General features: G+C 40.4%; 3 protein-coding genes and 1 pseudogene across 3 annotated transcripts; 2 read left to right on the top strand and 2 right to left on the bottom strand.

Annotated features, from left to right (window-relative positions):
- The first annotated feature begins 4,293 nt into the window (after positions 1–4,293).
- On the top strand, positions 4,294–5,031 carry LOC104447267 (UPF0481 protein At3g47200-like). Its single transcript, XM_039317866.1, has one exon. It carries the CDS (start codon positions 4,294–4,296, stop codon positions 5,029–5,031), a length of 738 nt encoding a protein of 245 aa, XP_039173800.1.
- A 1,971-nt stretch (positions 5,032–7,002) lies between these two features.
- LOC108959543 lies at positions 7,003–38,737 on the bottom strand (annotated as a pseudogene).
- LOC104445271 (SURP and G-patch domain-containing protein 1-like protein) lies at positions 12,457–13,982 on the top strand. The gene is made up of 3 exons (XM_039316527.1): positions 12,457–13,051; positions 13,153–13,328; positions 13,690–13,982. The coding sequence occupies exons 1-3, from the start codon at positions 12,886–12,888 to the stop codon at positions 13,747–13,749; spliced, it is 402 nt and encodes a 133-aa protein (XP_039172461.1). The 5' UTR covers positions 12,457–12,885; the 3' UTR covers positions 13,750–13,982.
- A 5,875-nt stretch (positions 38,738–44,612) lies between the features above and the next one.
- Positions 44,613–49,315, bottom strand: LOC104445323 (internal alternative NAD(P)H-ubiquinone oxidoreductase A2, mitochondrial). The gene is made up of 9 exons (XM_010059176.3): positions 49,151–49,315; positions 47,089–47,740; positions 46,400–46,613; positions 46,065–46,225; positions 45,913–45,978; positions 45,667–45,830; positions 45,416–45,530; positions 45,024–45,203; positions 44,613–44,914 (listed from the first exon to the last, which is right to left on the bottom strand). The coding sequence occupies exons 2-9, from the start codon at positions 47,671–47,673 to the stop codon at positions 44,759–44,761; spliced, it is 1,641 nt and encodes a 546-aa protein (XP_010057478.2). The 5' UTR covers positions 47,674–47,740; positions 49,151–49,315; the 3' UTR covers positions 44,613–44,758.
- Between the last annotated feature and the right edge of the window lie 14,413 nt (positions 49,316–63,728).

The raw sequence follows: 63,728 nt of genomic DNA, 5'->3' as shown, positions 1-63,728 counted from the left end.
CTTGTTTCTCTTCGCTCGGACGCTCACGAACGAGGGACCGCATCCTTCTATGATGAAGTCGGACTTGGTGCGCGGCTCGGTCTTTGGCTTGGACGACGCACGCGGTGCGCACTCAACCTCAGGGAAGAGCGATTGGATGGGCATGTCATGAGTCGGAGTAGGATCCAACTCGACCTTCGGTTTTACCTCGGACAGCTTGTTGATGCGCATGACGGCCTTCAAGCTCTTGTCGAGGCGTCGGATCGACGCGATGGTCTTGGTGTCGACCACCCCTTTGATCATGGTGATCATCGACAGGCACTTTTGATCGAGGATCATCATACACTTCGTCCTCATGTCGATCATGGCTCCCACACTCTCGAAGAATTGCATGCCAAGTATGAGATCATAATCGTCAAGAGGGATTACCTCAAATGCCATTTGACCCTTCCATCCGCCAATCTTGACGTCCACGTCGGGTGTTTCTCCAACGCCATGGAAGTCGCCCGAATTGATGGGCTTGTACGACTTCCCGGATGGCTCCACGTGAAGTCCCAAGACCTTTGCAACCTCGGTCGACATGAACATGTTGGATGCGCCGGTGTTGACCAAAGCGTAAAGCGTTCGGCTGCCCACTTCGACCTCTACAAAGAACATGTCGATGTTTGAGCGATTCCCTCTTCTTTGGTCGGCGATCGGGCTTGACCGAGTTGATCTTCCTCACAGCTCCAATCCAGATCCCGCTTGTCTTCTTTGGGCTCCTCCTTCTCTTCCTCGATGGCAAGGAGGGCGTTGATTCGACCCTTCTTCGGGCACTTTTGGGTCCAGTGCGGACCTTTGCAAATAAAGCAAGGAGAGGGCGGAGGTTGATCGAACTTACTCGCGTAGTCGATCGGTGGTCGACCTCTTTGGAAGGACGGCTTAGAAGTCCCTTCTCCCCATGTTTTGGCTCGGCTGCCTTGATCATGCGCGCCTCGGGGAGTGCTTCTCATGTCGTCTTCGGGTCAATCTGATCTCCAATCTCTTGCTCAGTTGTTCCTCGGCTCAACCTTGGTGAGGTCGTCGAGAGACTCGGCCACGCTCAGCGCACGCGCTAGGCTACTCACGTCCCACCGCTTCAACTCGAGCTGTGCCCATGGCTTGAGTCCATCCATGAACACTCCGAGAACCTCCTCTTCGCTCAGGTTGCGAATCTGGAGTTTGAGTTCCATGAACTCTTTCACGTATTCTTGGATCGCACCTCTTTGCTCGAGGCGATGGAGCATGCTTCGGGCTTCTTGTTGAGCGAACTCGGGGAAGAAATAGTCGTGGAATTCCCTCATGAATTCATCCCACGTGTTCACGAGATCAGTGCCGCATCGAATCTCATCGCACCTATTGCACCACCACAGCATTGCCGTATCAGATAGGAACAAGGAAGCGGTTCGTACCTTGGTCGACTCATCTCGGATGTTGACGGCGCCAAAGTATTGTTCCATGCTCCATATGAAGTTGTCCACCTCTTGGGTGGACCGGTTGCCTTTGAACTCCTTTGGCTTGGGCACCGCTTGAGTAGGCACCGCACCGTTCGTGATGCTCAGCTTGCATAGGGCGAGCTCAGTCTTGAGCTCTTGGATCTCCGCCTTCATGGCTTTGACCTCGTCCCTACACGGGCTTACCTCCTCGATTATTTGGACGCGCTTGTTCAAACCATCGATCGATGCTTCGAGAGCTTCGTCCTTGTCGAACAATGAAGCCATGGCTTGGTTGATGCCGGTCGTGAAGTCTTCACGGAGCGAGCCCTCAACCTCCATGATCCGGTCTCGCACATCGTCAAGACCTTCCATGAGTTCGAGCACGGCACTCCGGACCTTCCCGATCTTCTCATCGAACGTAGCCGCAGCATCCACCGAGGCATCTCTCTTCTTTGATTTGCTGCGCGTGTCCTTGACTGGCACAGCCTCTCCAACTATATTCGCATCTTGGCTTGACATTCTTTCAAACAGCTGGCGCTCTTCAATCTCTTGGAAACGGATCTCTCTTTAGCTCTGATACCACTTTGTCACGGGCCGGAAGTTTCCTTGGCCTTAGAAACGACCCGCGGGCGCCTAGCGAGCGGAATTCGCCAGGCCAGCCCTTTCTTTAGCTGTTCCACGAACGATACGGTGAATGATTCTTCGTGCGAGATCCTACCACGCCCAGCTTCGCTCGGGCGTCTAGTCCATCGAGTAAGGCAGCAGTTCTCTTTAGGCACAACAACTGGTTTCGGCCTGCCATGGCCTTGTCAGGAGAGCGGCATCAGCTCCCGACCAATTTGTGCACGGGAGGCCTACCCCGTCTTCAGAGCTCCTAAGTGATATAATCCTTCTATCCTAGAACTCCTAGCACCAACCGTCCCGACGCCACTCCCACGGACCCGTTGTGTTCTACCCTTCGCCTCATACTCTTCACCGATAACCCCAAGCGCCACTCACAAGTGTCACGAGTACGGGAGGATTCATGGACTGTGACACTATGCTATCATCTCGGTGTCCTAAAGAGAGAACTGGTTGAATTGTGCAAGCTAAGCATGGTTGTGGTTCGAGGCTATGCGACTATAGAATAGGCTAAAGTGGCTAGTCTCTTTGCAAGAGGCCGACATGGTTGCGTGGTATCCTACAAAGAGAATTGTGTAATTTATGTATATTAATATATAGTGATGAATAGTGTATGAGCCTATCTATGGAGTATCGAAAAAATCCTAAACTTATAGCGTCGGTGCCACTATATTCTTAAATATTTTAATTGTGTCAATTAAGTCATAAACCTTTTAATTTAAAGCCAATTAATTTTTTTCATCTAATTTTAGTAAGATATTACTAATGTGGACTTTGGTTGTACTACATAACATGATTAGCATTGATGTTGAAATTTTTAATAATATTTTTAAATTTTTTGAATTTTTCAATCATTTTTTTTCTTTTTTTCTTCCCTCCTCTTTCCTCTGATGGCCGGTATGGCCATGGCTGGCAAGGGTCTGCCTCATCAGGGCAAGGGCAAACATTGGCAACGCCACCCTAGCCTAAGCGAGGGTCAATGATGCTTGTTGAGGCCGACCAAGCATGGGCAAGGGTTGGCCTCCCCAAATTTGGTGAGGTTGTCCTGTAAAAAAAAAAAAAAAAAACAGAGAGAAAAAAAGAGATAAAAATTTAAAAATTATTTAAAAATGTTTACATCAACACTGGTTGTGTCATATGGGATTGCTGGCATCCATATTAGCAATATTCGGTCAAAATTAGTAGAAATGACTAACTTGTTGCTTGTTAAAAAATTTAGGAACAAATTGATACAATTAAGAGGATTATGACTAAATTGGTACTATGGAAAATGTTTAAAACTTTTCTGAGATTTTTCCCTTCTATTTATAGGTTTTATGATATGACTATATAAAATAATAAAATATTATATCAATCATAATCAATCATGAAATGCGTAACCAAGAGATACATGTATGATTCAGAGAGATATGGAGAATTGAGGGACATATGCAAAATTCCCTAGATGTACATCCTTGACAAAGAGAACTGACTCGGAACGTTTTTCTATGCCATTACCTAACGAAATTGTATTGGATATGTCTCCTTATTGGGGTCTGTTCGTTACTCTTGGAATTTCGAGAATTCCAAAGATAAATATGCCCACAATAACAAATTTATATATACTCTAATTTAGTTTATCATTCGTTAGTATATAACTTAATATATCACATAAGATATATCCAACCATTAAAAAAAATGTGTTGTGTGAATTCAACTTACATTTTGTCATTACTGTGGCTTATTGTCCTTGTTCTTCCCTAATACACAAACTTTTCAAACCAGTCTTAATATACAACTAACCCTAGTTAATTGATTATTTGTTTTTAAAAATTCTATGAGAATGGGTTTTCCAATTGTCGTAGCAAATATAATCTATTTAGGAGAAAAGGAAGACCAAAAGAGAGCCGCCTGACAATAGTTCATATTTGATCTCACGATTGATGATGATCGATTGATCAGCAGGTGACGTGTTCATCGTCGGCCATCCAACGGCTCATACAGCCGTCCGCAACTTTGCCTCATGTGAGACGAGCCCTCTTTCGTTTTCAATTATTAAACTCAGAAATAAACTAGACCATGTAACATATGACCGTCACCAGGACTTGCCGCTCCAGCTTGGTTCCATGACCTTTTAAAATCTCTACACGTCCCTCACATTTTTCACGGTTGCACTACACTTCTCGTATCCTTCCAATTCTCTCTCTAGCTATTGAAATCCCAGCAAGAGATTCACGTTGATTCTACAATTTAACTCGGCATGGACAACAATCGAGGAGGTCGTCAAGCAACCGCTGAGGAACATGGGATCAAGCTCATGAAGCAGGAGTTAGCGTATGACATGTCCCAAGATATTGTGGCAGCGCTGCAATGTTTGAATGAATCCCCAGGCGGAAGCACATGTACCATCTTCAGAACCCCTGAGGCGATTGGAGGAGGTATTGCCAAGGCATGCCGGCCTCGCATCGTCTCTATTGGCCCATACCACCATGGGGAGCAGCAGTTGCAGATGCTTCAGAAGCACAAGTGGAGATACCTCCACACCATGCTGGACCAAACTCAACCGCACAGTGTCGGCCTCGAGGACCTCATCAATACAGTGGCACTGAAAGTGGAAATGATCCGGCAGTGCTATTCGGAGAGCACTGAGTGTTTCAACGGACCTGATCTTGTGAAAATGATGGTTGTTGATGGATGCTTCATCATTCAGTTTCTCCGTCAAATCGCAGGGGTCATGGCAAGAGACAGACATATGGATCCCCCATTAAATAATTCATACGTGTTGTATTCCGTTGCACGGGACCTTCTTCAGCTTGAGAACCAGGTCCCATACTTTGTTCTCGAGGATTTGTTTGAAACAACGAATGTTCCAGAAGCAACGTGGTCCTTGGCCAATCTTGCCTCCTATTTCTTCAGCTGTTTCGATTTAGGACCCGGCTATGTCTTGGAAAGACAGATCAATAAAAAGAAGTGCATTTACTCGATTCATTTCGTCTGAGTTTAATACCTTAGAGTCAACAAGACAGTCCAGTAGAGAAGAGTTCATACTGTCCTTTGATTAGATCTGCCTCCGAGCTCCGTCGAGTGGGAATTGGATTCAAGCAAGGGCAAGCCAGCACCTTCCTGGGGATCAAATTTGACAATGAACGCAGAACCGTCAGAATTCCACAAATAGAAATAAATGATGATCTCAATTGCATCCTCCCAAATATGGTTGCTTTTGAACAGTGTCGTGGCCAAATGGACGGGCACATAACCGCCTATACCACATTCATGGGATGCCTCATTCAACAGCTTTTGCGTGACTGTAAAGTCATATCGAATTACGGTATGAGCAACCAGGATGTTGCACGCTTCTTCAGTGACGTCTGGAAGGACGCTATTATAGACATCCCTGATACCTATCTAGCGTCGCACTTTTCATTTTTAAATGAGTCTTTTAAGTATGAGTGGGCTCATCTTTGCTGGGCACAACTCCTAAATGCTTTTCATGACAACCCATGGTCAACTCTTTCGGGCTTAGCTGTTGTAGTTACGCTTGTAGGCATCATTCAAATAGTGTATGCCGTGTTGCAGTACTATCATCCCAAGTAGCAGGAAGCATATAAAAGCCGTGTCTTCCAATTTCATTCCATATATATAGAGTACGTTTTTAGTGAATCTTTTGAGTTGTTGATACTTCCCTTGACCATATCAATCTTGAGTATGTGGATTAACAGTTATCATGACTAAAGTGGTGATCACTAAGGGAGAGCACAAGCCGGTGATCCCATTTCGCCCGGGAATCCAGAACTTACTCCACCCTAGGCCTAGCCACTACCGAGTTTCATGGAACTAAGGACCGAATCAGCTGGTTAAATGGTGTTCTATAACTAATAAAACCAAAGTTACACAACAAAAAAGTTGTATTGGTGCAAAACCATCGTTATTTTACTAGCCATGTTAAATACTTGTGTTACAAATAAATGAACCTTTCCACCCAAAAAAGAGCCCAATGCATCATAAAATGCGTCTCTACCATTGTCAACCTATTCTCGAGTTGTCTCTTCCACATACCGAAGTTGTCGCCCAGTTCATTGCAATGTAGAACCTGTTCCTCTAGCTGACTACCCTTGTGAGATAAGCTGAATGCCAAACCAGCCAGCTCATGAATCCTATGTGCAATATCCCCTTCGTCCTGCATAAAAGACTGTTTGCATAAGTGACGACAATTGATTCCATGAATCAGAGAGTACTAGGTATTGGGAAAGAAAACCATAAGTTTCGCATGGTAGCATGTTATGCACCTTAGACTGGCGTAAATCGACGAGCGCCTTGTAACGCCCAACAGAAGCCATGCTTCCCAAATGCCTGCACGCGAATGGGTCTCCTAGAGGTATGTCTTTTAAGCAAAATGCCTTCCCTCCATTTTGCTTCCTATCCTACGAAACAGCTCCTCCAAGAATTTCCCTTTCCTTTCCGCGACCTGTTTCAGAAATCAGTATTCATATTATTTCCCAGGAAAGAAACCCTTTATGCAATGAGAAAGAGATACCGAATGACCAATTACAGTTTCAAAGGGAAGGATTCATGCCACATCTTGTACAAAGTAGAGCAAGGAGATGAAGATTGTCGATCAAACGAGTGGAGATCAAACGAAAAGCAACAGCGACAAATCTTCAAAGGAGTCAGATTGGTTGACTGGATCTGAGCTAAAGCACTAGCCTCGTCTCTTCAAGAAAACTCGATCACATATTATTTGACTATGAGATTTATTTGCTCTTTATATGTGTGTGTGCGGCATCTCTCAATCTTTGACTTTAAGCTTTTGGGTTGGATTAGCCAACACACTCTGATATGAAATAGTTGAGAGGACATATCATTTACTTAGAAGATGGTCAAATGCTAAAATGAGATTATCACGAAGTTGTTGATTTAAGCGGCAAAGGAGAGAAAAGAGATCTTTTCTCCTCACGTTTCACCAGCGGGATTAGGGAAGTTCAAGTGACTTGACAAAATCTGAGGGTCCAATGCTGGCGGACCAGACTAGGAGAGCGTATGGAACATCTGTCCCATCATTCAGCACGATTTTCTTCGCATGAACCTCTTTCACCGGGCCTCTTTTAAGATGAACTCCTGACTAAGCATAGCGAGCATTAGATCAGCAACACAATGAACTGCTAGAAAAGATGACGGTAGCTTGAGAAAGAAAATCAACTTACCCTTGTTAAGATCATTAATCATTGAGAAACTGTAAGTGAAAACAATGAGCATCTTCTTCTATTCATGAAACTTTGAAGGTTGCTCTGTAAGCGCAATTCATATAGTTGTAGAATTAAAATACCTGGATTTTCGGAGAGCATGAGGTTCAACAAAAGCCTCTTCCTGATTTCTTGGACATGATTCACCTCACGAAGCAAGTAGGCATGTTCCTTGATCGGTAAGCAATGGGATTTAGCAAAAGAGAAAATCCTAAGGGAAAAACATGGTGGATTTGGAACAACTAGTGTTATTTGATATTTCTTATAGGTGCAACTTCTGTTCCATCATGTTGAAGAAATGAAATTCTACCTTATCTCACTATATAGTATGTACCTAAAACACTTTTCAACTTGTCTGACACTGGGGACAATGCATGTCGATATTTGTTAGTATAGTTGATTTGCCAGGTAACCGCACATGGGACTTTTATAGCCGGGGGCCTACAAGGAAATGCAAATGCTTGGACAATGTACTTCGACGATTGTTTACGCAGTATATCATAAATTTCTGATGTTTGTCAATTGCTAATTGAAGAACATGGAGGAAAATTCCAGCTGCAGATCCCGAATAGCCAGATGTTCGACTTACTTCGTGCTCGTCAGCGTCAAATTCCAGTGCAGGGAGCCAAATAGAAGTACGAATTGGGGGTTTGCCACAAGAGCAGGCTGCATCCGGCTAATGGGCTCACCCACTGAACGGAACTCCAAAGTTCGACGGAAGAAGGCGAGTGAAAACCATGTGATTTCAGGGTGAAATGCACACGACATCATACACATTCATATTAAGCCGCTTCATAAACCAGCAAGCCACCCAACAGGTACCAAGAACGACCACCCTCGGCTTTTCTCCAGGCTTAGTCGGTTCAAGACCTGGATATCTGATGCTCTCATATAATGAGAAAATTTCTTCTGACTTTCCATAAGCAAATAAAAGACGAAAAAAGCCCATATTTCTTGGAGGAAAGGCGTCAATTGTAACCGACTCATTCAATCAAAGGCTCGTTCTTTTGTGCAACAACCAAATTGATGATTTCATCAATCTCATTTGACTGCCCTCCTAACATCCACCAAATGCAAATCTCAAAGCGTGAGCAAAAGCATGGAGTTTTTCTTGGTATGCCATGACCAAGAACAATGAAAAAAGAATGTCAACTGAGACAAATGGTTTCCTTTAAACAATTAAAGCTGTATATGTACATGGCGAAATTCCTCTCTTCACGAGTCAATTGTAGAAATGAAGTTCATTTCACGTTCTCTGCCATAGGATGAACCCCCAGACAAAAGCAGAACAAAAGGCAAGAACAGAGGTCTTTTCACCTGGAAATTTTATTAATTCCTCAAGATGGATCACATCGATGGTCATTAGTAACACTGTTCAAGAGCGCACTAATCGCGTGAGGAATATGTAATGGACAAACTACAAAGAGGTAAAATAAACCAGCTGCAGATCTAACCAGTGAGGTCCGTTAAGAAAAACCAACAATCAATTAAAACCGGTGCCTGAACCATACGATAACGACAACCAATCAAAGAATATGAGCAAAACCATGTTTACATGGAGACCTACTAGAAAATGAAGCAAGAAGAAAGGACGTGAAAGCAAGCCTCCAAGATGAAACGAAACGTTTCAAAGTTGAGAAACATGTTGGTGTGTTTTTTGCTGCTGTTGGACTCCAATGCGTCTCCAAATGTCGTTGAAAGGAGGAGATGGTCTATCAACTCGATCAAATAAAGGGCATTTCCAACAAAAGATCGTTAATGACTTCTTTAAATTGGTAAAAAAAAAAGATGCAGTTATTTATAAAAGAGAACAAAAGCTTGGGTGAAGAAGTTAGAAGAAGCCATTGCAACTTGTTTTGATAATAGTTGAGAGAATGAAAGAGTTCAAAAAATACCAGCAGGTTGTGAGAAAATATCGAGGACTATACAGGCATTAAAATCCGATATTTGACCTCCGGACACGTCAGTTTCTTATATTTCACATTTGAGATGGGTAACTTTAGAATATGAAAAGTGGATAAAGTTTTTCATGCATCTATGGGTATCTATATAAAATATTAGAACCTTAAATCAAGTTTTTATTTTGTAACTTCTTTTTTTTTAGTCGAACTCCACCTTATTTTAAAAATATATCTTTTGTACATGAAAAGTTATACAGAGTAGAGCTAGGGACAAGTTCAGTAAGAGTGCTATGACCTCTCTCTTTTCCCCGCTTACTTAAATACCACATTAGAATAAAATCGATCATTTAAGTGCAATTTTCCGCAAATCTTCCTACATGGATTTTTATTATTATTTCCCATTCCGACGTGGATTTATTTTTTATTTGTGATTTTTTTTATTAATTATCCACGTTAGCTCCAATTATATCACGTAGGACAACTAACATCCACATTAGATTTTCTGGCAAGACAAATTACCGATAGCACTAAAGTGATTGATTTTTCAAATTTAAGGCACTCAAATGAGCATCATATAAAAGTTACGGTACTCCTAATGTACTTTTTCTAAAAATGCTTATACATGTGTCGTTGAATGAATGATTATTTAAATATTTGAGAAAATTATCAATTAGTCTTAAACAAATTTTACAAATATCAATTCACTTTTAACTTTCTAATTATGTTATAGTCCTACACAATTCCGTGATATTTAAATATAGTATTTCCTGCCATTAGCCATCGCAAATTACGATGTGGAAATTAATAAATTGTCCACATTAGCATGCCACTTAGGACGCCGGCAATGATTAGATGCCACGTCAACGATTTTCAATGACAATTAGCAAGAAAGACTACATTGAAATATAACCCAAAAGTTTAGGACTACATTAACAAAATTAAAAAGTATGGCTGATCAAGTGGAATAATTAGTCGTTGACAAGGAAATTATGACAATTGTAATTGCATTATGAGACAATCCAATCAAACCATTGGCAAATGCATATTTTTTGTCAATTCTAAATGCAGAATTTCCAAAGAAAGAGAAGAAAAAAGGTAAAAAAAAAAAAAAAATCTAAATCTGGCACTTGCAAGAGATAGTGTGATCAATTTAAGGTAATAGGGGCATCAGAAGTGCAAAAATGAACGGAAAAAGCACGAGCCTTTATGAGTTTATTCTTTTCACATAATTGCTCATTTAAATGTTAAATCTAACCTTTGAGTTGATGCGAGTAAAATAAGAAGAGAATATGGTGGGTTTCTAGAGTCAAGGGCCGGATGATAGTTGAGAAAAAGGAGAGGCGAATGAGGTAATTTAAAATGAGGAGAGAATATGGTGGGTTTCAGTTTTTTTTTTTTTTAAATCACTGGGGTTCTCCCCGGTGGCTAGGGTGAGCATGGTTCTCGGGTAGAACCGGGAACGGGAGAACCGAACCGAAGGTTCCGGTTCGGTTCCCGCCTAAGGGGGCCGGTTCCCATAAGAACCGGAACCGGCCAAGTTAAAAAAAAAAAAAAACCTAATCCCCTTCACATCATTTCCCCCCCCTTTTGTTCAATCTTCCCCCTTTCCCTTTCCCTTTCTTTTTTTCTCTCTCTTTTTCTCCCATTTTTCCTCCTCACGTCACTTCCCTGCCCCCCAACTTTTTCCTTTTCCTCTCTCTCTCTCTCTCTCTCCTCTCTCTCTCTCTCTCTCTCTCTCTCTCTCTCTCTTTCCCCCTCTCTCGGCCAAACCCCCTTCTTCTTCTTCTTCTTCTTCCTTCCTCTCGCCGGCTGCTGCTTCCCCCACCACCACATCGCTGCCCCACACCCTACTCACCACCACCTCTTGGCCACCGAACCCCACCACCCACTGCTCGTCTGACGAGCCGTCTCGCCGTTGAGCCCGACAAGTTGTCTCGCTGTCCACGCTGTTGTGAGGCACCACCGCTGTCCTCAAGCCACCATCACCACCTCTTGCCGCCGCTAGCTCGGCCATCCAGGCCGTCGTTGCTCCGAATCGTCACCACCTCCGCCCGAACCGAGCTCTTCCCCCTTGGCCGTGGGTTGAGCCACGACCGCCGCTGCTCTGCCTTCGCCGTGCCCCAAATTACTCTCACAACACTCGCCCTCGGTGTCTCACGACACTCTGACCTCTGTTCTCTCTTCGCCCTCTGCTCGACGCCACCAAGTAGCATCCCTGCCGCGCCTCACCTCGCCTGCAGCCCGCATCGACGTCGCTCCTGCTCCACCCGCTGCTGCCTTCACCGCGCCTCGCCTGCAGCTCGCGACGCCACTGCTTTGCCTTCGCTGTGCCCTGAAGCCCGCGATGTCGCAACTCTACCTTCACCGTGCCCCAAAGCCTGCGACCCGCAGCGCCCTCGCTCAACTCCGAGCTTTCCCTGAGCGACGCTGCTACAGCTCGCTGCTTGCCCTCGACGCCACCGTCGCTCGCCCTCGACCACCACCGCTCGCCCTCGCCACCGCTAACCTCTGCGCTTACCTCTTCTTGTGAGTGTTCTCTCTCTGTCATTTTGAAACTCATATTTGTTTGTTCTTTGTTGCTCATAAGTTGTGTGGAAGATGTTTGGGGTAGAACGCATGTTATAATTTGTAACAGTTTGCCAGCCGGAACAACTCTAACAATTCATTGTAAATCCAAAGACGACGATCTCGGGATCCATTATATAATGAGCAGCTGGGAATTCAAATTCAGACCCAGTTTGTTTGGGAAAACTTTATTTTTTTGTAGCTTTGCATGGCCGAATAATTTTCAGTGGTTTGATATATATGTGCAAAGCAGGGATAGTGATCATTGCACCACGTGTGCTTGGAAGATCTTTCCTGAAAGTTATGTGGTGGTTTCTTTGCATTTTAGATTTCATGTTTCAGGCTGATACTGCTCATTTTGGCTGTGCCTTTGCATTTCTGTATTGCAGCTTACATTATTTGCTATCAGTGCATCTTCCATTCTATAAATGGTTGAATATTCCTTTGCAAGTCATCCAGAATCTAACTGAGTTCTTTTTTATCTCATTCTTGTTTTTGTTGGTTATTTAGAATTCTTTGTTGTAAATTTCTTTAGTTGTTTTAATCTCCTGTTTACCTTTTGCAGGTGGAGTAGGTATACCAGAGTCAAGATCGAATGCTGCCTCCCAAAGGATCAACGGCCAGGCCAACTGCTCAAATTACCAAACTCCTGCTTCAGCATTGTATGAAGCTACAAATGGTTCTAGAGTTGCTTCGGATAGGAATGGTGATTACACATTCGTTTCACTTGCCATCTCATCTGATTTTGGCTTAATTTACTTATATACTTCCTTCTAGATAAGTGACAAATATGATCATCTGATGTTTGTATGTAAGAGAATAAAGTAAAATGGAGCAGCATCTGAAAAGCTGAATGTACTGAAACCATTGATTGCTTCGCTTACGTTATAATTATGCAATGTGGTGCCTTGTATCACATTCTAAAAACTTGTTAGATGTAATCATTATCTTTAAATCAAATTGATTTCAGGTTGTCTTCGAATCTAATGATGTTATTTTACTTGAAACAACTCAAAATTCATTGACTAGTGAGTGGTGTTATTATTTGAATATCTATGTGAGTACTTTGTGGTTCAATTGCAACATGCTACAGAGACATTTTGCGGTCCATGCTTTCTTGGCATTTTTAAGTGAGCACGATTAAACATGTTGTATGATCAAGTTTTGTTGAACACAGGCGAGTCATGTTCCACAGCAAGTGCAGATCCTATAGCAATGATGGAATTTTACATGAAAAAGGCTGCCCAAGAGGAGAGGAGGAGACAACCTAGACAATCGAAATACGAAATGCCTCCACCTCCTTCTCTTCAAGGTTAGCTTTTCAATTCCTTGCGAGCGGGCGTTATTTTTGTTTTCTTGTGTCTTGCTATATGCATCTTAGTTGAGATGACATATTTGTGTTTTGTTTCATAGGACCCGCCAAGAAAGGTCATCACATGGGCGACTTCATTCCTCCAGAAGAGCTTGAAAGGTTTTTGGCTTCATGTAATGATGCCTTTGCCCAAAGGTTGCTAGAGAGGCTGCTGAAAGGGCTAGGATTCTGGCTAATAATGTTGGCCATAAGCTTTTGTCAAAAATGGGGTGGAAAGGTCTTTTTTTCTATTCCCTATGACTCTTGGTTTCATTACATCCAAAAGATAAGGCAGTTTTGATGTTGCTAGATCCTTTTGTTAGGATAAATGTTTCGCTCAAGCAGCTTAATCATTCATGTGTGCATGATGTACTGAAGTTTTCATCTTCTCTGTGCATATGAATGTGTCGATTTGTTAAGTACCATTTATAGCTCCTAAATGGCTCGAGTATGGGGAAACTTACTGTCCTGTGACATTTAAGCCAACAATGGTGGTGAATGAGGAATTCGTCTTATAGTGTCTGACTTCTTAATTGCATTCGTTATCGCTTATGATTGGAGGGGAAGAGGCTAATGGGTGCACCTGGCTAATTGAGCAGGTGAGGATCTTGGAAGCTCCAGAAGTGGTATTGCTGATCCAATCATGGCTGGTGAAGTGAAGAAAAACAATTTGGGCGTTGGTGCTCATAACCCTAGAGAGGTGGCGCCAGAAGATGATATATACGAGCAATTATGGTCACTGTTAGAGCACGTTTCATCCATCATGTGCTCGAACTACTGGATTGTTCGTGAGTGTAAAAACAGTTTGTTTATTATTGCTTCTAAGATGTTGTTTGCTGTTTGTGTTATATTCTCTTTGATGAATGACAAGTTTGTTTATTATTGCTGCATTTATTTCCATTTTTTTAAACTAAAAATGAAAAAAAAAATTTGTTGGAACCTGTTGGAACCTAGAACCGACCCGGAACCCGTGACGGGGTAGGTTCCGGGTTCTTGTTTTTGACGAGTAGGTTTCGGGTTCCAAAAAATGATAAATCTGTATCCGAGGGTAGGTTCCAGGTTCCAAGCGGAACCTGTAAGGAACCGGGAACTGCGCATCCCTACCAGTGGCCACCCTTCCAACTTTGAAGGGGGAGGTGGGGGGTTTAAATCTCACCTTCTCAAGGGGGCTTGGGGTGGGGACGATTTCATTTCGGGAGTGGGTTTCGACTCCCACGCCTGCAAGGAGGCGGGGCAAAAATCTGAGAGTGTATGTTAGAGTAGGATCGAGTAGGACCAAAAAAAAAAAAAAAGTTTTTGAAAATTTAATGGCTTTCCCAATTATATTTTTATTTAGCAAAAAAAATGGAACTTTTCAAACTATACAAATAAAAACATGTAAAATCATGTATTTTTTCATAATTTTATAAAACCTAATCTTTTAAAAGTATCGATTTTGCGTAGAATAATACAGTTTTAACATTACAAGCTCTGTATGTGCGTCAATTAGAATATCTTAAGGATTCAATTTCTTTCTTAGAACCGTATATGGCAGGTAAAAGATATTATTTTTCTCATGAAAGCCGAAGTAAGGAGGCCAGTTTCAGGAGTAACGTGTATCAGGAAAGCACCACTACTGGGGAAAAATTTCAGGAGTTGTCACCATCGCTTTGCTCTTTCACTAACACGTAGTCATTTCTTTTACAAAACAGACGGCCATGAACATTCATGGTCGATCTATCGCCTGATGATGATTGTCAATCAGCATTCGACAGCTCATGAGCACTCGATGACTTTACTACATGTAAGTCAAGCTTGTCCCCTGACATTTGTCATAGGATACACTGCACTGCTCTTGACATCCTTTCGATTCTCTTTCTTCTTCTTTTTTTCGCTAGGAATTTCGATTCTCTATCTAGCTATTGAAATTCCAGCAAGAAATTCACGCAGATTCTACAATTTGAATCGGCATGGACAAAAACAGAGGAGGTCATCAAGCACCCGCCCAAAAACATGAGATCAAGCTCATGAAGCAACAGTTATTGCCTTCCATGTCACAAGATATTGAGGCAGCGCCAAAATTGTTGACTGTATCAGCAGGCAAAAGTAGATGTAGCGTCTTCAGAGTGCCCCGGGCACTTGCGGGAGGAAACGCCAAGGCCTGCCGGCCTCGCATCGTCTCTTTGGCCCATAACACCATGGGGATACCTCCAAAGCATGCTGGACCAAACTCAACCACATGGTGTCGGACTTGAAGACCCCATCGATACATTGGAGCCGAAAGTGGAAATGATTCGGAAGTGCTACTCGGAAAGCACCGACCGTTTCAGTGGACCTGATCTTGTGAAAATGATGGCTCTTGACGGATGCTTCATCATTCAGTTCCTCCGTCAAATGGCAGGGGGTCATACAGATTGATCCCTCGTTAAAAAATTCATACCTGTTAGCTTCCATTATGCGGGACCTTCTTTGGCTCGAGAACCAGGTCCCGTACTTTGTTCTCGAGGATTTGTTTGAAATGGCAAATGTTCCTAAAGGAACCTTGGCCTTGGCCGATCTTGCCTTCCATTTCTTCAGCTGCTTTCCGGAAGTATTTGGCAATGTATGGGAAAGGCGGAGCAATCTAAAAAAGGAGTGCATTTACTTGATTCATTTCGTCTGAGTTTAATACCATGGGATCAACGAGACATTTATCCAGTAAATAAGAGGTCGTCTCATCATCTGATCAAATCTGCTTCCGAGGTCCGTCGTGTGGGAATTTAATTCAAGCAGAGGGCAGCTAGCACCTTTCTAGAGATCCAGTTTGACCGCGAGCACAGCATCATTGAAATTCCAAAAGTAACAATAGATGATGATCTCAATTGGATCCTCCCCAACACGGTTGCTTTTGAACAGTGGTGTGGCCAAGGGGATGGGCACATAACTGCCTATGCTGCGTTCATGGGATACCTCATTCACACAGTCAATGATGTACAACTTTTATGTGATCGTAAAGTCATCCTGAATCACGGCATGAGCAATGAGGATGTTGCATACTTCTTCGGAGATGTGTGCAAGAATGCTACTTTCTATGTCAAGGGAAGCTATCTAGAGTTGCACTTCACGATTTTAAACGAGTCTCTTAAGTATGAACGGGCCTATCTTTGTTGCATACAAACTCCTATATGCTTTTTATGACAACCCATGGTCAGTTCTTTCAGGCCTAGCTATTGTGGCGACGCTTGCAAGCATGATTCAAACAGTCTATGCTTTATTGCAATACTATCATCCCTAGTAGGAGCAAGCATTTAGAAGCTCTATCTTCCATATCGATTTCATTACATGTATTGACTTTGTTTTGAATGAATATTTCGAGTTATTGGTACTTTCTTTGTGGCCAAATCAATCTTGAATAAGTGACAGAACAGTTATCATCACTAAAGTGATGGTCACTAGGGGAGTGCCTGAACCAGGCCCCCACGTTGACCGCCTCCGGTCATCAACCACCACCGTCAGCCACTGCCTAGTGGGACCATCAACCATCAATCTCCACCTCATCATCAACTGTTTATTATTCATAAATATACAGCATGATTAAAGCAAGCAGGGACACAAGAAGCAAACTGGTGCAGATGTATGTAATGATCAAGACTCAGGCCATGGATTCAGCATCATCACCTCGCCAACAACCACCATTGATAACCGTGGGAATATATAACACAAGACAGAGAACAGCGATTCAGCAGTATGTTCAACAAATGTAAAATACGCATGTAATCATGTCAAATGGTTACCGACTCAGATTGCTCCAGGTGCACAACGCTAACAAGTTTCCAAGTCGAACGATTACAGGGAGTGTAATAAGCTCGAAGTTGATGCTAAATTCATAGAAAAGTGATTCCCGCGTGTGCGCACTCAATGAAATCACCTCCCACAGAGCTGATTTGATCTTAACAGAATTCATGCCATTTCGGTTTTTTTCCTTCATCAGAACAAAGCAAGATCTAGTTGAAGTGTTACCATAGTAAGGAGAAATTCTTGCTTGCAATAACTAATCAAGCTAGCACAAGGAAGATCTGGGAAGCGTTGACTGTGAAGATGAACAACGGCTATGAAGCTTCAAACACGAATAACCTGCTTCGAGTCCTCGCGGCCAAGAACAGGGCAAACAGAGCTTCCCGTGGCGGTCGAACTGACAGTGACGAGAAGCGATCCGATGATTGCAACGATTGGCAACGTAGAGGCAGGAGAGGATTCAGTGGAAATCACTGAAAGAATGACTTCTAGACGCTCAAAAGTTTCTCAAATCTATGCAACGAATGGTCTCTGCTCTAGCTATAGGTCTCTTTCGGTGTATCTGGGCTGAAATCCAAGCAAAGAAAGTGGGCATTTCGGACTCTCCAATTAAAACTCCTCTTTTTTCATCAATTTTTATTCATCTCATTTTTTTCACTCATTTTTATTTAATCATTTAATTAATTCTCTCCTCTTTTTTTTTTTTTCTCGCCTTTTATTGCCCGACAGAAGCCATGCTTCCCAAATGTTTGTCTATGAATAGGTCTCCAAGAGGCATTTATTTCGAGCGAAATGCTTTCCCTGCAATTTGCTTCCTATCCTACGAAACAGCTCTGCTGAAAATTTCTGTTGCCTTTCCGTGATCTGTTTCCGAAATTCGCATTTAAATTTATCCTAGGAAAGTAGAAAACTGAGCTTTTATGCGATTAGAAAAAGGGACAGTGAATGACAACTTCCAATTTCTTTTTGTTTTTTCGGTCAAAAGGTTTTCAAACATGGAGGCTCACACCAGGAGTGTTAAGACAAAGTCCCATAATGGCCGGGGGATGTGCTACCCAATTAGCAAGCAAGATGTTAAGTACAAAATAGTACAAATTTGCCCCAAATTAGTACATTTGTGACAAATGGAGCGTAAAATCCCATATTGGTATATCAGTCAACTGTCACGTGTTATTTAACTTAATATTTTAACAGTAAAATTTAATGAAAACTAACAGGGTAAATTTGTCACAAGTGTACCAGTTTGAAGTAAATTGGTCAAAAGTATACTAGTTTGAGGTTTTAGTGGTAAAAAAAAATAGTTTTAGGTAAATTTGTCACAGATGTATTAATTTAGAGTTTTTCAGGATATTAACCCATTTTCTTAAAAGCTTTTCCCCAAAGCTTTCCCAAATGCACCCTAAGAATCTTAGAAATAAATTATACTTTCATGTCACATGTGACATGTGACACGTGACAGTTTTTCGATAAGTGATTTCAAATAGCAAAGTCGATTTAGATTTTTTGCTAAAATTTAAAACTTATCTATCAAAATCTTGTACTGTGATGTAAAAAGAAAAGAGGACTTGTAGAGAAATGACTTGTAAAAGTCTTATTATACTATTAATTAGTGTGTTTTGTGTGATGTATGTCCTAGTCTTCCAGCTGTTGTTTGTCCCAGGAGTTGTTTATTCACATTTCTGCATGTGCATGATAACAAGATAAAAAGAATCGGGACGGTGACGAGCCTGGCACGTCATGAAAATAACTCTTGTTGCTCGTGACCCTAGAGATGGAGTCGGGGTCGTGACAAGATAGTAGTAGTCTTTTCTCTTCATCATTATCTCTCATTGAATTCTAACATATGAAATTATTTGCAGATGAGATGTTGACATGCATAGAGTTTGTTCAACTGGAAGAAATGTTACATTTAGGCACTTAGGTGAGAAGAAAAATCTCTAGATTCAGTCGACTAGAATTAACAGTAAACATTTGTTTCCAAGATGAAGAAAGTCTAAGTAGTTAGTACATAATACATCATAATGGCGCTCATTTTCATGACTTTTGCAAAAGGACAAATGGAGGATTGGACTGCTTAAAACGGCAGAAAAATGGGGTTAAAAAAGAAAAGAAAAAGAAATGGAGTGCTCAAAACAGCACGACTTGCTAGATATGAATCCCACTGAAGATATCACGGAGGAGATTATGGGGGGAGAATGACACGGTGTGAGTTGATTGAGGCAATCTGATAAATTCTAGAACAGCACCGGTTATCCAATGTGGTGGTGGTGGATGATGTACAGGAAGCACTCGTGCTCTCCACGGCTGTCCCTAAAGTTTCGCATGTTCGGACAAGAACGGCTTTGTTAGTTGTATAGCTTCTTACGGCTTTTTGGTTTAAAGTCAATATAATTCTCACCTTTTACCAACAAAAACGGCTTTCGTAGTTGTATCTCCGCAGAGTATGGAACCAAATTTTCCACTTTACAGTTAACGTAGACTTTTTGCATGCCTTATGCAGTACGGCTATGGCAAGCAAGACTATATATATTCATGTCCAGCACAGGTATCTTATCATCCACTTCTTAGTATTACACTGAGAAACACAATCACACTTACAATTGTGCAATGGCATTTCTCTCAAGAGTGAATTCATCGTTGCCCTTGCTCTAATTCTTAACGCTTGGGCATGGCATGCCACTTAAGTCCGCACATTGCATGAATCCAACATTGCCGAGCAGCACGAGCAATGGATGGCCCAACATGGTCGGACATACAAGGACCAAGAGGAGAAGGACAAACGCCGGGCGATTTTCAAGAAACACTTGCAGTTCATTGAGGATTTCAATGCATTCGGGAATCGGACTTTCAAGTTAGGCGTCAATCAATTCTCGGATTTGACTGATGACGAATTCATTCAGAGCCACACGGGATACTTGGCATCCAAGCAAGTGAAGTCCCGCAGAAATGCGTCATTGAGCCAACAATATCCGAGTGGGGATGTTCCTGAGAGCATCGATTGGGTGGAGAAAGGCGCCACAAATCCAATCAAGCACCAAGGCCAATGTGGTAAGAATCTAAACGTCCTGTATTTATCCAATTGTGATATCAAGTTTGACTTCTATTTAGAAAATAAGTTTTGGAGCCTAGCTTTGTCGAGAATTCAGATACCAACGGTAACAACCATGTCAACAAATTTTATGAATGCAGGATCTTGTTGGGCATTCTCAGCAGTCGCAGCAGTGGAAGGAATCACGCAGATCAAAAGCGGTAAACTGCCGGTACTATCTGAGCAACAACTAATCGATTGTGATACCGAAAACAATGGCTGCGAGGGCGGTTCTTTTGACAATGCTTTCCGGTACATCATCCAAAACCAAGGAATCACCTCTGAGGATACATACACGTACCAAGAGATGGAAGGGACTTGTGACTCAACGAAAGAGGCCCAACAGGCCGCGCAGATCACAGATTTTGCAGACGTGCAGCCTGGTGAGGACGAGCTCCTGAAGGCAGTTGCACAACAGCCGGTCTCGGTCGGAATCGCCGCAGGTGGGCAGGAGTTCCGACGCTACAGAGGTGGAGTGTTCAATGGGGATTGTGGCGAGCAGCTGGACCATGCAGTACTTGTGGTCGGGTATGGGACGAGTGAGGAAGGAAAGTATTGGAAGATCCGAAACTCCTGGGGCGAGAGTTGGGGTGAAGATGGTTACATGAGGATTCAAAGAGGTGGTGAAAGTTCTTACGGATTATGCGGGCTCGCATCGCAAGCTTCTTATCCGATTGCATGAGAATAATTAAAAGATATATACACAAAGTACGACCATCGTGAGCCTACGAGTTGCTCCTTTTCTCTTAATTAAATATTCGCGTGTCTGTCTTTCATTGTTTAGCTATATAGTGTCGTACTTGTAAGGAGGCAATTATGTAGCCACTAAGTTATGTGGAGGATTACATATTAATTCCCCGTTTTGGAAAGATCTTGATGCCATCAGTACAATTACCCAATATTAAATTATTAACGTCACCTTATCATGAGTCTAACCCCTCATATAAATTTCTCATACCTATAATCTCATATTAATTAGATTTTGATATTTCATTTTAATCCTTGGAATTAGTTAGATTAGATTCGAAAAACAAATAATAATACTATTATGTGAAATACTCCTCATTTATGGCCAAAATCTTTAATATAATAATGATGATGATGAAGATATTAGAAGATAATTTAACGGTAAATGTTGTGACCTAAATTTTCCATGACATGCGTTGAGGCAAAAAAAAAGGTCTATAGGTATTGCTTAAAAGGCGAGCCCATAGGCCATCAGTTTAATTACGGGATTTCCTAAGCTCATACCTCGCGCGACATTTGAATTTCTCATTTTAACATTCTTTAACAACCCAAGTATGTGTAGGAGTTGTTATTAGCCTGTTGGGGTTAGCTAGAACCCAATTAAGATGCGAGAGCGTTGTCTCAATTCTTATGCAACTAGAGATTCTCAATTCCTATGCAACTAGATCTTCTAAGCATAGGGACTTGATTACATTAATGTTACTATTAGTATCTTTTCGGTACCTAACTAGCTAGTTGTTTAGTCTAAGTGATCATACACTGTTGGTTATGTTGATTAAAATCCAAAAAGGTCTTTCAAAGCCGCTATATGAGCATGCAAACATCTTTGTTTTCATTAGGATTCTAAACTAACCCTAACCTATTCTAAAAAAGGAAATACCACTAAATTTATTATAAAGTGGTGCGATAAGTAAAGATCCAGATATTGAAAGCAGCCACATTGATAACTCAAGCAAACTGACAACTTCTGAGTAAAGTATGAGAAAATAAAGTTGATGCAACATCGGACAAATAATACCACATGACCTCGTTATGAGCGTCAGGATAGTAACCCCGTGAGCTTAACATTAAAAACTAATTCCAAAAGTTGGGCTAGACTAAGGTGAGCCTAACTCTACTGATTTTAATCCATGATTAGACTAACCTAAGCTAAATAACCATTATTCTAAAAGAGTGATTCTTAGTCTTGTTTAAAGCCTAATCTAATTAGGGCCTAAAGTTGTGAGTCTAACCATACTGAACTAAGCTAAACTAAGCTACATCTGCCTTGGACCGCCATGGGTTGGCCTTCAAACTCCCCACCCAATTCTGCAACACCCTTGTTGCGAGCTGTTTTGTCACCTCCCTGTGTTTCCCTAACTATCAGTGCCACTTCTTGGGACTTACATAGATCGCAACGTCGCCCAACAGAACAAGTCACACCACTCCATTGCTTGCTTTCCCTAATCAAAGATGTTCGTGAATCTCCAATCACTTGTACTCCTTGACAAGTGTGGCACCCCTAGACAATTGCACCCCTATGGCAGCATCTCCTTTCACCTACTAAGCTCCTCCTGATCTCTGCAAGCCAACAGAGGGCCCCCCTTGGTGAAAATGTGATCGCAGACCTCTTCTTAAGATTCGCTCATTGATCCAGGAATGTTATCCTCATTTAGCAATAATTCAGTTCCTTCATATGCCCCCATTGTCACCCCAGAAGCTAGACGAGAGCAGCATGTTGTCTGAGCCCCTTTGGCCCCAGCGATCACTCTCCGCCCTCATAGGATCGGGAAGACCATAAGCTTTTCCCCAAATCACCCACTTACTGAAGAGATCCCCGCTCTGATACCATTTGTCACAGGTCGATAATTTCCTTAGCCGCAGATTAACCTATGTGACGCCTGGTGAACGGAATTCACCGGACTAGCCTTCCTTCTATAGTTGTTCCAATGAACAATACAGTCAATAGCTATTTTCATACGAGATCGTACCACATCCAGCTTGGCTCAGGTGTCTAGTCCATCGAGCGAGATAGCAGCCCTCTTTAGGCTTAATAACTCGTTTCGGGCTGTCATGGCCTCATCAGGAGAGCGGCATCAACTCTCGACCAATTTATGCACGGGAGGCCAACCCCACCTTTAAAGCTCTTAAGATTATCTTTCTATCCTAGATCTCTTAGCACCAACCATCCTAACGTCACTCTTACGGACCAGTTGTGTTTATCCTCTCTACGCCCTAACTCCACTCGATAATCCCAAACTTCACTCCCAAGGATTCACAGGTATGGGAGAATCATGGACCGTGTTAAACTCCCCCACCCAATTCCGCAACGCCCTCGTTGCAAGCTGTTATGTCGCTTCCCTACGTTTCTCTAACCATTAGTGCCACTTCTCAGGACTTACATAGATGGCAACACTCGCCCAACACAACAAGTCACACCACTCCATTACTTGCTTCCCCTAATCAAAGCTATTCGCAAATCTCTAGTCACTTGTACTTCCTGACAAGTGTGGCACCCCTAGCCAACTACACCCCTATGGCAGTACCTTCTTTCGCTTACTAAGCTCCTTCTAATCTTTGCAAGCCAACAGATGGTCCCCCTTGGTGGAAACGTGATCACAAATCTCTTCTTAAGATTCACCCATTGATCCAGGAATGTTATCCTTATTCAGCAAGTAATTCAGTTCCTTCCTATGCTCCCATTGCCATCCCAGAAGCTAGACGAGAGCTGCACGTTGTCGAAGCCCTTTTGGCCCCAGCAATCACTCTCCGCCCTCATAAGATCGAGAAGACCAAAAACTTTTCCTCGAATCACCCACTTACTGGAGAGATCCCCGCTCTAATACCATTTGTCACAGGTCGATAATTTCCTTAGCCGCGGATTAACCTATGTGGCGCCTGGTGAACGGAATTCACCAGGCTAGCCTTCCTTCTATAGTTGTTCCAATGAACAATACAATCAATAGCTCTTTTCATACGAGATCGTATCACATCGAGCTTGGCTCAGGCGTCTAGTCCATCAAGCAAGACAGCAGCCCTCTTTAGGCTTAATAACTGGTTTCGGCCTATCATGGCCTCATCAGGAGAATGGCATCAACTCTCGACCAGTTTGTGCACGGGAGGCCAATCCCACCTTCAAATCTCTTAAGTAAGATTGTCTTTTTATCCTAGAACTCTTAGCACCAACCATCCTGACACAACTCTTATGGACCAATTGTGTTTATCCTCTCTACGCCCTCACTCCACTCGATAATCCCAAACTTCACTCCCAAGGATTCACAGGTACGAGAGAATCATGGACCGTGTTAAACTTCCCCACCCAATTCCGCAACGCCCTCATTGCAAGTTGTTATGTCGCTTCCCTGCGTTTCTCTAACCATTAGTGCCACTTCTCGGGACTTACATAGATGGCAACGCTCGCCCAACATAACAAGTCACACCACTCCATTGCTTGCTTCCCCTGATCAAAGTTGTTCGCAAATCTCTAGTCACTTGTGTTGGAGAAATCTTCTTGAAGTGTTTTGAAGTTGACAAATCGTTTCTATCAGTCTAGTTTGAAGGCTTGCAGACTCTGCTATTTAAAGTCTGAAGACCTTGGGATAGCTAGACTCAAGACTCAAAGTCTATCTTCATTGACAGTCTCTAATCCGTTGAAGAAAGGTTATCCATAACTGGATGTTTCGTTGAGGATTTAACCTTATCAACTAGAGAAGATCTCATGGCTGGAGAATACATAAACGGAGTCCTTTGATTGATCGAAGATTGATTCGATAATTGAAGATCCGGTGATTGCCTAAATATTATTGGAAGGTTCTCGCTTTATGGAAACCGAGATCCCGATTGTATGGGCGAACGGGATTGATGGGCTATCAACACGTTCCATTTATAGCTTGGACAATCTTCCTAATTGATTCCGTCCAACGGGTAGATTGGAGGAATTCCTTTGGTAAGTGCCAACGGGTATGATGGCATAAAGGAGTATATAAGGAAGACTGTCTTAGTTGTTCAAGATGTGCGCGATAGAAGAATTCCAAAGTCCGAAGCTCCTTTTTTTTAGACAAATCCTTTGAGCGAATACTTGTATACGAAAGAGAGAGTCTATATTTGTGAGAAATCTTGAGGAGGTGTGGTAGAACATCTACACTTTGTGGAATCAAGGCAAAGCATGCTTGTAACCTCTCTCTTGTTCATAGTGGAATCCAGCCAATAGGCATCGGTGAAGAAGAGTGGACGTAGGCTTGATATAAGCCGAACCACTATAAACCGCGTGTTCAATTTTCTCTTCTCTCGCCTTACTTTGATTATCGTTTCATCCAACTGTCTACTATTGTGCAATTGCTTGAGAAAAATTCTTTATATACCTATTCACCCCCCTCTAGGTACTCATACTAGCAATATCAATTGGTATCAGAGCCCATGTGCTTACTTTATTTGAAGTGTTTTACTTCATAGTAAAAGATCCATGGCTAGTATGCTAGCACCAGGGCTGATGGAAGGGCAAAGCAATACTAGACCACCCTACTTTGATGGAAAGGATTACAACATCTGGAAGAACAAGATGAAAGCTTTCCTTCGATCAAAGGATCCTCTGGAATGAGACGTTGTAGAAAAAGGAATTACTCCTACCACTGCATCAGTCTCTGAAAGAGGAAAAGAAATTGATGAAACCAGCGGAATGTCTCAGGAAGAAATAATCAAGAGACAAACACTCGATGCAAAAGCAATTTACTCCTTATATTGTGCTTTATCACCAACTGAATATAATAGAATATCTTCTTGTGGTACAGCAAAAGAAGTTTGGGACAGATTGCATATCACCTATGAAGGAACAGTCGTGAAGGAAACTAGAATCAACATTCTTCTCGGTCAATACGAAGCCTTCGAATGAAACCAGGGAGAATCTATATCGACATGTTTAGTCGTTTTACAGATATTGTGAATGGTCTTGAAAATCAAGGTCAACCAACTTCTGATCCCATGAAGGTAAACAAGCTACTGCGTGGACTCTCCAGGGATTGGAATCACATAAAGACTTCGATAAGAGAGACGCAAAGAATTATGCCACTATATATCGATGAGCTAATTGGAACTCTTCAGTCTTATGAAGTGGAACGGATCAATGAAGATGAAGATCCAAAAGGTAAGAAATCCATTGCATTAAAATCAAATGATGATTCGATGATCTGATTACAAGAAGATATGGACGATGAGGAGCTTGCTCTCATGATAAGAAGATTCAAAAACTGAATAGAAAAGGAAGAAGGTTCAACTCAAAGAAACAAAGCTTTCAAAGACAGCAGACCAAGTCCGTTGATGATGAGGAACCAAACAAAGACATAGTCTCGCTTTGAATGTAAGAAAAAGGGACACATCGTAGACTCAACCGTCCTCTTCTCAAGAAGAAGAAAGGAAAGCCGAAAGATTTCGAAAAGCTCTCAAAGCCGAAACCTGGAGTGACACAGAGTGTGAAGAAAGTGATAATGAATATGCCAATCTATGTCTGATGGCACAATCAGACTCAGACTCTGATCAGACTCAGACAGTGAATTTGAGGCAAGTGATATTAAAATTCCTGTCAAAGTTTCTAAATATATTGATGAATTATGTTTTAGTCTTAAGACTTCTCTCAAAAGAATTTCCGAACTGAAAAAGGAAAACTCAGCTCTAAAACAAAAGAAAAATGTTTTAGTAGAAAGAGTTAAAAGTCTAGACTTGACTATTTCCAATATTAAAGAAAATGGAGATAATCTTTCAAAAGAAAATGCCTTTTTAAAAACAGACTTATCAAATATATCAAAGAAATTTTCAATAGGGTCCCGAAAAACTTGAGAAAATTCTTTCAGCACAAAGACCTTACTTCAATAAGTCCGGTCTAGGAATGTCAGAAGAAGCAATTCCCCTGATTGATTTTCCTAATGTAAAAGAAAGAATTAAGAAAAGACTCTCGAGAGAGGTTTACAAAAATCACTTCAAGAAAGTTTTTGTAAAATCTGTAGGAAGAAATGCTCTAAAATGTTCAAAATGCAACAGTCCGGATCACTTTGAAAAAGAGTGTCCTATGGTTTGGAAACCCGTTAAGAGAATATGGGCTAATACTACTTATGTTACTAACACAAAAGGACCCAAGAAAGTTTGGGTACCAAAGAAAGCTTGAGACTCTTTTTTAAATGCAGGTCACTGTCAAGAAAAAGGTAAAGTGGTATCTTGACAATGGATGCTCAAGACACATGACAGGAGACTCAAATTGTTTTATAAAGATTGCTCAAGTAAATGGTGGAAAAGTTTCATTTGGAGGAAACAGCAAAGGGAGTATTGTGGGATTTGGAACTGTGAAAATTGGAAATCTCACAATAAGTAATGTTTCCTTAGTGGAATGACTCAATTACAATCTTCTCAGCATTAGTCAATTGTGTGATACTTGGTTTCAAGATCTTTTTCAAGAAGGAATATGTTCTGAATCGCAAAGACTCTACTCGAGTCTTTCATGGGTCGTAGACATGGAAACATTTATCTTCCGGATGTGAAACCAAATGAATCGCAATGTTTTATCTCAATTCAAGACGAAGCAAGCTTATGGCACGAAAGCTTGGTCATGTCAACATGAAGCAATTAGCCAAAATCTCATCAAAGCAGCTTGTTCGAGGACTACCCAAATTACCTTATCAAAAGACTGATCCATGCACTCCATGTATTCTCGGGAAAGCAGCCTTCGAGTCTATAACAAGAAGAGCCAGTCTATGGAGGAGTCAATGAATGTCAAATTCCAAGACTCAACGCAAGATGAATCAAGTCAGACTCATCAAGAAGAGTCTGAACCTACTTCAGATCTTCCAAAGCTTACATCTCAAGAAGCATCTTAGACTCTGGAAAACCAGCTTCAAGATGTTCGTGAAGATTCAAACAAAGAAAGAGATCATCAACCAGATAGATCAACGAGTAACTGGAAGCATAAGTCCAGTCATCCCAAAGATCTTATAATCGGCGAAATGAATGAAGGAATTCGCACCAGATCCAAAAGGCGAGAAGAGTCTAGTGTTGTGGCTCTCGTTTCTAAAATTGAACCAAAAAGCATAGAAGAAGCTTTATCTGATGAAAGCTGGATTGAAGCTATGCAAGAAGAGCTCAGACAGTTTAGCATTAATGATGTCTGGGAATTGACATCCAAACCAAAAGGTAAAAGTGTTATTGGAGCTAAATGGGTGTTCAAACAAAATGAATGAGAAAGGAAAAGTCGACGAAACAAAGCAAGACTCGTGGCCAAGGGATATACGCAAGAAGAAGGAATAGACTATGATGAGACTTACGCTCCAAAGCAAGGTTAGAAGCTATTCGACTATTACTTGCGTTTGCTTGTTATAAGAATTTCAGGTTATTCCAAATGGACGTCAAAAGCGCCTTCCTAAATAGAGTCATCCAAGAGGAAGTTTATGTGGAACAACCACCAGTGGTTTGAAGACCCAAAGAAGCTGGACTCGCCTTCGGATCAAGAAGGCTCTCGTATGGTTTAAAGCAAGCACCTCGAGCTTGGTACGACGATTAAGTAAGTTTTTAATACAAAATGGTTTTGTCAAAGGTAAAGTGGATACTACTTTATTTATCAAAAAGGAGAACAAAAGTTTCTTACTTGTTCAAATATATGTGGACGACATTATTTTCGGATCTTCTAATGAAAATATGTGCAAGAAATTTTCTAAGTCTATGCAGGATGAATTTGAAATGAGTATGATGGGAGAGTTAACATTCTTTCTGGTCTTCAAGTAAAACAATTGAAGGAAGGAACCTTTATTTATCAAGAAAAATATGTTAATGATCTTGTCAAAAGATTTGGACTGAAAAGTGCAAAAAGACCGACATACCGATGTCAAGTTCTCAGAAGATAGACAAAAATGAAGAAGGGAAGAAAGTTGATCAAAAGCTATACGAAGCATCATTGGTTCACTCCTTTATCTTACTGCTTCTAGACCTCGACATCTTGTTGAGTATTTGCATCTCGTGCTAGGTTTCAATCGATTCTAGAGAATCCATCTCAAGTCTGCTAAACGCATCATTAAATACGTTGCTTCATCATCAAGCATCGGTCTTTGGTATCCTAAGAAGGAGACTTTAATCTTCCGGGGATATTGATACGTATCTGGCCGGTTGCGAGTTGATAGAAAGAGCACTTGGGAACTTGCCGCTTGCTTGGAAGCAGGGCAGTGTCTTGGTTTTCAAGGAAACAAAGCACTATGTCTCTTTCAACAACGAAGCGAGTATGTAGCCCCGGGAAGCAGCTGTTCGCAAATTCTATGGATAAAACAACAGCTAAGAGACTTTGAAATTGAAGACTCATGCACGGAGATTAATTGCGACAACACCAGCGCTATCAACCTCACTAAAAATCCAATTCTCCACTCAAGAGCAAAGCATATAAAGATTCGACATCATTTTATAAGAGACCATGTTCAAAATGGAGATGTTTCAATTCAATTTGTTGACTCAAAGAATCAACTGGCGGATATATTCACAAAGCCTTTGGAGAAAAATCAATTTGAGTCTATACGCTTGAGACTCAACATTTTGAGGTATGAGGATATCAAAGTCTAAAGACTTTCGACTCGAACTTACAAGACTTTATCCGAAAGACAGCTTGGTACGTCCGTCGACTATAAGTCTTTCTCTCTTGAATCTCAACTTGAAAAGGTACGATTGTTAGACTTGTGTTTAAATTGTTGCTATATTTAATTGACGAAAATATTGCATCGTTTCATTTTCAAAAGGGAAGTTATTTTTGAAATGGCTATTTTTGCGGAAAAAGACAGTTATTTTGAAAAGGCATATTTTTATTTCCTTTATGACTCGTTCGTTTATCCCTCTTTAACCGATCTTGAACTCGTCGATTCCTCTTCACTTTTCTCTCAAAACCCTAGAAAACATCGATCCTCCATTCCCGTTTGTCTTCTTCGTTTAATCCTAAAAAGTTGTCATCTTTCCTTGGAAAGTCAAGCAAGGAATCTTCCAAAACCGAGAAAGATGTCATCTTCAAGAAAGTCTTCGAGAATTGCAAGCGGGGACCACGGCGGATGAGTGAGGGGCCTACGCACTTCGATCTTGCAAGATGAAGTGACTCCCGCATCGCAAGCGAGCCCACAACATTCTCAACAGGCCATTCTCCTCCATATAGTCCTCAAGGCGTTGATCATCAACAACGGAAGAAATCATCGAGGATGCGAGACCACTGTAAGAGTTCAAAAGCCCGCTTATATTTATCAGTTATATCGTGCCCTAAAAGGAATTCGTACTCCTTTGAACTACATTGATGATTTTCTTAAAGACAAAGGACATGGGAACGAATATATCTTTATGAAAAAAATGGAAAGTTTGGGAATTGCTGGAAAAGGGGTGGCTGAGGAAACCCTTGCAAATATCCCAAGTGATCCTCGTGATCAAATAATCTCGTAGATAGGAATGATGATGATAAATTGTACAGTCAATTCCAACCGAAAATGGGTGTTGCGGTTGATAACCAAGGAAAAAGGGGAGATTTGTTCAGATCAAAGGAGCAAAAGGATCTGTACTCGAAATTGCTGAAGCGTGGGGTGATAAACCCTAGGAGTGTAGATTTTGATTTTCTGGATGCTGTGAATATGAATTTGAGGGAAAAGTTCAGTTATCTTCAACTTGAAAAGTTCTCGCTCGACTCTACGTAGGCCTATGCTGAATTAACTGCATATTTCTATTCAAATCTAAGCTTTTGGATGCGAATAGATTCTCGTTCAGCGTTAAAGACCAAGATTATGTTGTGGATATGAATATGTTTGGCAGATGTGTTAGAAGTCGAAAGAGGAAGATATTAGCCAATCAAAGTTTCCATTGCTCGGGCCACTCTTAAACTAATGAAGGACAGAGAACAGATGAAAAGATCACCTACTTAAGGATGGGTGCATTCAACATCTTGCTTCACAAGATTGTGATTAATTGCCTCCGACCGAAATCGACTTCCAAGACTCGATGTTTCAAGTTCGAGGCCAAGTTGATGTATGCCATTCTCTTTGGAAAAAGGTTTTCTCTCTCACACCGTGATGTTTCACATGTATAGAGCAATGATGAAGGACAGAGGTCAACTCCCTTACCCAAGCCTTGTTACGAAGTTATTCGACATCTCGAATATTCAGCCTCCACAAATCTTTTGTGTTCGACCATGCGATCATATGGTGGTAGGTCTGAAAATGGTGACCAAAATGCGTCTCAAGGAACCGAGCAAGGAGTTGGAGAAATTCAAGGAGAAGACTCCCGCAAAATCTCATCAAATATCTTCTGCTGCTAAAAGAAAAGGGAAGGAGCCCATGGTTGCTCCATCCAAGAGAAGAAGAGCTCTCCTTGTTGAGGATGAAGATGATGAGGAAGACATCACCATCTCTGCATTGGCTTTGAAGAATTTAAGTCGTCTGTTCCACGAAAGAATCGGAGCAAATGACGAAAGAAGCGAGAGGAGAAGGAAGAAGAAGAAATAGAAGCTGAAAAAGAAACAGAGGAGGAAAGACTCGAAGAAGAAAGAAGAGAAGAATGAGAACTCGAAGAACACTCTTCTCCACCCGTAGGCATGGAAACGGGGGGAGATCGGGAGAAAGGAGTGAAGTCTTCATGTCCCGATGCAAGTGAAGGAGCGGTCGCTCACCAGCAGACCCGCAGGATGTTTATGCATCTCAATTTCCAGAAGAAGGTCATGAAGTTTCATCGCCAAACCTGCAAGATTATGCTGATCTACCATCATCCGCATTTACTCCATCGATCGAGCCGAAGCAAGTACTAAAACCGATAATGGAGCAGATTTTCGCAAATCATGGATATTCTTTTGGAGATGCGAGGTCAAATTTATGCCTTGGGATGCGAAGTTCAAAGCTTGAAGAATGAAGGTCAAGCTTCTTCCTGTTCATTGAATGATAAAATGCAAGCCCTCTCTGTTCTGTAATCAGGCCAATGCCAAGAGTGAGGAGATTGCACACTAAAGGAAGACTTTAAAAGGCCGGAAGGCATCGTTCGCCTATGGAAGATTTCCAGCTTGTCCGCGTTCCCAAGCAATCTTAACTTCATCTCATCCTTTTAATGATGACAAAAAGGGGGAGAGATGCAAGATTTGATCAAAAACCTTTCATTCAACTTTTAATTGTTTTTGTTGGATTGTGTTGTGGTTTGAATCTGTTTGACTTTGGTTTGTGTCTGGATGAGAACTGAACTAGACTTGGACTTGACTACTTCTATTAACTAATATTGATATCTTATGGATAGCTTCATCATATACTTGGACTAACCTATTTTCTGTGGTTGCATTCTAGTGTTATTCGTTAAGACATTTACCTCTATAAGATATGCATATGTGTTTGAGAAATGTTTTCCGTGTCAAATCCAAATCTGCAGAAAGTTTTGTCACCATCAAAAAGGGGAGATTGTTGGAGAAATCTTCTTGAAGTGTTTTGAAGTTGACAAATCGTTTTTTATCGCCTAGTCTCGAAAGCTTGCGTACTCGCTATTTAAAGTTCAAGACCTTGGGACAGCCGAGACTCAAGAGTCAAAGTCTGTCTTCATTGACAGCCTCCTAATCCGTTGAAGAAAGGTTATCCATAACGGATGTTTCGTTGAGGATTTAACCTTATCAACTGGAGAAGATCTCATGGCCGGAGAAGACATAAATGAAGTCCTTTGATTGATCGAAGATTGATTCGATAATTGAAGATCCGTGATTGCCTAAATATTATTGGAAGGTTCTCGCTTATGGAAACCGAGATCCTGATTGTATGGGCGAACAGGATTGATGGGCTATCAACACGTTCCATTTATAGCTTGGACAATCTTCCTAATTGATTCCGTCCAACGGGTAGATTGGAGGAATTCCTTTGGTAAGTGCCAACGGGTATGATGGCATAAATGAGTATATAAGGAAGACTGTCTTAGTTGTTCAAGGTGTGCGCGATAGAAGAATTCCAAAGTCCAAGCTCCTTTTTGTTTAGACAAATCCTTTGAGCGAATACTTGTATACAAAAGAGAGAGTCTATATTTGTGAGAAATCTTGAGGAGGTGTGTAGAACATCTACACTCGTGGAATCAAGGCAAAGCGTGGCTTGTAACCTCTCTTGTTCATAGTGGAATCCACCAATAGGGCCGTCAAGAAGAAGAGTGGACGTAGGCTTGATATAAGCCGAACCACTATAAACCGCGTGTTCAATTTTCTCTTCTCTCGCCTTACTTTGATTATCGTTTCATCCAACTGTCTACTATTGTGCAATTGCTTGAAAAAATTCTTTATATACCTATTCACCCCCCTCTAGGTACTCATACTAGCAATATCAACTTGTACTCTCTAACAAGTGTGGCACCCCTAGCCAACTGCACTCCTATGGCAGCACCTTCTTTCGCCTACTAAGCTCCTCTTGATCTTTGCAAGCCAACAATGGTCCCCTTGGTGGAAACATGATCGCAAATCTCTTCTTAAGATTCACCCATTGTTCCAGGAATGTTATCCCCATTCAGCAAGTAATTCAGTTCCTTCCTATGCCCCCATTGCCATCCTAGAAGCTAGGCAAGAGACGCACATTGTCCGAGCCCCTTTGGCCCCGGCGATCACTCTCTACCCTCATAGGATTGGGAAGACCACAAGCTTTTCCCCGAATCACCCACTTATTGGAGGGATCCTCAATCTGATACCATTTGTCACGGGTCGATAATTTCCTTGGCCGCGGATTAACCCATGCGGTGCCTAGTGAACGGAATTCACCAGGCCAACCTTCTTTCTATAGTTATTCCAATGAACAATACGGTGAATAGCTCTTTTCATATGAGATCGTACCACGTCTAACTTGGGTAGGGCGTCTAGTCCATTAAGCGAGATAGTGGCCCTCTTTAGACTCAACAACTGGTTTCGACCTGCCATGGTCTCATCAGGAGAGCGGTATCAGCTCCCAACCAATTTGTGCACGGGAGGCCAACCCTGCCTTCAAAGCTCTTAAGTAATATTATCTTTCTATTTTAGAACTCCTAGCATCAACTGTCCTGACACTGCTCCCACGGACTAGTTGTGTTCATCCTCTCTATGCGCTCGCTCTTCACTCTATAATCCCAAACTTCACTCCCAATGGTTCATAAGTACGTGAGAATCACAGACCGTGTGAAACTCCCCCACCCAATTCTGCAATGCCCTCGTTGCGGGTTGTTTTGTTGCTTTATTGTGTTTCCCTAACCATCAATGCCACTTCTTGGGACTTACATAGATGGCAACGCTCGCCCAACAGAACAAGTCACACCACTCCATTGCTTGCTTCCCCTGATCAAAGATGTTCGCGAATCTCCAGTCACTTGTACTCATTGACAAGTGTGGCACCCTTAGCCAATTGCACCCCTATGGCAGCACCTTCTTTCACCTACTAAGCTCCTCCTGATCTCTACAAGCCAACAAAGGGTCCCCCTTGGTGGAAACGTGATTGTAAACCTCTTCTTAAGATTCACTCATTGATCCAAGAATGTTATCCCCATTCAGCAAGTAATTAAGTTCCTCCATATGCCCCCCTTGCCATCCCAGAAGCTAGACGAGAGCCGCACGTTGTCCAAGCCCCTTTGGCATCGACAATCACTCTCCGCCCTCAGGATCGGGAAGACCGTAGGCTTTTCCTCGAATCACCCACTTACTTGAGGGATCCCCACTTTGATACCATTTGTCACGGGTCGATAATTTCCTTGGCCAAGGATTAACTCATGCGGCGCCTGGCAAACGGAATTCTCCAGGTCAGCCTTCCTTCTATAGTTGTTCCAATGAACAATACGGTGAATAGCTCTTTTCATAGGAGATCGTACCACGTCCAGCTTTGCTTAGGTGTTTAATCCATCGAGTGAGACAACAGCCCTCTTTAGACTCAACAATTTGTTTGGCCTGCCATGACCTCATTAGAAGAGCGGCATCAGCTCTCGACCAATTTGTGCATGGGAGGCCAACCCCACCTTCAAAGCTCTTAAGTAATATTATCTTTCTATCCTATAATTCCTCGCACCAACTGTCCTGACACCACTCTCACGAACCAGTTGTGTTCATCCTCTCTGCGCCCTCACTCTTCACTCGATAATCCCAAACTTCACTCCAAAGGTATTATAAATGCTTTGAGAAAGGTATTTCTAAGGGATGAGATGTGTTGCAAAAATATTATTTGTTTGGGGTTATAAAATATTTTATGGTTTATGAGATTGATTCTTGATTGAATTTTTGATATTGGAAGATGATTGTTTGATGTTCAATATGACTGTGAACCCGGCTAGGGATTTTTGGGTATGTATATCAGTTTATGATATATTTTGGATCAAGCCATTAATAGATAATAGATGGAGATCCTGCTAATGGGGAAATCTTGGTTACTTTGTCACTAAGCATTGTGTCCTAACCATAGTCATATATTGAACAATAGATTGGTCGATGGATAGATATTGATTTGTAATTTGAGATTGATCGATGAAATGGATTATTGAAGTGGTTTTTATAAAAATTGATTAACGGACTAGACAATTGATATTTGGGTTGTGATTGTGGTTAAATGATTATTTCTTATTTGTATAGAGTTTTGTTGAAATAAAACAACTCTTATTTGATTTGAAATATTATATATTGAGATTGAAGTATGAGTTTCTAATATTGCTTTGTATATATGCATAGTAATTACTCAATTCGCTTATGCTACTCACTAGCTTGTAGTTGTCATCCCTTCCTTCTAAATCTTTTCGGGTTCCCAAGTTATCAGTTGTCAATAGTAAGATAGTGTTATCAACTAGGACTTTTGGGAGTTGGATTTTAGTTATGGTTTAGGCTGCGTCCTTCAACAGAAAGGACGGTCACAAGATTCCCCTATTTTTGTAGGATTTCAGGTGTGACAACATGTCCCTCACATTTTTCATGGATACACTATAGTTCTAATATCCTCCCGATTCTATATCCAAACGTTAAAATTTCAGCAAGAGTTCACGTTGAATTCACAATTTAACTTGCCTATGGCCAACAATGGAGGAGGTCATCAAGCAGTCACCCAACATGAGATCGAGCTCATGAGGCAGCAGTTATTGCCTTCCATGTCAAAAGATATTGAGGCAGTATTGAAATTGTTGAATGATTCGGCAAGTGAAAGTTGTCTTAGCATCTTCAGAGTCCCTCAGGCACTTGCGGGAGGAATTGCCAAGGCATGCCTGCCTCGCATTGTCTCTATTGGCTCGTAGCACCATGGAGAATCGTAGTTGCAAATGTTTTAGGTGCACAAGTGGAGATATCTCCACACTATGCTGGAAAGAACTCAATCGCATGGTATCCTCCTCAACAACCTCATTGATATAGTGACACCAAAAGAGAAATTTATCCGGCAGTGCTACTCAGAGAGCATTGAAAATTCAATGGACTGATCTTGTGAAAATGATGGTTCTTGATGGATGCTTCATAATTGAATTCCTCCATCAAATTGCTAGATATGTACCATCCGACAAAATCCTATTAATCAATTCCAATTCATTTGTGTTACTTTCTCTTGGACGAGACCTTCTACGACTTGAGAACCAGATCCCGTACTTTGTTCTGGAGGATTTGTTTGAAACGACGAATGTTTCATGAGGAACCTCGTCTTTGGACAATCTTGCCTTTCGTTTCTTCAGTTGCTTGCTAGAAGGACCTACTATTGTCGGGGAAAGACCAAAATGAGGGAATTTACTCGATTTATTTCGTCTAAGTTCAATACCTACATATCAACAAGATAATCCAGTAGACGAGAGTTCATCTTATCATTTGATCAAATCTGCTTCCGAGTTCCGTCGATTGGGAATCAGATTCAAGCAAAGTGAAGCCAGCACCTTTCTGGAGATCATATTTGACAGTAGATGCAAAACCATTGGAATTCCAAAAATAAAAATAGATCATGATCTCAATTGTATCCTTCTTAATATGGTTGCTTTTGAACAGTGTCGTGGCCAAGTGGACGGGCACATAACTGCCTATGCCATGTTCATGGAATGCCTCATTCACATTGCCAATGATGTACAACTTTTGCATGACCATAAAGTCATCTCGAATCACGGCATGAGCAATGAGGATGTTGCACGCTTCTTCGGTGACCTCTGTAAGGATGTTTATTTCGATGTTAAGGGGAGTTATCTAGCATCGCATTTTGCAATTTTAAATGAGTATCTTAAGTATGAACGGGCTTTATTTTTGCTGTGCATAGCTCCTAAATGCTTTTCATGACAACCCATGGTTAGCTCTTTCAGGCCTAGCTATTGTGACACTTGTAGGCTTGATTCAAACAGTGTACACTGTGCTACAATACTATCACCCAAAGTAGTAGGAAGCATCTAGAAACTACATCTCCATATTGATTTCATAAAATGTATTGACTATGTTTTCAGTCAATTTTTCGAGTCGTTGATATTTTCCTTGTGGCCAAATTAATCTTGGATAAGTGATCAATAGTTATCATCAATGAAGTGATGATGACTAGGGGAGAGCATGAATTGGTGATCCCCTTTCGCCCGGGAATCCAAAACTTACTCCGCCCGAAGCCTAGCCACTTCCAAGTTCCATAGAACTGAGGGTCGGATTGGCCTATTAAATGGCATTCGACAACTGATAAAACTAAAGTTACACGATCCAAAAACAAAAGAAAAAAGAAAAAAAAGAAGGTAAACTAGTGCAAACCATCCTTATTTTGGTAGCCATGCTTAACATCCCCGCCGATGAATCTAGAACTTACTTCACCCTAGGCCTAGCCACTACCAAGGTCCATAGAATTGAGGACGGTAACTTGAGAAAGAAAATCAGCTTACCCTTGTTAGATGATTCATCACATACTGCCGTAAGCCAACATTGAAAAACGACAGAATTTCGTTTGCCTATTTAAAGGGTGTACTTGTCAAATAGTGTCGTTTACATTTTTCCAAACAAATGCGAGCATCTTTAAATGAGTACCTCAATAAGGGTGACTTAGATGTAATCCTTCACATGAGAAAAACGTTCACAGACGTCTTTCATGATAAAATCATTTAATTCATCGCTGAACTTCACCCCAGTTGGTCCACCGCTAATAACAACATAGTGTAAAAGGCCTTTCTTCTTCTGATATGCCTATAAGATACAAAGATGGAATCGCTCCCCTATTGTCCATGAAGCCGTAAAATCTTTCTGATCATTAATCATTGAGCAAAAGTGAGCATGTTCTTCTATTCCTGAAACTTTGGAATGGTGCTCTATAAGTGCAATTCATAAGGTAGGAGAATTGAAGTACATGGATTTTAAGAGAGCATGAAGTTCAACAAAATCTTCTTCATGATTTCTCGAGCAAGATTCATCTCACGAAGGAAGTAGGTGTGTTCCTTAATGCCCTTTCTACCAAAAGTCAAGGGCTTGGCTCCGGCTGCGATGACTAGCTTGTTGTATGCAACTTTAAATCGGTAAGGCTCTTGAGGCAGTCCATCGTCACCAACCGTTTCACAGTACACCTAGTGAATAGGGAACGAGATTTAGCAAAAGAGAAAACTAGAGAGGAAGAACATAATGCACTAACAACAATTAGTGTTACTTGACATTTCTTACCAAATATCATTGATTCCATCATGATGAAGAAATGAAATTTACCTTATCGTACGACGTAGTGTGAACATAAAATAATTGGGAAAAGTACCAATACAATACTAAATTTATTGCATTAGTACTAATTCAGCTCTAAATCTTTTAATTGGACTAATTTAGTATTAACCTTTTGATATTAATACAAATTCAATCAATCTAGTTAATTTTAACCAAAAGTTGCTAATGTGGACACCCGTGATCATGTCAACGCTAATGTAAACATTTTTAATAATTATTTTGAATATTTTCTTTGGTTTATTTCCCTTCTCCTTTTGCCGATGAGGGTCGGCCTTGTCTAAGCGAGGGTGGGCCTCGCCTTTGCCCTCCCCGACCATGGCTTGTGCTAGGAATCGAAAGAAAGAAGGGAAAGAAAAAGAAATAAAAAATATTTAAAAATTAAAATGTCAACATTAGCGCCGACCATGCCTTGAGGATCACCAACGTCAACATCAACAACTTGGGCCATATACTTTATTTCCACTCTAACACTCACTCTGTAACTTTTACTCTATCTTCTTGCAGGGTGTGGGAGTCAAAACCCACTTCTGAAACTAAATCGTCCCCTCGCTAACCCCCCTGAGAAGATGAGGATTTAAACTCCCCACCTCCCTCTTCCAAGTTGGAAGGGTGGCCACTAGAGTAAACCCCAGTAGTTTCAACAACTTTTGATCAAAATTGGTCAAACTGACTGAATTTATATCAATTTGAAAATGTTTAAGATTAAATTGGTCTAATTGCAAGGTTTTTAGAACTATATTAGCAAATCATTAAAATGTTTAGGATAAAATTGACATAATTGAAAGGCTTATGGCTAAATTGGCAAGTTGTAAAAAGATTTAAGACTAAATAAGTACAATTAAAATTTTTAGAATTGAATTAACAACCATACCATATTTTTAGGACTTTTTGGATAATTTTCCCCCAATTCAGGTAGCATGAACTCATCAAACATATTGCTTAACTTGTTGCCATTTGATAAAACGATATTTTTTTTACTTTTACATGTGAAAGATGGCTTTTAGAAAAGATCAGGCAAAAACCGACCTATATATATGGGCAATAATTGCTCAAATCCCCATTGATTGGCGCTTTGTGTAATAACTCTCAAACTCTGAAAAAAGAAGAAGATAAATACGTTGTAAATCGCAAAGTTTGGGATTTTTTTGTGAGTTTTTCTCTTTGTGAGTGAGCTTTACTCAAATAGGGACAGAGATAGTCCCATCTGATCACGTGTTGATTTATAATTGGTTTTGTAAGATTTATACTTACAAAAGAATTGCTTCCTGTGATTTGTATTTTAATTTTTTGGGTAATTTAAGTTATGAAAATTTGCCTTTTTGTCTTCCAACCATGGAAATGGCTATCAAAATCTTCAGACCAAAAAAAAAAAAAAAGAACAAAGTTGCTTCATTTGGCCCCACGCTTTTCTTGTCATGATGAATGAGCCGCGTTTGCGGTCACTCGTGTTCTTCGAGGCAAAAATGACGACACGGAAATGTCCTTTCTCATGGACATGCGTGCCGGAGCCGTACACTGACCGTTGATGGCTATGAAGCCCTCGACGACTTTTCTCCATGCTAGTCAAGCCCTCTTCTATTTTCAATAAAGAATCTCATAAATAATTTTTACTTTCATGTAACATGTGACGTGTGACAGTTTTCCAATCAGCGGTTTCAAATTTCAAAGTCAATTTAGATTTCCCGTTGAAATTTAAAATTTATCAATCAAAATCGATTCTCAATTTTCAGAATTTAAAATTTACCTTATATATTTTGAAATCTATTTTTTATTATTTTGAATTAACCAAAATAGAAATAAGTGCTACAATAAAAATGAAAATTCCTCATTTATCAATAGCAACGATATAAAAAAATACGTAAAATAAAATAAATAATAAAAAAATTCAAAACACGTGACATAAAACCTAAATTATAAAACTTCAATCCTTAATCATCTATTAAAAATTGGTCGTTAATAACTCATTTACAATTAAAGCATAAATTCTTCAAAAACACAAACGAAAAAAGTCTAGGTCAAATAGAATGAGGAAAAAATGCATACAGAACATTAGATTACACCTATCATATTAAAAAACTAATAGATACGAATGTTAGTATATCCCCATATGTTAGTTTTATCGGAGAGCAAGGGAGTTGGAGGCAACAACTTATCATTATTCTTTTAGCCTTTTTTCCTAAAAGATATGAAAAAGTGTAGATGCTCTTTATTTGTAGCTTTTCATGGAAAATGGTAAATTTATCAATCGAACTTCAAAAATGTGTATCTATGTGTGGGTGTGCGTGCCTATTCAGTTTAAATCAGATATTATCTTTTTCTTAACTAAATTGCTCAAACCATTCATTAATTCCTAAAAATGTTAGTGCAATTTAATATTTAGTTTCACTTGAAAGTAAATTGTGCAAAATTCAAAATCGCATCACCTTAGATGTTGAAGAGTCTTCTCATGATGTTCGAATTTTATAAATTCATTTGGAGCCAATCCATAGTAGTAGCAATGCATACATTGATTAATTAGTCTGATTTTATTTTGTCTAGAATGAGTGTATGTGTATATATAAATACGCAAGCACCTGAAGATAAGTAATTACTTTGTATCCACATCTTATTTACAAAAGTGAGTATATTCATAATGATTTTCGATTTTTTTTTCCTTTTTTTCTGTAGTAAATCATTTACTTCAACTACTTACATTTTGTCTTTTGTTTTTCTTCTTCGCCTCGCGCCAACAGTAGTTCCTAAAAAAAATGTTTGGTTGCTTTGGCACCTCCCTAAATAAATGGGCTGTGAAGAGATTGACCTTCATATTCATTCATATTATGAAATTTTGATTTTTTTTTTTTGTATTTCTTCTTGTACTGTTTGCATTTTGTCTTTCGTGTGGCTTCTTGTCCTCGCCTAAATTTCTCAAACCGGTCATTTTAAATTTCTATGAGCCCATGTTTTCCAATTGTCATTATAATAGCGATGATGGAGAAAAAGTAATTTTCTTTTATTTTCTAGATAACATTAAGTTCAAAATTCACAAAAAATCATAGAAAGAAAATAATTATGTCAAAGGACGGCAAAATAGAAATCATTAAGTTCGATGTTGCCGATCTAGTAAAAAAATGAGTGGTAGGAAGAGCTCTGCCATTCTAGTCACTGGTCGCCTGTTGTGTTATTTTCTAATTATTTTTATAAGATTTATATATACTCCCTAAGCGTAAGCAAAAGAATTGCTTACTGTGATTTTATTTTTAATTTTTTGGGTAATTTAAGTTATGAATTTACTTTTAGTCTTCCTGCCTTGAAAAAGGCTAATCAAAATACGTCAAGGGAAATTGTCACAAAAGATCCATGAACTTTCATCTAATATTCAATTTCATCACTGAGCTTTTGATTTGCTCAATTTGGTTCTTGAACTTTCATCTAACATTCAATTTTATCCCTAAGCTTTCAATTTGCTCAATTTGGTCCCTGAACTTCCATCTAATGTTCCATCTAGTTCCTAATTATTTGAAAATTGACCAATTTCCCTTTTTTTTTAATACCAAACTGTTTTTATAAATAAATAAAATACCAAACTGGGTTTTTTTTTTTGAAAAATACCACATTTATGCAAAGTAATAAATATCAATATTTCTTTCATTTCTCCATATTAAAAACAAATGAAAAAATGGACAGTAATAATAAACAAAGGTGAATCTTGCATTTTGATTTTTTTTTTTGTATATGCAAATTACTTGAATAATGTACAAAAGCCCATCAATCGATTTTTCCCTTTTCAGTGAAGTCCATAAATAAATAAATAAATAAAATAATTTGCATATACAAAAAAGAAATCAAAATACAAAAAATCGATTTTTTGTGAATTTTAAACTTCTCAAATCGGTCATTTTAAATTTCTATGAGCACGTGTTTTCCAATTGTTGTTATGATAGCAATGATGGAGAAAACCGTCATTTTCTTTTATTTTCTAGATAACAATAAGTTTAAATTCACAAAAAAATCATAGAAAGAAGATAATTACGCTAAAGGAGACTACAAAATAGAAATCATTAAGTTCAACCTTGTCGATCTAGCAAAGAAAAGAGTGACCTTACCATACGGGGGCACGAAGAGCCTTGCCCAATTCTAGTCACTGATCGTCTGATGTGTTGTTTTGTAATTATTTTTATAAGATTTATTTATACTCCCTAAGCGTAAGCAAAAGAACTGCTTACTGTGATTTATTTTTTAAAATTTTTGGGTAATTTAAGTTATAAATTTACCTTTTAGTCTTCCTGCCATGAAAATGGCTAATCAAAATCCATCAATGCAAATTCCTTCGTTTGGCCCCACGCGTTTTTGGATGGGTCCCCCTCGACGACGACTTGTCTGCATGTGAGTCAAGTCCTCTTTTCCGACCCCAAAAGAAAAAAAAGTCCTCTTTTGAAGAGAAAGAAGGAAGAGAGAAATAACACAGAAATAACCCAGGGCAGGCCAACCCATTGAACGGACGACACGTGGCTTCCTAGGACCTAGTTCTACTTTCTGTCATCTTCCTCGTCCATGTCCCTGTCCTCTGCTACACTTGCTCTTCCTTCTCTCTCCTCTGCTACACTGAGACCATCCCCGCACTCGCCGCTGCATGCCGCTACAGCTTGTTCCATGCCCTCTCGAAATATCTACATGTCCCTCACATTTTTCACGGTTGCACTACACTTCTCGTATCCTTCCAATTCTCTCTCTAGCTATTGAAATCCCAGCAAGAAATTCACGTTGATTCTACAATTTAACTCGGCATGGACAACAATCGAGGAGGTCCTCAAGCAACCGCTGAGGAACATGAAATCGAGCTCATGAAGCAGCAGTTAGTGCCTTCCATGTCAGAAGATATTGAGAAAGCGCTGCGACGTTTGAATGAATCAGCAGGCGGAATCGGATATACCATCTTCAAGCTCCCCGAGGCGATTGGCGGAGGTATTGCCGAAGCATGCCGGCCTCGCATCGTCTCTATTGGCCTGTACCATCACGGAGAATCGCAGTTGGAAATGCTTCAAGGGCAAAAGAGAAAATGATCGGCAGTGCTACTCGGAGAGCACCGACAATTTCAGCGGACCTGATCTTGTGAGAATGATGGTCCTCGATGGATGCTTCATCATTGAGTTCCTCTGTCAAGGAAGGGGGGTCGTACCTGAACTCGACGGGTCCCTAGTTGATAATATATATGTGGGCCATTGTGTTATGCAGGACCTTCTACGACTTGAGAATCAGGTACCCTACTTCGTTCTTGAGGATTTGTTTGGAACGACGATTGTTCCAGAGGTAACCTTGTCCTTGGCCGATCTTATCTTCGATTTCTTCAGCTGCTTCCTGAATGGACGGGGCAATGTCAGGGAAAGACGGTTAAATCTGAAAGGAGTGCACTTACTCGACGCATTTCGTCTGAGCTTTATTCCTTGGCATCAACAAGACGATGCAGTACACGACAGCTCATCTTTTTCTATGATCAGATCTGCTTCCGAGTTGCGTCGAGTGGGAATTGGGAATTGAATTCAAGCAAAGAGAAGCCAGCACCTTCCTGGATATCAAATTTGACAGAAAACGCAGAATTGTTGGAATTCCAAAAATAACAGTAGAAGATGACGACCTCAATTGAATCCTCCCCAATATGATTGCTTTTGAACAGTGTTGTGGCCAATGGAATGCTTGTCATGTAAGTGCCTATGCCATGTTCATGGGATGTCTCATTCACACGGTCGATGATGTTCAACTTTTGCGTGACTGTAAAGTCATCTCAAATCATGGCTTGAGCAACGAGGGATTTGCACACTTCTTCGATAACATCGGTAAGGCTGCTCCTATTCCTTTCAAAGCCTTTGAAGAGAGCTAACTAGCACTGCAGTTTGCAATTTTAAACGAGTCTCTTAAGTATGAACAGGCTTACCATTGCTGGGCACAACTCCTAAATGCTTTTCATGACAACCCATGGTCGGCTCTTTTGGCTTAGCTATTGTGGTGACACTTAGGCATCATTCAAACGGTGTATGCTGTGTTGCAATACCATTATCTCAAGTAGTAGGAAGCATATATAAGCTGGATCTTCCATATTGATTTCATATATATATATATTTGGTGAATTTTTTGAGTTGCTGATACTTTCCTTGTGATCGGATCAATCTTGAGTATGCGGAGTAATAGTTATCATCACTAAAGTGGTGATCACTAGGGGAGAGCACGAACCGGTGATCCCATTCTACCCGAGGATCCAGAACTTACTCCGCCCTAGGCCTAGCCATTATCGAGTTCCATGGAACTAAGGATTGGATTGGCCAATAAACGGTGTTCTACAACTAATAAAACCAAAGTTGCACCACAAAAAAGGTGTACTGCTATAAAACCATCGTTATTTTACTAGCCATGCTAAATACTTGTGTTACAAATAAATGAACCTTTCCACAAAAAAAAGAAGCCCAATGCATCATAAAATGCGTCTCTACCATTGTCAACCTATTCTCGAGTTGTCTCTTCCAAATACCAAAGTCGTCGCCCAATTCACTGCAACGTAGAATCGGTTCCTCCAGCTGACTACCCTTGTGAGATAAGCCGAACGCCAAACTAGCCAACTCACGAATCCTGCGTGTGATATCCCCTTCGCGTCCTGCATAAAAGAATGTTTGCATAAGTGACAACAATTGATTCCATGAATCAAAGAGTACTAGGTATTGGGAAAGAAAACTGTAAGTGTCACATGGTAGCATGTTATGCACCTTAGACTGGCGTAAATCGACAAGCGCTTTGTAACGCCCAACAGAAGCCATGCTTCCCAAATGCTTGTACACAAATGGGTCTCCTAGAGGTATGTCTTTCGAGCAAAATGCCTTCCCTCCATTTTGCTTCCCTATACTACGAAACAGCTCCTCCAAGAATTTCCCTTCCCTTTCCGCGACCTGTTTCAGAAATCAGCATTCATATTATTTCTGAGGAAAGAAACGCTTTTATGCAATGGGAAAGAGATAGTGAATGACCAATTCCAGCTTCAAATGGAAGCATTCATGCCACATCTTGTACAAAGTAGAGCAAGGAGATAAAGTTGAAGATCGTTTATCAAATGAAGAACTACAGTGAAACATCTTTAAAGGAATTAGACAGGTGACTGAACCTGAGCTAAAGCGGGAAGCACCGGCCTCCCCGTATGTTCAAGAAAACCTGCACAATCCCCCATTGCAAACACATCTTCCACTGAAGGTACCCTCAACCATTCGTCAACCCCGATCCTGAAACAATTGAGAGGACAAATCATTCGATTGGAAGGTGGTGGAGTGCTAAAATGAGATTATCACAGAGTTCTTATCATGAAATTGCTATTGCAGACTTAGATGACACGGGAGAGAAGAAATCTTATTTCCTCACCTTCCACCAGGGGATTTGGGAAGATCAAGTGACTTGATAAACTCTGAGGGTCCAACACCGGTGGACCAGACAAGGAGGCCGTATGGAACATCCGTACCATCATTCAGTACAATTTTCTTCGCATGCACCTCTTTCACCACACCTCTTTTAAGATGAACACCGGACTAGCGATTGAAAGCATTAAATCAGCACCAAAATGAACTGCTAGAAAAGATGATGGTAACTTGAGAAAGAAAATCAACTTACCCTTGTTAGATGATTCGTCGCATACTGCCTTAAGCCAACGTCGAACGCTGACAGGATTTCATTTGCCTATTAAAGGGTGTACTTGTCATTGCATGTTATTTACAATTTTTCCAAACTGATGCTAGCATCTGTATGCAAGTGTGTATGAGTACCTCAATAAGGGTGACTTGAATGTAATCCTTAACATGAGGAAAACGTTCACGGACGTCTTTCATGATAAAATCACTTAATTCACCACTGAACTCCACCCCAGTTGGCCCACCTCCAATGACGACACAGTGTAAAAGTCGTTTCCTCTCTTCTTCTGATATGCCTATAAGATACAGAGAAGGAATCACTCCCCCAGTCTCCATTGAAGTCGTAAAATCTCGCTAATCATTAATTATAGAGAATGTGGAGGCAAAAACAATGAGCATCTTCTTTTATTCCTGAGACCTTGGAATGTTGCTCTGTAAGCACAATACATATGGTTGGAGAATAGAGATACCTGGATTTTCAGAGAGCATGAGGTTCAACAAAAGCTTCTTCCTGATTTCTTGGGCATGATTCACCTCCCGAAGGAAGTAGGCATGTTCCTTAACACCCTTAACACCGAAAGTCAAGGGCTCGGCTCCGGCTGCAATGACCAACTTGTCGTATGCGACTTTAAACCGGTAAGGCTCTTGAGGCAATCCGCCATTGCCAAAGGTTTCACAGTACACCTGGTCAATAGGCAACGAGATTTAGCAAAAGAGACACACAAAAAGGGAATAATGCGGCAGATTTGCAACGCCTAGTGTTATTTGACATGTCTTACTAGTGCATCTTTGGTTCCATCACATTGGAGAAATGAAATTTAACCTTATCTCACTATGTAGTATGTACCTAAAATATTTTTTCGACATGTCCAACAGTGTGGACAATGCATGTTGATTTATGTTAGTTATTTGACTTATCACACACACAATTCCTATAGCCGGGACCTCGACACAAATGTAAAAGTGTGGACAATCCATGTCAATATTTGTCAGACGGTATATTGTAAATTTCTGATGTTTGTTCATTGCTATTTAAAGAAGACAGAGGAAAATTCCAGTCAATCAACACGTGCAAAATGAAAAGGAACTGATCACGTCCTTGGAGCAAAATGAATATGAGCATCGAAATCAACATACAATAACCAGATATTCAACTTACTTCATGCTTGGCAGTGTCCATTCCAGTGCAGGAAGCCAAATAGAAGTACGAATTGGGAGTTGCAGAAAGAGCAGGCTGTATCCGGCTCACAGGCTCAGCAACCGAACGGAACTCCAAAGTTCCGACACAAGTTGACGGAAGAAGGGGTGTGAAAACCATGTGATTTCGGGGTGAAATGCACACAATATCATACATGTTCATATCAAGCCCCTTCATAAATCGGCAAGCCGCCCAACCGGTACCAAGAACAACCACCCTCGGCTTTTCTCCGGGTTTAGTCGGTTCAAGACCCGGATATGTGTTGCTCTCATATTCAGAATCAGACTCTGCCAATGCCCTCTCCGCGACAGGAAATTGATCATGTGGGGTTGTCCTAATTCCTCTGCTCCAGTTACTAGCATAATTTAACTTACTTGATGGTAAGCGGCTGAAAAAATCACTTCTCGTGGGGACACTTTCAAAAGAAGAAAAGGAAAATGAATCCGCAAGTACTCCTCTAAAAGTCTCTTCTTTTCCATCTCTAAAGCTCCCAATAGCACCTCCTGCTCTTTTCAGGTTGCCCCGAACAATTCTTGCAAATGCCATAGAGTACAACACTGATACTTCAACAAGTCAATAGCCTGGATCCTTAGGCCTATTGATGAAATTGCACCTGAGAAAAAAGAGAGGCCTGGGCTTAAACTATAAGAAAAGCAGATATATATATATAGAGAGAAAGACAATCTGATCACTCCATGATATCAGGAGGAGGTAAAGACAACATGTAGAACAATTGGAGAATGGTCCAAGGGAAATGAAGATAATTAATGGGTGTCTGACAACGATTTCTTCGATGACTGCTGGGATAAAAACCAGAAGCCAACTTAGCTTGGGTCATCAATTGATGGCACATACAATGAGAAAATTTCTTGTGGTTTTCTATAAGCCATTAAAAGACAAAAAAGAAGGTCCGTATTTCTTGGAGGAAAGGCATAATTTGTAACTGACTCATTCAATCAAAGAATTTTCTTTTCTGCAACAGCCAAATTGATGATTTCAACAATCTCATTTTTCTAGCTTCCAAAATCCACCAAATGCAAATCTCACGAAGTGTCAGCTTATGCCTGGAGGTTTTCATGGGATGCCATGATCAAGAACAGCGAAAAAAGAATATCAACAGACACAAACGGTTTCCTTTAAACAATTAAAGCTGTAAATTCCTCTCTTCACGAGTGAATTATAAGAATGGAGTTCATTTCACCTGCTCTGTAATCGGATCAACACCCAGACAAAAGCAGAACAAAAGGAAAGAACAGGAGGTCTTTTCACCTAGAAATTTTATTAGTTCCATAAGGTTAGATCACATAAAGGGTCATTAGCTGAATATTGTTCAATAGTGCATTTGTAATCACACGTTGATATGAAATGGACAAAATACGAAGAGGTAAAATAAAGCAACGGCAGATCTAACGAGTGAGCCCTGTTTCAAGGAAAATCAACAACCAATTAATAGCAGTGCCTTAATGTAACTGAGACCAGCGACAAAGAAAAGTAGGTGCTTTTAGTCTAGTATCCTGTCCTTTGAAAAACCCCGATTGGCAGATAATCAAAGTTGGACATTTTCATCGTGTCCAAGCATTTCTACTGGAAGAAAGAAGCTTGCGAGATGTGCATCAAAGTCGACAAAAAGTCGCAAGTAAGCAATTATTTGCGAGGATCACCTCGAACGCCACTACAACGATCACTACCACTGATCAGGAGCAAAAACAGAGAGCTTCCCTCGTTATGCTTCTTCAAAATCAGATCTTTCCAGTGCAATGGACGTTAAAACCATCTCAAAAAGTCAGTTGGGTCTCCATGGTTTAGCAAGGAAAGAAACAAGAAAAGCACAAGCCCCACAGATCTTGCCAGTCACCACCTTATTGATCTAAGCCATATTACCCAAGAATTTCGCATGCAAAAGAATGGCCAGAGGCAGCAGAGCACCCAGAACAAGAATCAGAAATAAACATGCTTGACCACAGGCAATATCATCCAGCAATGGAGGTTCCAAGTTCAACCAAGGAAATAGCATTCTCCGTACCTGGTTCCTTCACGATGACCTTCTGAGCTTTCAGGTTGAGCCGGAGAAGAGAGAGTCCAATATATTAGGAGGTTCAGACAATGCACCATGCTATATATACATGTATGGCGTCCTTCCTAGGTTAGCGGAAAGAACCAAGAAAGCATGAGAGAGAGAAAGAGAGAGAGAGAGTTACAGCAAGCATGAGAGAGAAAGATCTTAAAAACGTTTAAAATATTGAAGAAATAGTAAAATATCAAAGGAGCCGACTTGTGACGCAAGGAAAGTTGTTGGAACTAGGAAGGTGGGAGAGAGATCTTGGAAGCCTCCTCGTTGGGGTTAGAAAAGGAAGAAGAAAAGGAAAGAAAAAAAAAGAGCATCTTTGGTTAAATTCCCTCTTTCTTCAAATAACGTGGCAAGACTTTTACTGATCTAAGTTAAATCTCATTATTAAAGAGCATCTTAGGCTAAATTCCCTCTTTTTTCCAATAACGTAACAAGACTTTTACCGATCTAAGTTAAACCCTCTTTCTTCAAATAACGTGACAAGACTTTTATCGATCTAAGTTAAATCTCAATATTAAAGAGCATTTTAGGCTAAATTCCCCCTTTCTTCAAATAATGTGACAAAACTTTTATCAATTTGAGTTAAATCTCAATATTACTTTACATCTCAAGAAACTTTATAATAAGCCGGAACATATAACTCACACTACAATGGTTAGGGCGTGTGCTCCAAGAGGTCGGTTTCGGGACCATTAGCAAGAAAAATCATCTTTTTCTCGAGGTTATTTTGTCCACTCAAATTGTCCCAAAAAAATTGATATATGTATAGCTGATTTTGGTACATATACCTTAAAGAATTTGGTCAAATGATGAACAAATTATATATATTTGGTAACCTTATATTTAAATGTCATGTAATTAACAAAACAAAAAAGATCTCGAAACCGAATAAAAAAATAATTAAGGAAGTGTCACTTCAAAGAAAGTCCTGCGAGGAAGGAAAAATGCGCATTTGCAACGTTTCGCATTCCGTCCGCAGAATATTCCGGAGGCGGCGCTCAGGAGGGCGAAGAGACCATCGAGTCCTTGACCTTTGACCTCGTCGTAGAAGTCAGCGGGAGGGCAATTTTGGGTTTTCAGACCTCCCTGCTTTTCCAAATCACCAGGTCAAAGTTGGGGAAAACATGTGTTTTTGACGGCTGCGGCTGGGTTGCAGTCCAAGATATTTTCGGTCTGGCGATGGGACGAAGATACTTTATTCTAACAAATTCTATTGGTTGATTAGAATATTGTCGGTGAAAAAATTAACGGTTGAGATTTATTTAAGGACATCGGGGAAAGTATCGTATCAATTGAGATCCATGTCTCCACTAAGAAAGCATCAAATGGTGCCGCTTCAGTCTTACCAAGAAGAGCGGTCTTCGGTCACGTGATCATCGGAAAATAAAGTCATTTTCTTAGAAAATATCTTTTAGAAAAATATTTTCCGAAAGCATGATATTTTTCAAATTTAAACCCTTAAATTGAAAACAAGGTAAGATGTCGAGAAGGGAAGAAACGGAAGAAGAAAATGTATGACAAAATGAAAGCTACGTTGAATCAAGTCATGTTAATTGAACTTGAGCTTGAGAGAAAAAGAAAAAGTCCAAATCTAGTTCATATGAGCGAAAACCCGTTTTTGGAAAATAAGGATCCACCTCGTAATGAGCAAATACCCGATCCCCACCCAATTACATCGCTAATCAGAATAATAAGTGAGCATTTATCTAAGCATATGACCAATCTCGAATCTTTTCGAACTTAGTATCATAGAAATCAAGCACGTGTTTTGTGATTTTAAACTAGATGCATTGATCTGTGCTGTTGAAGCCATCCCTGCTTTAAGAGGTTGAGCTGGAATGTGAATGCAACCATCGCGAAATTAACAGGTTTTTCATGATTGCTTTGGTCTAATGAACTCAAATTACGTCGTTGGCACGTGCCCGAAAGCCTGGGAGCAAAGGACAGAGTTGTTTCACGTCATGTCGAATGAGACGCCTTCCCACTTCCGTTCAGCTTCAACTCGCGTGCCAGAAATCTCGGAAACGCGTCGGCATTTTTGACCCGTTTGCTAGGTTGTCTCCAACACTACAGGGCATAGTCAACCCCGTGATGCAAGCCAAAGTTACCTCGTGTCCCTCGACCGTCGAATCCTGCGTTTTGTCGGCCGTCCGATCTGAAGCCTATCGACATCGACCGTCGGATCGGAGCGTGACGATGACGGACCTGCCTTGGTTCCGCCCGCGTGAGGCATGGGCTCAGCTGTCTTTCTGGAGTGCAAAGAGCAGACAAGCAACGACAGACAAATGAAAACACCTTTAACTTACTCTGGTTGCCTCCAGCAAATATCGGCTTATTTAATTCGCTGATCAAATCGATATAATTGTCTAATTCAATACGACACATTGGTGCATGATGGACCTTTTCGTTGTCCCCTTTAGATACCATAGGTTGTCTAATTTTTTTCCCCATAAACAAGTACTATTTAACTTCACAAACAATTTTATTTGCTTTGAAAGTAATAATCTGATTTCTAGATTGGCTCTGACTACTTGCTTTGTATATTTAACGTTAAATAGTTTCATCTCATGTATGAAAATAATAGCGTTTCACTTTCATTTTGCACGCCCATGGGACCAGTATTTACTTTGTGCCCGCTGTTAAATTTGATCCAAGGAAGGTCTTGGCTTGCTTCTGCTTGAATCCAAGCCCCTCTCAACAAAGTTTGGTAGCAGATCTAATCAAATGATAAGACGACCTCTCGTCTGCTAGATAATTGTCTTGTTAATCCTAAGGTACTAAGCTCACACGAAATGTAGGGTGAAAAAAAGAAAAACTAGTACCGCTTGTTTCCCCCCTTCTCTCCACCCATGTGAACCCAAACCCAATTCATATGCACTAACACCGCTTCCATTTCTTTTTTCCCAATCGAAACGCATTTTTGAAAACAATGTTCACGAGATTCCCGTGGGTGCAAAAATTGAGTTAATGAAACGTCGGATAGAAAAGTAATGTCCAATTAAAGCTGGTCCAAATTTGCATAAAAATAGACAAATATTATTTTTCAAAATCTTTGCCAATTATATGACATGAAATGGACCTGAGAAGAGTCAGAGCATTCTAATCTTCTAGATTACTTAGCCTAGAGTTGCCATCTAGAAGAATATCAAATATACAAGATAGCGCTGAGATGGTAGATTGAATCAGATGTAGCGTCTTCTTCAAAGTCCCTCAGGCTATAGCCAGAGGTATTGCCGAGGCGTGTCAGCCTCGCATCGTCTCTATTGGCCGGTACCACCATGTAGAATTGCAATTGCACATGCTTTAGGGGCACAAGTGGAGATACATCCATACTATGCTGGGGCGAACTCAACTGCACGGTGTTCGCCTTAAAAACCTCATCCATGTAGCGCCACTTAAAGAAAAAATGATCCCACCAGTGCCATTCAAAGAGCACCAACAATTTGCTGGATACATACTGCCCAACAATATGCTAATAATCAGTTCATTCGTGTCCAATTCTCTTGTGCAGGACCTTCTACGACTTAAGAACCACGTCCTGTACTATGTTATTGAGGATTTGTTTGAAACGACGAATGTTCTTGGCTGATCTCGCCTTGCATTTGTTCGCCATCTTCGAGAAAGGAGCTGGCAAAGATGGACCAATCTAAAAGGAGTGTATTTACTCGATTTATATTGTCTGAACTTGATACCTTTGGATCAACAAGACAATCCAATGGACGAGAACTAATCTTGTCATTTGATCAGTTCTACTTCCGAGTTGCGTCAAGTGGGAATCGGATTCAAACAAAGGGAAGCCAGCACCTTACTAGAGATCAAATTTGACAGAAAGCGCAGAACCATTAGAACTCCAAAGATAGCAAAATATGATGATGATGATCTCAATTGCATCCTCACCAGTATGATTGCTTTTGAACAGTGTCTTGGCCAAGCACTCGGGTATGGGATGCCTCATTCATACGGCCGATGATGTCCAATTTTTGCTGACTGCAAAGTCATCTCAAATCATGGCATGAGCAACAAGGACTTTTCGGTGACATTTGCAAAGGCGCTTTTTTTAAGGCCTACAGGAGCTAGCCTTGCACTTTGCAACTATAAATAAGTCTCTTAAGTATGGATGGGCTTATCTTCGTTGGGCACGCTTTTCATGACAACACATGGCCATTTTTTTCGGGCTTATCGTGATACTGTCGGGCATGATTCAAACAATATACACTGTCTTGCAATACTAGCCCCCTTTGGTTCAACGTTTAGAAAAGGCTTTCGGTCTCTATAGTCCATTGGCCAAATGCAAGTAGAGTTTATTTTGTCTTTTGCTCAGTTTTGAGAAAATACAATTATATTTCCAAATGACTCTAAGGGCCTTTAGCCAAAAGCAAGTTTGGACATATCTTGGCAAGTAGGATTTTCAAAATGCAAGTTGACTCTTCATCATTGTTCATCTTCTCCATGGGTTTGGTCAGAGAAGCCGAATGGAGGCCGACCACTAGCCAAGGGGTAGCATAGCAGTGACTATCACCTGAGGGGTCACATGACACGGACGATCGTTGCTTGGGGGTTGCGACCAAGTCACGTGACCTCAGGCATCGCCTGGGTGGTTGCGACCCAAGTGAGCATTACTTGGGGTCAGGCGACTCAAGCAGCCACCCAGGCATCGGTATCGCTTGGGTCGCGGTGACCTAGGTGGCCACCCAGGTGATGGCCGCCCGGGTCGCGCTATGCCAAGCATTGCTTAGGTTAGGCAACATTAGGTAAGGCTGTCCAACAACCAAATCTAGCTGCCGACGGTTGGCCATCGATTGTTTTGGCCCACGGTAGTGGCTAATATCTTCTAAAAAAATATATTTTTAATTTTTTTTGAAAAATTAGCAAAAATTATTAACAAAATATAGTTTTTACCAAATGGCATTTAAGCCAAAGCCCAATACACTATAAAAATAGGGTTAATACCTGAAAAACCCTAAACTAGTATACATGTGACAAATTTACCCCAAACTATTTTTTTGATTACTAAAAATCTTAAACTAGTATATCTTTGATAAATTTACCAAAAACTGGTACACTTGTGACAAATTTATCCGTTATTATTTTTCGTTAAATTTTATTGTTAAATTATTAAGTTAAATGACACGTAACAATTGATTGGTATACTAATTTGGAATTTTATGCCTTGTTTGTCACAATTTACAATTTTTGTGATTTTTTTATATTAATCCAATTTAACGAATGGTATATTTGTAACAAATTTACCAGTTTGAGGTTTTTTGCGGTCGAATAAATTCGTTCAAGGTAAATTTGTCATAAATGTACCAGTTTATAGTTTTTTTTATAGTCAATCAGGATAAATTTGTCACAGGTATACCAGTTTGGGATTTTTCATGGTAAAAAAAAAATAGTTTGGGATAAATTTGTCACAGGCATACCAGTTTGGGGTTTTTAGAGGTATTAACCCTTAAAAATATAATTAACCAAACACTATTTGCATTTTAGAAAACCTTTTTAACACAAAGATATTTGCATTTTCCTAATGACATTTCCCCAAAACCGAACGAAACAAGGCCACTATTAGCCCATGTAGCAAGAAGCAAAGTTGCATCTTCCATATTGATTTCATTACATCTATTGACTCTACTTTTTAAAATATCGAATCGGATTTTTGAAATTATTGAGTAAGGAACTTTTCCCCTAGTGCAAAAATTGAGTCGATGAACATAAGTTATGCCCAATCAAAATTTGGCCAAATTTGAGTAGGAAAACAGATAGTTTTTTTTTTTTTTGATGACCCGAGAACCCTCGTATAACCGGCAACCGGCGAGGTAAACCCGGGGCGAACTGCGCCGCCACCACAGACCCAGTCGTAGGTGAGTTGCGCAGTGAGGATGCGGGGTTTTGAACCCCTCCCTCCTCGGTGGGGAGAAAGCTCCAACCATCGCGGCCACCGCGGGCGCTGGTGAAAACAAATAGATATTAGTTTTCATAATTTTACCAAATTAGATTATTCAAAATATTTGACCTTGTGAGGTTAAGAGCTTTTCAATCATTTTAATTTATTAAGTCCAATCATGACATGAAGATATCATGATTATTCGTTTGGTCCAATTTCTGGTTATGCGCAACCATTATTTAACACTCATTAAAGAAAAGTGGTAAATAAATTGCAAGCATAGAGAGGAAATACTTACTTTAAAGTAACGAAAGCATATCAATAATCATAGATATGATCTTCAATCAACAAGCAATTTCGCTTAAATGTTTTTTTGGGTTTTCACTTATTTAAATGAAACCTAATGCATGTGCAATGCAGTGCAATGACGTACAAAAAATGCCTAACTAAAATGACATGCAGCATGCAGCCTATCAAGCAAATTATATGTCATGTGACATTAATTAAAAGACTTAATTTGATGGAAAATAAAAATTTATGGAACTATTCTAACATGTCACATGCTTTAATTTAAATTATTCCCAGATATGCAATTTACTATGCAAATTGATCCTGCATAGCACTCGCTATCTTTTATTTTTTTATTAAAATTCGAAATTAAAAATTCCTAATATTTAAGCATGCAATCTATTCTAAGAAAGGGAGTCTAATCTATCCTAAAGTAATTTTATTTTGGATTTTTATTAAAAAAATTCGGAATAAATAAAATGCCTTATACAATGCAATCTAGTCCAAAATTAGCATTATTATCAACGAGAATCAAATCGAATTTCAATATTTTTTTGGATTTTCTTTTATGGAAGCAAAATCAATTTAAATCAAACAAATGTCATATCCACATCAAATACGACACCAAATCACATGAGATATTATGCATATCCATTTAACTTTTGAAATTAATGGACAAATTATATGTTGGGCATGAGATCGAATTGGACAATTTTTTTACGAAATCGCGAATAATATTTCTAGCATAAGATTAGATTGACCATTTTTTATGCAATCAGGAATCATATCTCAGGCGTGAGATCGGATTGACAATTATGACAGGTTGTGAAATTAGGAAATAATCCATAATTTAAAATGATACTCAATATTATAAATAGCATAATACATCTGAAAATTCAATCATATACATCAACAATATTTTAAATAAGGAAACAAAATATTCAAAAATCAAATTAGACAAGATTTTGCCCAATCCAAATATTGGCTTCCAAATTCAGATGGTGAATCACGATGGTCTGATTCGTGAACTGATCTCGTTAATGGGACGAAGACGTGGCTGCTCCCGCCCTGATGAACAGCGAGGAAGCTTCGGGACCGCTTAAGAAACCTGCAAAACGTAAGGGGAAGGTAGCAACACGGATTCGACCAGGCTAGGACCTCGCGATAGCGTGGAGCGCGATTAGGCGGCGTCAAGCTCAGCTTCAGGGACCGCCGGTAGGAACAGCGCAGCAACAGGTTCGGCCAAGGGACTACACAGATCAGCAGATTGTCGTCGCGGGTCACGAGCGGCAGCGGAACAAGGCAGCTTCGTTGTCGTTGGTGCAGGCGACGAGCGGCGGCAGAGGCAGCAAACAGTGGCAGGACTCAGGACGGCTACTCGCGTTGAGCAGCAAGGACGTCGCAGGGCGCAAAGGGCGCGACCAGAAGATGGACTAGGCTTATCAGACATTGCAGTTGCAGCAGCGGTTCACGTGTGAGGATGCGCAGGCAACGACTCTGCGACAGTGAGAAGCGGCGGCGGGTCGTCATCCAGAGGCAGGAGGTGCGGTGCAGCAGCTTACGTTGGACTCAGGTAGATGCTTGTGCTCACCAATCTAGCAAGTGACAAGCCTAAGCTTGCTTGTGGCCAGTGATTGGCCAAGAAAGAAGAAAAGGAAAACAAAGGAGAGAAAAAAGAAAAAAAGAAAAAATAATTTGAATTTTCTATTAAAAAAGAAAAGAAAGAAAGAGAAGTGAAAGTTTGTAGGGGTGCAAGATAAAAGAGAGCAAGTGGGGAAAATGTTTTCCATTTTTCAAAAATAAAAAATATTTTCCCTTTTTTAGAAGACTTTTTTTTTTCTTATTGGAATATGTTTTCTTTCGCCAAACAATTCATTTTCCTTGAAACGAATGCCGGAAAATCTGGAAAACGTAAACGAACTAAGCCTAAATTTTATTTTATTTACCTTACTTTCTACTCATGACCATGGACATGGGAGATTTTCCTTGACAGCGCAATCTTTCTTGTTTTAAAATAAGAAATATATTACTCAATATGGCCCTCGTTGACTAATCATCTCCTTGCAATCTATATATAATCTATATATATTTTCCTTGCATTGAGAGACAAACTTGCAGATCTTCCTTTTTTGTCCTTTATTTCTTTCCCGCAACTAAGGGATTCGGCCTCCCTCATATATCATTCGCATGTCAATTCTATGCGAAAAGATATTTTGATGAAATCCTTGTGCACATAATTTCAGCCATCATAGAAATAATGGGCTCGGTCAATTTCTCTCTCATCATGGGCTTAATCCAACTTGCAAAATTAAAACCCAGAACCATCAATCCAAACTTATCCGCTGGTTCAACACAAATGCAATAGTCAAAAATATAAACTAAACAATAAATGCTCCTAAAACTATGTCCTATGCAATTTAATTATAGTATTTTTGTTTAGGCGTTAAAAATTAATTCCTTAGTTTCTATGCAATAATGGATGATTGGGTTGCCACAATGACTTTTACTACTAAGTTGAGTAACTGAGAAGAGATTGTCACTAAAATTAGGGACATGATAGTTAGGACATAACAACAAAGATCGAGGATCATTACGTAAAAAGGTTTTGTCAACTTAATAGGCAATAAATGACCATTACCAACTAAGACTTTTGTCAAATCATAAAAGGGTCTAGAATTTAGAATTTTAAGATACCACATTGGATCATAGGTTTCACTAATCGCGAAAGTTGAGAAGGAGTTTGACAAATCTACCCCATTATAGATCAAACAAGTAAGATGAGACTTAGATCCAAGATTGCCTCCCTGTGTGAATGGGGGATGATAGGGCTTCGAACCACCATGAGATCGACTAGAGAAGATGGAGGAATGATCAGCAAAGGGGTCGATACTGATTGTGAACTAAACTGATCATTGGAAAATCACCAATTTAGTTGACCACTCAAAAACCATTTACCTTTCCCCGTCCGTATATTTGGCCTCTAGAATTATGTCCACCTTGAGATCCTCAAAACAATGGGTTAAGTGAAGTGGCATGACTAATCAAAGCATGATAAATATCAAATAAAGATGATGCATTCAATTTCCAAGAAAATCATTCCTCTTAGATGAGAACAAAGAAGAATTATAGAGCCATTTGTGACCATGGTGAAAAAAGGACCATGCTCACACGGAAGCCCGTTGAGGCTTGAATCACCATGTCCTTATTAGAGACGGAGCAATTGATTACATTGAGAGAGTTCACAATTGACTTAAGATGTCAAAAATAATCAGACATGGACTAATCGAGTTTCTTAACATTGTTCTGAAAGTCAAGCTTTTGTCCAATTTCCCTAGCCGCCCAGCATTCAATAAAGTGCTGTCCTAGAGCAGCCCAAATCTCCAAAATGTCCAAAGGTCATGAACTTTATAGAAAATCTCGACTATGAGAGTTGAATTGATCAAACTACAAATGCATTAATTTGTTATGACTCGAGTGGAATAGGAGGTATTAACCACCACAGTCCCATTATGGTCATTGATAAGCTTCAACTGACATGGAAAGAGCATCCACATAGACCATCAAATCATTGCAAATTTGAATAGCTTCAAATTGAGATTTCCATAAATTGAGATTTCCACAAAAGGTCATTTTCAGCATCGAGTTTGATGGAGTCAAGATTTGTGATGGTGAGAAGAATGAGAGATGGTGAGGATGCTTGCATGGTTGTAATTTGAGCGGCAACAGCAAAGATCAGAGCAACGGAGAAGAGGAAGAAGAGGTGAAAAGGGACGCAATGTTATTAAGAGGTAATGGGAAATTGGGATTAACAAAAAAAGAAGATGATAGGTAAAGAGATATTAGAGAAAAATAACAATTTGGAGATGTATTGGATATGTTGAGATAGTAATTGAAGCAAAGGAAGTTTGATTAGGGGTAAAGAAGTTGAATATTTTGATATGTTTTTCTAAATAGACACCATGTTGATATTTAGAATCAGAGAGAAAATAACGGTAAAGTGTTTGTGGTGGCTCATCTCCAATTAAGATTATATCATATGTATTTATAAGAGTGACTAATTACAATTTGGACACAAATAGAGACATAATTATAAAAATATATCTAAATTACACATTAATAGTTAATGCAACTAAAGTGCTCTTTGATTAGTTTACGTAACAATGTGGGGATAGGTTGTACCTATTGTTGTGTTTCGTGCCTTGATTTTAGCCAAACTAGAAGGATCTGACCCAAATGTAATCCCCACGATGCAACCGATCATCAAATGAAAAGATCCATAAGAATTACAAAAATGAAAAACAAGTGCAACCCTGAGACAAACAATACCATGAACTTTTGTGGTATGCATTGCAATAAATTTCATCATCAATTCTTAAACAAAATAGAAGACGAAAACCCATTTGCAACTCCATAATTAGATGGAGCTTTCGGATTCACATGAAGGCAAAGAGGATACACCAGGAAGCTTCCCACAATCATATCCTATAAAACCATTCACTACTCTACCCAAGAGGAGCCCATAGAATACGACATCTCTTAGGAACCTCATGAATCGACTAGACCCATCTTCTTGCACCCATCCCGACAAGTACGATGCTGTTATCAGTGTTGCCGCCCTCAATCTCCTCTCCTTTGTGTACCTCTCAATAGCAAATCCGATGTCTCCGGTCACCAGTTTGCCGTGCTTGGCAATTGAGTCCCCGAGGTGCCTACCCAATGCCACCATATCCTCGAGAGCCAAATGTCCCCCCTAGCCCAAGTCAGGAGTCATCGGGTGCGTTGTCTCCAGCCACCGTGACGTTTGATCGGACTAGGTTTCCAAACAAAATGTCCCAAGGATATCGGAACATCAATGGCATCCATGTCAAACTCAAAAGATCGGAGTGCTTGATGACATCGAGGTACACGGTGGGAAGTCCTTTGCCAAATTTTCCATCACCTCCCTTTGTATCATTTCTGGATCTGCTCTTTTTTCCATACCTTTATGAATGGAAACGTTAGGGATCAAGGAGGATTAGTAAGCTACTATTGAAGGAGCCATCGTAATCTCAGCGGAAGATAAAATGGAATATATATGGTACCTTTAGGAGGACACGCCGCTATGAAGAACCAGTACACTTCCTTATCATTGAGAGCAATAAAAACTTGCCCTCTTGCCCACATTCACAAAATGTTGAAACACATGGCCATGGTCAAAACCATGACCCTTTGGGAATACGGACAACCCCGTACTGCCGACCGGCCTGAATAGATCGGCGGGCAAAGTCCAAGCCAATGGGCCAAGATAGAGTGCACGCCATCGTATCCTATAACAACCTACATGTATAGTACTTACAGTGTGGATAAGTTAAAGTCATTAAGTTAACCTCATCATATTTGAATTCAAAAGAAGGTTCTCTAGAAATTGTAGGGACAAGCTCATGCTTGGCAGCGTCGATTCCAGTGCAGGAAGCCAAATAGAAGTACGAATTGGTGATATTGCTAGTATGAGTACCTAGAGGGGGTGAATAGGTATATAAAAGATTTTTCTTCAGTAATTGCACAATACTAGAAAGTTGATGGATTTGAGACAAACGATAATCAAAGTAAGACTGAGAGAAGAGAAAATTGAACACGCGGTTTATAGTGGTTCGGCTTATATCAAGCCTACGTCCACTCTTCTTCACCGACAGCCTATTGGCTGGATTCCACTATGAACAAAAGAGAAGTTACAGCACAGCTTTGCCTTGATTCCACAAAGTGTAGATGTTCTACCACACATCCTCAAGATTTCTCACAAATATAGACTCTCTTTTGTATACAAGTAATCGCTCAAAGGAATTGTCTAAACAAAAAGAAGCTTTAGACTTTGGAATTCTTCTATCGCGCACACCTTGAACAACTAAGACCGTCTTCCTTATATACTCCTTTATGCCATCATACCCGTTGGCACTTACCAAAGGAATTCCTCCAATCTACCCGTTGGACGGAATCAATTAGGAAGATTGTTCAAGCTATTAAAGGAACGTGTTGATAGCCCATCAATCCTGTTCGCCCATACAATTAGGATCTTGGTTTCCATAAGTAGAATCTTCCAATAATATTTAGGCAATCACCGGATCTTCAATTATCGAGTCAATCTTCGATCAATCAAAGGACTCCGTTATGTCTTCTCCAGCCACGAGATCTTCTCCAGTTGATAAGGTTAAATCCTTAACGAAACATCCAGTTCTGGATAACCTTTCTTCAATGGATTAGAGACTGTCAATGAGGATAGACTTTGAGTCTTGAGTCTGGCTGTCCGAAGGTCTTCAGACTTTAAACAGCAGAGTCTGCAAGCTTTCAAACTAGACTGATAGAAACATTTTGTCAACTTCAAAACACTTCAAGAAGATTTCTCCAACAATCTCCCCCTTTTTGATGGTGACAAATTTTCCTGCAGATTTGGATAACTTTGACCTGCAAAACATTTCTCAAACACATATGCATATCTTATAGAGATAAATGGCTAAAGGAATAACACTAGAATCTGCAACCACAGAAAATAGGTTAGTCTAGTATATGATAAAGCCATCCATAAGATATCATATTAGTTAATAGAAGCAAAGTCAAGTCCAAGTCTAGTTCGTTCTCATCCGAGACACAAAACAAAGTCAAACGAGTTCAAACAACAAAAAAATCCAACAAACAGTTAAAAGTTTAATGATTGAAAGTTTGTTCAAATCTTGCATCTCTCTCCCTTTTTGTTATCATTAAAAAGGATGAGATGAAGTCAAGATTGCTTGGGAACGCGGACAAGCTGGAAATCTTCCATAGACTGAACGATGCCTTCCAACCTTTTAAAGTCTTCCTTTAGTTGTGCAATCTCCTCACTCTTGGCATTGGCCTGATTCTGAACAGAGAGGGCTTGCATCTTATCATTCAATGAACGGAAGAAGCTTGACCTTCATTCTTCAAGCTTTGAACCTCGCATCCCAAGGCATAAATTTGACCTCGCATCTCCAAGAGAATATCCATGATTCTGCGAAAATCTGCTCTATTATCAGTCTGAGTACTTGCTTCGGCTCGATCTGATGGAGTAAATGCAAACGATGGTAGATCAGCATAATCTCGCAGGTTTGGCGATGAAACTTCATGACCTTCTTTTGGAAATTGAGAGGCATAAACATCCTCTGGGTGCTCGGGTGAGCGATCGACTCCTTCACTTGCATCGGGATATGAAGACTTCACTCCTTTCTCCCGATCTCCCCCGTTTCCATGCCTATATGTGGAGGAGAGTGTTCCTCGGTTCTCCTTCTTCTCTTCTTTCTTCTTCAGTCTTTCCTCCTCTCGCTTCTTTTTCAGCTTCTCTTTCTTCTTCTTCCTTCTCCTCTCGCTTCTTTTGTCATTTGTTCCGATTCTTTCGTGGAACAGACGACTTAAATTCTTCAAAGCCAATGCAGAGATGGTGATGTCTTCCTCATCATCTTCATCCTCAACGAGGAGAGCTCTTCTTCTCTTGGATGGAGCAACCATGGGCTCCTTCCTTTTCTTTTAGCCGAAAGAGATTTGATGAGATTTGGCAAGAGTCTTCTCCTTGAATTTCTCCAACTCCTTACTCAGTTCCTTCAGACACATTTTGGTCACCATTTTCAGTCCTACCACCATATGATCGCATGGTCAAACACAAAAGATTTGCGGAGGCTGAATATTCGATGTCCGAATAACTTTATAACAAGGCTTGGGTAAGGGAGTTGACCTCGTCCTTCATCATTGCTCTATACATGTGAAACATAACAAAGGTGTGAGGAGAGAAAACCTTTTCCTAAAGAGAATGGCATACATCGCTTGGCCTCCGAACTTGAAACATCGGTCTTGGAAGTTGATTTCGGTCGGAGGCAATTAATCACAATCTTGTGAAGCAAGATGTTGAATGCACTCATCCTTAAGTAGGTGATCTTTTCATCTGTTCTCCCGTCCTTCACCGCTTCAAGTGTGGCCCGAGCAATGGAAACTTTGATTGGTTGATATCTTCCTCTTTCAACTTCTAACACATCTGCCAAAGATATTCATATCCACAACATAGTCTTGGTCTTTAACGCTGAAAGAGAATCTATTCGCATCCAAAAAGCTAAGATTTGAATAGAAATATGCAGTTAATTAAGCATAGGCCTCTGTAGAGTCAGAGCAGAACTTTTCAAGTTGAAGATAACTGAACTTTTCCCTCAAGTTCACGTTCACAACATCCAGAAAATCAAAATCCACACTCCTAGGGTTTATTACCCCACGTTTCAACAATTTCGAGTACAGATCCTTTTGCTCCTTCGATCTGAACAAATCTCCCATTTTTCCTTGATTTTCAACCGCAACACCCATTTTCGGTTGAAATTGACTGTACAATTT

The sequence above is a fragment of the Eucalyptus grandis genome, chromosome 7 (assembly GCF_016545825.1).
Source record: "Eucalyptus grandis isolate ANBG69807.140 chromosome 7, ASM1654582v1, whole genome shotgun sequence".
Classification (NCBI taxonomy): Eukaryota; Viridiplantae; Streptophyta; class Magnoliopsida; order Myrtales; family Myrtaceae; genus Eucalyptus; species Eucalyptus grandis.
The sequence above is the reverse complement of the archived record's forward strand: the minus strand, read 5'-3'. Positions and strand labels throughout refer to the sequence as shown.

What these genes read in the sequence shown, in the direction of transcription:
- LOC104447267 (XM_039317866.1), top strand. Translation starts at nt 4,294, where the DNA reads ATGGACAACAATCGAGGAGGTCGTCAAGCAACCGCTGAGGAACATGGG.
- LOC104445271 (XM_039316527.1), top strand. Translation starts at nt 12,886, where the DNA reads ATGTTGTATGATCAAGTTTTGTTGAACACAGGCGAGTCATGTTCCACA. An exon ending in TCCACCTCCTTCTCTTCAAG is followed by an intron (nt 13,052 to 13,152) that starts GTTAGCTTTTCA and finishes TTTGTTTCATAG; the next exon opens with GACCCGCCAAGAAAGGTCAT. An exon ending in GTCAAAAATGGGGTGGAAAG is followed by an intron (nt 13,329 to 13,689) that starts GTCTTTTTTTCT and finishes CTAATTGAGCAG; the next exon opens with GTGAGGATCTTGGAAGCTCC.
- LOC104445323 (XM_010059176.3), bottom strand. Translation starts at nt 47,673, where the DNA reads ATGGCATTTGCAAGAATTGTTCGGGGCAACCTGAAAAGAGCAGGAGGT. An exon ending in CATGCTCTCTGAAAATCCAG is followed by an intron (nt 46,226 to 46,399) that starts GTATCTCTATTC and finishes TGTATCTTATAG; the next exon opens with GCATATCAGAAGAAGAGAGG. An exon ending in TTCAAGTCACCCTTATTGAG is followed by an intron (nt 45,979 to 46,064) that starts GTACTCATACAC and finishes ACCCTTTAATAG; the next exon opens with GCAAATGAAATCCTGTCAGC.